The 72,089-nt window shown below is 37.3% G+C and overlaps 1 non-coding gene across 1 annotated transcript; it reads right to left on the bottom strand.

Annotated features, from left to right (window-relative positions):
* Positions 1-44,571: 44,571 nt before the first annotated feature.
* Positions 44,572-44,757, bottom strand: LOC132535956 (U2 spliceosomal RNA). Its single transcript, XR_009547677.1, has one exon. It is a non-coding gene; the product is annotated as a U2 spliceosomal RNA (small nuclear RNA).
* Between the last annotated feature and the right edge of the window lie 27,332 nt (positions 44,758-72,089).

Genomic DNA, 72,089 nt, shown 5'->3' with positions numbered 1-72,089 from the left:
TGCAGTGAGACAGACCCTTCATAAGTGGTGAATAGTGTTACAGGTGTCTCTCTTTCTCTTTCCCTGTTTTCCTCTTCCCTATCGATTTCTGTCTCTATCAAATAAATAAATGAACTATAAAGAGGGGGCAGGTCTCAATGCCTGCAAATGTGGTGGTATCCAGGCTTGAAACTGGGTCTTGCAAATGGCAAAGCAGGAATACTATCCAGGTGGGCTATTTTGTTGGTTCACCCCTTCCAATTTTAATGCTTTAGGTTGACTAGCTAACTTCATGGCAAATTTCACTCCACTGCCTCCATCTTGAAGATCTGTAAAGTGGAAATATAGCTTAGATGCCAGGATAAAAGGCCCTTTCCTTTTGCAAACCTCCTAAGTCTTATTTCAGTCATGCCCTTCACAGTCAAGCCTCATTAAACTCTCAACCTGTTACCATCTGCCTTCTGCTCTTGATTATATATATCTGAACTTAACATAGATTTCCTACTTAGAACATCCAGCATACTGTTTTTTCACTCTCATAAAATCTGACAAGACTCTAGCAGCTTCTTAGATCTCCCTCTCTCTTCCCTTTATTCTCTGGTTGCCTAATTTATTGCATTTTTTCTTTGTTTCCTTTACTTAGTTTTCTTTCATTACCTTTCTTGAGCTAGAAATTTCTCTCATGACTCTTAATCTTCTCCTTTCCTCACTCAAAACTTTCTTTTTTTAAAATTTATTTTTTTATTTAAGAAAGGAAAAATTAACAAAACCATTCCATTTCTTTCCCTTCCCTATTCATCTTTACCTTTCCTTCCCTCATGCATGAAAAAGTGGGTGCTTTATTAGGTGAGCTATCTCCTGGCACCTACTTGTAAAGTCCTTCACCCTTACTATTCAACACAGTGTTGGAAGTTCTTGGGAAGCAATCAGGCAAGAGATAAGAATTAAAGGAATACAAATTAGAAGAAAAAAGTCAAACTGTCACTACTTGCAGATAATACGATAATATACATAGAAAGACCTATAGAATCCAGCTCTTAGAAACTATCAGGCAGGGAGTCCAGCAGTAGTGCCTCTAGGGTTAAGTGCACGTGGCACAAAGTGCAAGGAGTGGTGAGGATCCCGGTTCAAGCCCCCGGCTCCCCACCTTCAGGAGAGTCTTTTCACAGGGGGTGAAGCAGGTCTGCAGGAGTTTCTCTCTCTTCCTCTCTATCTCCCCCTTATCTCTCAATTTCTCTCTGTCTCTATCCAGTAACAAATAAAAAAAAAAAAGAAAGAAACTATCAGGCAGCATAGTAGGGTGTCAGGCTACAAAATTAACATTAAAAAGTCAGTGGCATTCCTGTATGCAAAACATGAAGTTAGAAGGAGACGAAATCCAGAAATCAGTCTCATTCACTACAGCAGCAAAAACAGTTACATATCTAGGAATAAACTCAACCAAAGAAGTGAAAGACTTGTACAGTGAAAGTTATGAGTCAGTATATTCAAGGAAATAGAAAAAGACATAAAGAAGTGGAGAGATATTCAATTCCTGAATAATTTATAAAATTTGATAAACTGTTATATATCAAAACATACAGTAAGAACTGCCCTTTAACAAGCAAACTTGAGACACATTCTATTTAAAATTATAAACAAGTGAAAAATGACACCTATCATTATTCTTTAATATGATAAGTACTATGTTTATGACCATTGATATAAGACAAGAAAAAGGAAATTTTTTTAAAAAGGAACCTTAGGATCAGACAGTAAAAATCTCTTAGTTCTCTAAATGGTATTATAACCATATTTGGTCACAGTCCAAGATTTTACTACTAGGAATTATTCTATGCTTATATTAAAACAGATTTAATTCTCATAAATTAATATGTATATGGAAAATAAATCGTGGACAGATAGAAAGGTGCTTGAAGAATTCATTTTGAAGAGATCGCAAGATCAGGTGAAAGACGGCACAGTGATAGCTTCAAGTGGAAAATGAGAAAAGGTTTGCTTTATTTGTCCCAGAGTATCTTCATATGGTGATGAGAATTATTTTGGATGACAGAAGTCAGGAGGGAGGGAGGAAAGGAGAGAGAGAGAGAGAGAGAGAGAGAGAGAGGCACATCCACAGGAAAAGCAAAGGCATAGAGCACTTAACTGAGGGAAGACAAGCATGGAAGCAGATGGATAAGATGGATAGATGTGTCACTGTGTTGTGAGAAGCCCAAGCAAAATATAGAGGTCATGCTTATGTTTTCTAGTTGACTGTCATAAGTGTTTTGATCTGATAGATGACACCAGCTGTCAGCCATGTGAGTAAACCATCTCGGATATGGACATCAGTCTCCAGAGCCTTTGTACATTTCTGCCCCTGTCCCTTCTCCATTTTTCTTTTATTATTTTAATTGGTAAACTGATTATCAAATCACCATGGCTTCCTTCAAGTTTGGAAAAAATGAGAGCTTTAGGGTAGTGAACTCCAATTATATTAGACATGTCCATGTTTTATATTTCAAATTCTATTTCAGCTTTACAATTCACCTATAAAATTCTGGAAGCTGATTAAATTTTAGCAAAGTTGATTTTGTCAAATGTTGAATAATCCAGTTAGATGGATTTGGCATCTGTGCTGACATCCATCTATCAGTATCTCCTTCTGAACCCCCCCAAACAGATTTTTTTTCTAAAAGCAGGGCGTGTAGCTCATTTCCTTGTGACATCAGTATGAACGTCTGCTAATCTAAGTATCCAGAAACATTGTCTGAGCAAAGCTAAACAGTTGGGTCAGAGCAGTCAGCTGTCACAATGTATACGCCAGTAACTAAGGGATGAGTTCAAGGCCAGCTCTACTAGTGGACAGAACATTTGGCTTTCTCATCATGTACAATTTTCAGTATGGTCACAGACTTGCTCAACAACTACAACAGTCTAATTATGGAACATTTCCCTCACCCTCAACAAGATCTCATTTCCACTAGCATTTACTCTTCATTCCTCTCTCCAGTCAAAGCCTTAGGAAGCCACAGATCAATTTTCTGTCTCTATAGATTTCTCCATTGTGCAGATTTCATACAAACAGAATTAAATAATATTTGGTTTATGGTGTGTAAATTCGTCCACTTTATAAAATGGTCTCAAAATGTTCACCCATATTACAGACATAGCAACATTTCACTGTCATTTGGTAACTAACTATTCCATTGTGTACATATAGTAGTTTGATTACCTAGGTCATCAGATGTTGGACTTTTGGTTTCTACCTTTTAACTACTGTGAATATGCTGCTATGAACACTTTGTACATATTTTGGTTTAAAATACTAGTTTTCAGGCTGAGGAGACAGCATAATGGGTCTCTAAAAGACTTTCACGCCTGAGGCTCTGAGGTCCCAGGTTCAATCCCCTGCATCACCATAAGCCAGAGCTGAGCAGTGCTCTGGTGTCTGTCTCTACCCCACTCCATCTCCCCTTCTTTCTCTCATTAAAGTAATATAAATAAAAGTTATTTAAAAATGCTAGCTTTCAATTTTGTTTATATATCCTTAGGAGTAGAACAGTAAATATTATGTTTAGCACGTAGAGGAACTGCCAAAATGCTTTTTTAAAACAGTTGAATAATCAATTTCCAAGAACAATGTACAAGTGATCTGCTACCTCTTTATCTATACCAACACTTGCTACCACTTATCCTTTTTTATTCATTATAGACTAGGGGGAATGACTTGGCTTTTCCTAGTTTCCAAAGCATTTCCCTAATAATGATACTTTGCACTGACTATGTGTATATATCCTTTGGAGAAATCCCTATTCATATGATTTGTCATTTTCATTGGAGTTTTTTTTTTAACTGTAGAAATGAAAAAATGTTCTATGGGCTCTGGATATATGTCTTTTATCATATATATATATATATATGTAATATATTATATGATTACTAATGCTTTCCCCATTCTTTAAAAACATTTTTATTATAAACTTTTTATTTTTTAAAAGATATTTTTATTTAATTATTATTGAATAGAGACAGAGAGAAATTGAAAGGGGAAGGAGAGATAAAGAGGGAGAGAGGCAGGAAGAAACCTGAAGCCCTGCTTCACAACTTCTGAAGCTTTCCCCTGGGGGTGGGGATGAGGGGCTTGAACTTGGGTCTTCGTGCACTGTAATGTGTGCACTCAACCAGGTGCACCACCCCTGGTCCTCTTCCCCCATTTTTGGTGGTATTTTATACTTTTGAAGTAAAAGAACTTTTAACTAATGAAGATCAATTTATCTAGTCTTGCTATTGTCAATTTTGCACCTGGAGTCATATCTAAGTACAAGTTCCCCAGCTCATGGTCACAAATATTTACTTTTAAATAAAGCTTTGTAGATTAAACCTTTAAAGTAATCTTTGTTGTGATTCCACTGGCAACTGGTCTCCAGTGTTCTTGATCATATGCCCCCTATTATTATTATGGATACCTGAACTTTATATGTCAGTTTTTGTTATCTGAAAAGTGCTTATTAGTTTTTCAACATTTTGAACATATTTGTTTTTAATACTTATTTATTTTGGATAGAGGCTGAAACTCAAAGGAAAGGTGGAGAGAGACGAAGAGACACACATACTGCACTATTTCGCCAACTGTTAACCCCCATCCCATAGGTGAAGTCAGGGGGCTTGCACCCTGAATATGATTTTTCTAGTTGTGGGTCTTGCACTTATTTAACTTTGATCTTGTGAAGTTCCTCAAGCATCTATTTCAACACTTTTCACCAAATTTGGTAAGTTTGAAGTCATTTTTCCCCTTTTTCTCTTTATTCAATAGAACAGAGAGAAATTGAGAAGGAAAGGGGAGATAGAGAGGGAGAAAGATAGACACCTACAGACTTGCTTCAAGACTTGTGAAGTGTTCCCCTTGCAGGTAGGGAGCAGGGCTGGAACTCATGTCCTTGGGCTTAGTATTATGTGAACTTAACTGGGTATGCCACCACCCAGCCCCCTGATGTCATTATTTGTACACTTTTCCAGCAACATTTTTTTAAACCCCTTCCATTCTTAGTATTCCCAATAATAGTAGGTTGGTGTGCTTTAAACTGAGTTCTGTTATTTGAGCATATTTGTAATTTTTAAGTCACTTCCTGCTAAGCTTAACATATGGAAACCTTAAAAGGTGGCTTATATTGTCTTTAAAATAATAAGTATGGGTGACATGCTTATGGATGCCTAAAATAGTGTTCATGTGAATATTTTAGGTAGTATATGGTGAGATTATTAATCCCCACAGATCTCGTCCAGCTGGTGCTTTCTTCTCTATTTCTTTGTTGAGTTGGCTATTTCAATGAATTCCATTTCTTCAATAGAGTGAAAGTTCGATATTTTTCACAAAGGACCATGCTTCCACAGACACACTATTTTCCTGGAAAGCAGGGTTTTGAATGTGCTCTCTCTGAGTAGGCATCTCCTTGATCTCTACATTAACATCTTAACTGGTTATCTAACTGTAATAGTAGCCTCCAATATCTCCAGTTGATTTCTCTATTGTCTTCAAGAATGTCATTAGCTATTGTTCTCACTGAATCTTAGTCCTTTGGCAAGGGCATTCTATTGGTAGTCTTTGAGACTTTTCCCAACACACTCTTTAGTAGATCCCTGTACTATGGCACAGCTGCTGAGTAGAAGAAATTCTGTTTTGGGGGCCCAGGCAGTGGTGCAGCTGGTTAAGTACACACATTACAGTGCTCAAAGACCCAGGTTCTAGCCCCTGGTCCAACTGCTGGGGAACAGCTTCACTTCATGAGTGGTTAAATAGCGCTGCAGGTGTCTCTCTAGCTCCTCCTTCCCTCTCAATTTCTGTCTTTATCCAATAATATATAAAATATTTTTAAAAAACAAAGAAATTCTGCTTTTCACAAGTGGCTCCCACATGGGTATTGGGGACAGGAATACTGGTGTTATGCTTTGATTCCTGCCACCACCATATGGCCCTTCCTCAGCTCAGAGTCAGATGATGGGATATGTAATGGTGACCATAAGCTAAATTGAAATTGACCCTTAAGAGGTCACTAACTGGTATTTGAGAATGAGAAGAACTGCAACTTATGGAAGCTGTCTCCAGAAACTCTCCTGATCTAATATTTGCTAGTGATTCCAATCATCCCAAAGAGCTCTTCATCTCCAGGATTCTGTGGGAGATTGGAACTGCCACTTGGCCACTGAACTTACTAGAACCACAATTCTGCAAGGCAGAGATGTGGTAATATAACTGCAGTTACCAAAACTCCCAGGCCTCCCATTGCCTTTACTATGCCTCCACAGATTTTGTTTTATGAAAATTCTTTTCAATTCATTGTTTTCCCTTGGGTGAGCCTCCAAAGACTTTACTAATTGTTATTAGTTTCATAGATATCTTTCCAAAACAATGTGCTCTCTAAGATCCTCTCACTACCACTGCAGAAATTCTATCTACAGGTCAGAATGACCTTGGTGAACCTAGTTATCACACAAAAACTGTCAGAGATAATAATTTATTGTTGTTTTTAGCAATTAACTTTTCAGTTGTTGCTCATGTGGTGATAACAATAGATAGCTAGAGTACATTGGCAGACTTCTATTTTTTTCCTATTGTCTATAGTTATTATTGTATGAGTCAAGGCTAAAAATCTTTATGAAGAAAGGAAACTCCAGCATAATAATTATTTTGCATGCATATTTTAAAATAGCTGCATTCTCATATTTTTAAAAATTAATTATCATAACTAGATGTTTTGAACATTAATCAAAGCCAAGGGATATTTATAATCTTGTTTTAAGCAACATACTCTCAGTTGCCCATGGGATCAATCATAGATAGTGCCAGGATTCTTCCGAATAGTTATCATTCTTTATTCTCTATCCATCTTGCCTCATCCATTACAACAAAGGGCACAGTGACAGTATTCTCTCTCAAAGAAAAAAAGAAAGAAAGCCCTTTTTGATATGGATCTCATGTATTTCTTTTTCCCTTACTATGTCCTGTAGTTTTTGAGGGCAGCAAACAGAATTTCCTCTGGAATATACCTCTCTGCCACTTTAAAGGGGCACACAGAGACTTTAACTGCCTATTAAATGTGAATGGACTCCATTTTGGCAGAAAGTAACTAATGCATTCAATTTTAATAACATCTTTTCTCAACATTTCCAAATCCCTGCAGATCTTAATGTAAATTAGGTAGTATAGAATCAAAATATACTCTGTTAATTTTGAAATTAATAATACATATTAAAATTATTTTAAATTCTGTGCATATATTTCCTACCAAGAAATTTCAGATATAGTGAGTGTATTTTTTTTTTCTGACACTGTATTTCCCCTTTGAAGTAAATCAAGTGCTGACAGCTGTGCTGTTAGTGAGTTTGTGAGCAAGTCAGAGAGCGAAGGATTTTTTTTTTTAAGAGTGAAGATTTTGATCATTATTTGGAGTATAGCCTCCAATTTATTATTCCCTCTTCTTTGACTATATTCCTTGCTAATGAGAAAAATTAAATGTTTTTGGATAGCCATGCCAAGTTAGTTATATTTACACATGTGTAAATAGTAGACTTCAACTACTTTAAAGTATGAATCTAATATAATCAATTTATGTGACTCGGGGATGCCAAAATGCAATTATTAAGAGTCTACAAATATAACAGTTTTCAAAATTGTCTTTGAATGCCATTATAACCGACCCATTCAAATTCAGAAAGAAAAACATAATTCTATGGTTGTCAGCAACAACAAAAATATTGAGAGGAACAATATTACAGGAAAAGTAATTTCTCTGCCTAATAGCTAACTATATCCATCTTAGTTTCCAGTACTGTGATTTTTCATACGAAACTTTTATAACTATAAGAATGACTATATACATTAACATAAAGATGTGAAGCTTGAAAAGGAGGATAATATAAAAAGTTGTCTGCCTAGGTAAAATATGGTTTCCTGCAAGATTCTTTTTATTTATTTATTTTTTTCATGTCAACCTTGATCAGATGAAATTTGTTACCAAGTGAGGTGAGAATATTCAATTTTTCTCTACAATATCTGTCAGATGTTGATTTAAAAAAATACATTTCAGTTATCCAGCACCATAGATTTTACCAAATCTGAGAGGTAATCATATATCACAAACATTCCCAGGAACCCAACCCACTTAAAGCACAATAGTTACAAGTAGAATATTTCCTTAGACTTATTCAAATGATTGAAATTTCATGAACAATTTTTTAATGATAATTTGATGTTCCTCTAAAAGGGGTATAAAGTTAAAGGAAAATATTTATTTAAAACAGCCTTCCCTCTCATGGGGTCATATGCAATTTCATATTATGACAACAACAGTATTATAAATAGACACTTCCCCAATAGAGTGATTTGAAAAAAAAATAGAGACATTAAAAAAAAGATCACAATGTTCAATAATAAAATGATATGCTATTTTCTAAAGATAACAACCAAAGGAACACTAAGACCTAAAAACAAACAAAAAATCACCTTAATAAGGCACACACAGTTCTTCTTCCTATATTCAAATAGGTTACACTGGAAGTCTATACTCCCTAAATCTAGAATATGAAATAAAAATGTCTGAAATTCCAAGAGGTGTTTGAAATCTTGCCACAATGAGAAAAATGGAACTATGATGCTACAGAGATCAAGCTGACTAGAGCTGGCAGGACATTATACTGGGAAGCAGAGAATCTGAAGGAGTAAGTTGTGGAGCTGTGCAGTCATCTTTGAACATTCAGTGAAGTATTGATCAGTAGACACAATTAAGAACAATAATGAAGGTATGGGCAAGCATAAGCCGGAAGGATTGGAGGAGACAATAAAGGGTTAGTAACAGTTTATATTCCCTCTGGGCAGAGTACAAAATCTCATCAGTCACAGGACAGCAAGCAGAGTACTCAGTAGGATATTGCATTAGCAGTGAGAGAAAATCAGGTCATTGAGAAAAGGCTGTTCTAGTATTTCAAAGCAAAAATCACAAGTTATACAAAAGGGTATAACTTTTAAAAGCAACTCAACACATTTTGGACAAAAGGGCAAGCAGAAATACATGTATGAATTTACATGAATATAAAAACGAAATATATTTGAGGCATGCATAAGCTTTATGAATTAACAGCCAAAATAATTGTCTGCAACAACTGTTTCTAATTGAAATGACATTGATTTATAAAATCATAAAGGTTTCAGAAATACTAAAAAAAATGCATTTCAGGCAAAAGGGCAATATTACCAGATTAAAACCATAAACACTAGAAACAATGACTATGTGCATAAATACAACATAAAAAATAATTTTTTATTATTTCAACATATTTTAAATAAAATTCATTCTTTAGTACAAAAGTGATTTTGGATTTTATAACATGTACAAAAAATATGACGATAGCACAAATACTGGAAGGAGAAAAATGATGGTTCTAAGTACTTTCCTCAGCAAAATTTAATGTTTCTCAGGAAGTCTCAGTTTCACATCTAAATGAAGGCAAGGCACTGAATTTCTATTAAGCTCTACCCCTCAGCTGATATATGACCAGGCTAGTAACTGTCCATGAACTGGAAATAATGAAACCCTTCAAAAGTGCAAAGGTTTCTAATATACCAAAATATACAGTGTGAGATGTATAAAGTAAACAATATTTTAACTCAATGACCTATTTCCAGTAAAGTAACACTCTAACTAATAACCTTTGCACTTCTCTGTCCTCAAATTGTATCTGCTTCTCTGAATGCAAAAGTATTTTTCATTTTAAATGACTATTATTGTAGGGCTAGTATTCAAGTTAAAGATTTAGAAAAAATAAGACATGGAGCCATAAATTGTTACTATGAAGTTGGATCACAGACCTCATGATGAGAAGTCTGTAGTTACAAGTATTAGAGAAATGACAGTCACAACTTTTTAAAAATTAAAGGTACTGTCTAACAAACTGGACACATGAAGAAACTCAAAAATTATTTTCTATATCATACTAGTTGCACATTACCCTATAAAACATTCAATATCGTTTAGATCAAAATTTATTCCAGCACTGCACAGAAACTTCTTCTCTATGGAAGTACTCATATTTCATATATTATAATAGAATGAAAACTTAAAGATTGGGAATCCTAGCCATTACTCAAGAAAGATCGATATAGACCTTGAAGTCAGAGCGTTAAAAATAAATCTCTGCTTCACTGATGTTTCTTTTTTCTGTTTCTGAAATAACTATTTAAACTCCCTTATGGGATTACTGTAAGTACACACTAGCTTTTTATAAGTCCTAAAAAGAAGTAAAAAGAGATATTTGTGTAGGAAAGTGTTTATCAGTTTCTAACACATTGCAAGGAGTAACAAACATGTTTAAATGATGCTAGGTCTTCCCACACACATGCTGCATATAATCTACATGGTTGGAGATGCTATATATTTTTTAGATAACTTTCCAAGATACATGTAATTCATACTATTATAAATTCTTATTTTAATTGTTTGACCTAGATGCAAGTACTATTCTTATTTCATGGGGTACAGAAAGAATGTGACAAATCAAGCCTAAAGGAACAGAAAAAAGAAATAAGATAAAGGAAAAAAATAACTTTTTCAGCTTACTTAATATAACATTTTCTTATTTGAGAGGGCAGAGAGAAACTGAGAGGAAGGGGAGAGAGAGAGAAGGACAGAGAAAGAAAAACTCCTGCAGCACTGCAGACATTACTTGTGAAGTATTCCCTCTGCAGATGGAGACGGGGTCAGAACTTTTGGTCCTGACTTCACTGGACAGATGACCTCACCAATGTGTCCTGGAACCCCACCTCTCCAGTCCCCTGCCCCACTAGGGAAAGATAGAAACAGGCAGGGAGTATGGATCAACCTGCCAAAGCCCATTTCTAGTGGAGAAGCAATTACAGAAGCCAGACCTTCCACCTTCTGCATCCCATAATGATCCTGGCTCCATGGTCTCAGAGGGTTAAAGAATATGAAAGCTCCCAATGGAGGGGATGGGATATGAAAATCTAGTGTTTGGAATTGTACCCCTCTTATCCTACAGTCTTGTTGATCATTATTAAACCAATATATTTTTTGAAGTGTCAATCATAACACTCCTAATGAAGTAAAGCAAGATACTCTCAGAATGAATGGAAACCCGGGAAATGCCACCACTACCAGAAGTAAAAAAAAAAAAAAAAAAGAATATAAAGGTCCATCCAAGATATGGCAAAGGGTATTGTGTTGAGTGAAATAAGCCAGAAAGATGAATGATGATCTCATTCATAGGTGGAAATTAAGAAGCAAAGACAGTCAGGGAAAACAGAAGGTGAAATGGGGACTTGGTGTGGTGTCTATCACCAAAGCAAAGGACTCTGGGAAAGGAGGGAAAAAGTTTAGGATGGAGGGGTGCTGGGGACCTGGTGCAGGATGATAGAAACAGACTTAGGTCAGGGGAGGAAGTGTCTTGTTGACACCTATCATGGGGATATGAGAAGTTGTACCTATGTGATAGCGACTGTAATGTAAATCATTAAACCCACAATAAAGGGGAAAAAAAGAAAAATAAACTAATATAGAAATCCTTGAATAAGGAGGCTGGGTGGTGGCACACCCAGTTAATCACACACAGTACTATGTGCAAGGATCCAGGTTGGAGCCCCCACTTCCCACCTGCAGGAGTGATGCTTCACAAGTAGCGAAACAGGTCTGCAGGTGTCTACCATTTTCTCCCTATCTCTATCTCCCTCTCTCCTTTTAATTTCTCTCTGTTCTATCAAATAAAAATAGAGAGGGGAAAAAAAAGGCCACCAGAAGTGGTGGATTCACAGTGCCAACACCGACGCCAGTGACTGGAGGTAAATAAAAAATTTTTAAAAATAAATATAATAATAAAATAAATCCTTGAATTAAAGTTGTGCAACTAAATAAGTTAACGTGTTATCAGACAAAAGAAATCACAGTGAAAAGGATGCCTAGGAAAAATCAGTATAAATTATAATTTGTGCAGAAGAAAGATATAAAAAGATTTTAAATGAGTAGTATTTAAAAAGATTATTTTATAAATTAATTAATCAATTAAACAAAAATAAAGAAAGAAACAAAAGGTGATATCATGTCCTTCAGGAAACAATGGGTGGAATTGGAGGTGATTATGCTTAGTGAAGTAAGGAAGTGAAACGCAACAGTTGGAATAAAGGGAACAGACACACATGAACATACAAGGAAAAAATGACTTAATTAGCTCTAAGAGTTTGTAATAAATGTTTATATGTACGGTGGTTCTCATGGAAGACAGGGGTACAGAGAACTGTAGTATAGGTGCCTAGTGGAATTTTAACTCTATAAACTGATAATCTCACAAACCATTATTAAATCACTGTAACTAGAGTGATTATTTAATTATTTTATATTATTTGTTTTATTTTAATAATGGAGATAGATACATAGAGATAGATAGATAGACAGATAGACAGACAGACAGACAGACAGACAGACAGACAGATAGAACGACCAACCAGCTGGCCTAGAGCAGAGAACTGCTCAGCTCTGATTTATGGTGATGGTGGGGATTGAACCTGGGACCTCAGAGCCTCAGTCATGAAAGTCTTTTTGCAGAACCATTATGCTGTCTCTTCAATCTGATTATTTAATTATTAGACTTAAAAAAAAAACTACAAGTGGAGCCAGCCATCAGGTGTCTGGATAATATTGTGTAACATACCTCCAAGAGCTCTACAGTAAATATTGGAATATTGGAAAGATCATGACATAGTTTTCTATGCAAAAGTATGTATGACTTTTCCAACAACCCACTAGCTGAGAATTTACCTCCTTCTAGTATGAAAATGAAACATCTAGAACTTTCCAGACAAACAGTACCTAAAGAGTTTTTATTATTACTAAGCCCACCTCATAAAAAATACTAAAGGTATTTACAAAATGAAACTATAGAGTGGCCTTACTCATATGGAAAAAATAAATAAAGCAAGGAAAAGAAGCAATGTCACATGATGACAAACCTTTCGATATGCATTACAGAAGTGTGGTTATAAAAAGGAGTTGCGACAGTGGAACATTGGGCTGATTGGTTGGAGGGGGTTTAGTGGACTTTGGTGGAGGGATATTGGCATTTTGTTGTTAAGTGTAGTATAGTAGCATATTTTGAGCAGGTATAAAGTTTTACTTCTACAACATTTATAATCATGTAAACCAGGGTTACCTCAAAAGCAAATTAAGTACAAATCCTTGAAATTAATTTATATAATAAAAATAAATGAGCAGAGCCTTAAGGACATATTAAGTAATATTAAACAGTTTGTCCTATTTGCAGTTGTAATTGTAGAACAAGAATGAGAACATTAAGACAGAAAAAAACTGAAGCAAACATCATGGAATGTTCTTCCAATGATTATTTCATAAAGAAGCCACCTAGATGCCAAATAACACATAATGGTTAAGATATGCATATGTATATGTATAAACACACAATGGGAATACTATTCCATTATTTAAAAAGTATGGAATCATCTTTGCCTCATCTTTGAGTTGAAATTAAAGGAATCATGCTAAGTGAGGTTAGAAGAAAAACAAAATACCAGATGACTTCAATTACAGGTTGGATTTAAGAAATGAGGAGGAAAAGACAACACACAGGGTGAAACTTTGTGGACTAGACATGGCCTGATGCAACAAGGCCAAGAATGGGGGGGGGCAGAAGAAGGGGGCTGAGTGGGCATTGGTGATCCTGGGCACAATGGTGAAGGAGACCTAAATTAGTGGTGGGAGTGGTGTGCAGATACCCTGCAGGAAGGATGTGGAATTGTACCCAGGTGGAAATAAGTATCTGCCAACCATCATTTCCCTAAAATATTTTTTAAAATTTCTGAAAACATAATGTCCAATATTGCCCAAATCTAATTAATATAAACTAGACACAACAGACAGAACACTCACCAAACTGTTGAAATCACAAAGAGAAAATCTTGAATGTGAGGAAAGAAAAATACTTATTTATAAAGCCACAGCCATTCAATTAACAGTTGATTTTGCTAGATACTATAGAGTTCAGTAACTAATATCACAAGTAACTGGGGAAATAAGAATGCCTTTACTTTTTCTCTTCCCATTTCATGTTATATATGAGACTGATAAAAGAAAACATTTTGACATCATTTTGTGGGTTATATAATACACGACAACATAACACATATACAACATATGTAACGTATAAAACAGTCACAAAGAGTTCTGTTGAAACTTTACTATTATAGCAAAACAGGTTGGGAGCATAGGAGAAATACTGAGCAAAAGATAAAAAACTTTCCATTACAATTGATTAAGCTCTGGAAACTGAATGTATAGCATGGTCATTACAACTAATGGAAGCATGCTGTATACTTGTAGTTTTCCTAGAGGGCAGATTTTAGGTACTCCTACCATTAAAAAGAGTAGCCATGGAAGATAAGAGATATGCTAATTAGTTTGAATGTGGCAATTATTTCACATGTAATACATATATCAAAACATATATTGTGTGCCTAAAAGTACAATTTTTATCAAACATAATTTAGAAAAATTGTAGGAAAATTTAGTAGACATCTAAAGAGATCATACATAGAAAAAAATTATGAATTTGGTTAGTATATGTAACTCAATATGTAATATTCACTATATAAGCATATATAATGCTTCATAAACCATATTTCATATGCACTATATAAGAATAAATACATACTATCTTTTACTTGAAATGACATATTATATAAACTATACCTTTACAAAATTATATATTTGTAGCTCAACCACAATAATATGATACAGACTATTTGGGTGTGTTAGTAGTATGTCACTGTGAGAAGAATATATTAAGTGATAAATCAAGTTTCAGTATAGTACTTTCTTCTCTTCACTGTTTTTCTCAGATTAATTTGTTGCTTTCTTTATATGAAAGAGGACCATAGCAGGAATCTTTTCTTTTTTCTTTTCCCTCCTCTTCCCTTCTCCTCTCCTCTCCTCTCCTCTCCTCTCCTCTCCTCTCCTCTCCTCTCCTCTCCTCTCCTCTCCTCTCCTCTCCTCTCCTCTCCTCTCCTCTCCTCTCCTCTCCTCTCCTCTCCTCTCCTCCCCTCCCCTCCCCTCCCCTCCCCTCCCCTCCCCTCCCCTCCTCTTCTTTCATTCTTGCCACCAGGGTCATCGCTGGGGCTTGGTGGTACCAGCACTATGAAACTACAAATATTTCGCTTCTGGTGGCCTTTCCCCCCCCCCACTTTAACTTTATTTGATAGGACAGAGAGAAATTGAGAGAAGAGGAGAGAGATAGAAAGGGAGAGAAAGATATACACCTGCAGACGAACTGCTTCACCGCTCATGAAGCATCCTCCCTACTTAAAAGGGTGTGCCACCGCTGGCCCCCAGGACTCATATTTGTATAAGGTATTATTGGGGATTGAACCTGCAGTTTCTGGGGTATCAGACATACAAGTTGGTCTTCCAACAGGCTAACTGTCACCCTGACTTTATATTATGGTTTAAAGAATCAAATCTTTCAGAACACACAATATATTTAAATATCAGTATAAATAACTAGAACCCCCCCAAATAACTGGAAATTAAAAGCTATTAGTAAAATTTATTAGAATGAATACTGATTCATATTGTATATATGCAATAATTCAGTAAAATGATATAAAATGCTTTGTAGTTTCCAGTGCCTTTGTTTCCATGGTTGTGATTCCTGTTTGTTTGTTTCTAATATTCTGGTCTGAGTATTGTGATTATTATTTTCTTTTCATCTCTGAGATGCCCCCTCTCCCTATCCTGGTAGCCTCATCAATTTCAGGGTTTCAGCTATTGAAATCATCATTTCTAGGCCACAAGGCTCACATAATGACCGTGGCTCATATATAACTCTACGGCATTTCAAACTCAACCTTTAAAAAATAAAAACTGAAACCAAGCTAGCCCCCCTCCTACTAATCTCCCCAAGTACTGCCAGTAGGGTCTTTCCAAACAGCTTCTCTCCTCACTCAATTCCCATTTTTAAAAGCATCAGTGGCTCCCTGAAGCTCTCCGGATGCCTTCTCCTCTCCTCCAATCATAAATAGTAGCCCCTTTCTGATTTTGATTCGGACTTAGCTCTTTATCATCTACTTCAGTTTCTCCCTGTAGGATCCCTTTCATCGCAGGTCAACAACTAAAACGCTTCAGGGTGTGTGTTGGAGAAAGCAGCATGAAAGGAAAACAGTAGCATGAATGCATTTTCCTGGTCTCCTGTGTGCAGCTGACATTGCAAGTGAAGCTCTTATTTGAGGACCTTCTGCAACTGCTCCACTGCTCTGACCAATGCTGCCACTGGGGCACAGGTTGAATCATCATCACACCTTTCCAAGATTTGGATTTTATGCAAAATACTGTCATCAAATATTTGGAGACAGTGTTTACAAATTTAAACTAGTATCCAGAAAAAAAAAAAAAAACACCAAACTTTTCAGCAGTCTAAGTCTGCTTCAGAAATACCGGAGCTCATTCGTTTTCTTTCTTTCTTTCTTTTTTAACTTTAGTTTAAATAGTCTGTGAATATTCTTATTCATTTAATCTAGCTATCACCTCAGAACAACCATTCTACAACTTCCTCACCTTCAGAAAATAAAATAAATACAAGGTGATTCAGCTTATCTTTGGTTACATTTGTGTTTTCAGTATAAATACCTAATAATCATTATTTACTCTTGCCAAAATTTACAGATACTGGCCCATTCTGTCTTTTCAACAACACATGAGACAGGTACCCTAATTATTCCCATTTTACACATGGTACAAATGGGGCACATAGAGGTTTAGTAAAATTCCCATGGCACAGCTCATAACTTAAAAAATAAAAAGCCAAGATTCAAATCTATATCACAGATTCCACCTTACTACCCACAACAGTGTAATGAGTATAAGATTCTATAACACAGTAGTAGAATCATCACTGTGCCTGTATCTTTGCTCGGTAAACTATTAAATACTAAAGGACACATAGTATAATCGTGTAAATTGCTATTTAACCATTAATAAAAATATAACGAATGAAAAAGTAAGCCCAGAGAAGCCAAGACCCAGTGTTGACAAAAATGATTAAACGAACAAGAACTCCTATATCTTGAAGGGACTGTGGAGGTAACATAACCAAAAGCTGGACTTCAATTAGAGAAAATATTCAGATTAAAGTACAACTCTCAGGTGGGACATACATGGGACTAGAATAAACCATGCGGAATTGCTAAGATTAATTTTTTAGAGGACTGCTGAGTTCTAGCTTCAGGTATTGCAGGGATTGACCCTAGGGCATCAGAAATGAGTCTGTTGCATAACCTACCATGCTATCTCCCTGGCCCAGGAGAGGGGTGACACAGAGATGAAGTGTTAGACTTTCAGACATAGTAAATCTCAAGTTCGACACCCCCCAAGCCAGAATGATGCTCTTGTTCTTCTCTTTCCTCTTCTGTCATAAATACATAAATCTTAAAAATTAAAGAAAAATCTCTCCCCTTTTAAAAAGAGCTATTTTAAACTAGTAAGAAGTCATCTGTAGCTTACTGGAATATAATATGTAAGGACATTAAACTATGGTGCTGGTTTTAACATCAACAATGATATGAGATTCACACTGAAATTGAACTGATGTAAGGGAAGACAGTGTAACATTTACCTAAACCACACTGAAAAGCATACCTAGTGGGTATGCAGCGATATATGAAGGGCGAAGCAGAAGCAACGGCTTCAACTGTTGCCATTTAGCACATTTCAGGCTTGAGTCAGATGATGAAAAAATGCCAAAGGACTTTTAGTATGTAGACACTGGAAGGAGAGTGGAAATTATTCTATTTCTTGTAAATAATTTACTTAGTCTAACAAGAGAAAGACAGGGGGAGACAAAGCACTGCTCACCACTGGCTTATGGAGGTCCTGGGGATTGAACCTGGGACTTTAAGAGACTCAAGCATGAAAGTTAATTGCATAACCATCATGTTATCTCCCAAGCCCAGCCCAGCCCAGCTCCAGGTGACAAGTATTTTATAAATCTGAACAAGATTCCACATAGCCTGCAAAAGACTCTATGGAGGGGGGGCTTGGAAGGGTGTGAAAACGGTCTTGAGATACTGATGTACCCCTATGCCAACCACCATAATGTTAACCACTAATTCACTAATTCAGGGCTGGGTGGTGGCACAGCTGGTTGATCACACACATTAACAGTATGCAAGGACATGGGTTCGAGGTCCCACTCCTTACCTGCAGGGGAAAAGCATTGTGAGTGGTGAAGCAATGTTTCAGGTGTCTCTCTTTCTCCCTGTCTCACCCTACCCTCTTGATTTCTGGCTGTCTTTATCCAATAAATAAAGATAATAAAAAGAAAAGAAAAAACAACTACCCCTCCCCTGATATAAAGACAAAAATGATAAAGAGCTGGAAATGTTTGGGGCCAGGTGGTGGCACACATTACAGTGCACAAAAAGCTGGGTTAAAGCTCCTGGTCCCTACCTGCAGAGGGGAAAGCTTCAGGTGTGGTGAAGCAGGGCTGCAGGTCTCGGTCTCTCTCTCTCTCTCTCTCTCTCTCTCTCTCCCCCTCTCTATCTCCCTCTCTTTTTCTTCCTCCCTCCCTCCCTCTCTCCCTTTCCCTCTGTTTCCCTCTCCCTTCTTGATTTCTCTGTCTCTATCCAATAATCAAAATAAATAAATAAAAAAATATATTTTTAAAAGACCTTTCTTAAAAATTAAAAATAGAGCTTTCTAAAAATAGAACATGCTTGGGTATAAGGCTGGCACATGACTGTTTGTACTGCAGCAAATTCATAACCCAGTCCTCAGTGTGATGATATCTGGAAGTCGGGCTTTGAGAGGTGGTTACATCTTGAGTGACCTCATGAATAGCAATAAGTGCCCTTGTGAAAGAGGATCCACATTGTTCCCTTGCTCATTCCTCCAGGAAGACAGCAGTATATGAATCAGGCAGCAAGCTCTCACCAGACACCAATGCTGCTAGGAAGGAAGTTGATGTTGAACTTCTCAGATTTCAGTAGTACAGGAACAAAAAAAGTCTTGTTTTGAAGCCAACAAGTCTATGATGTTGTGTTAAAAAAGACCAGATGGACTAAACTGCCTTACATAAGAACCCGGTGGACAAAACCTTATAGGAATAATAATACTTACTCTGTAAGAGCAAGGCAGTTTCGCCACTAAATCATATCTCCAAACACCAGCAAATACAACCTACTCCTCTAGAGTGTCAAGGTCTGAAAGAAGCTGAAATATATTCAGCAGAGCCTAAAGTCTGACTGACTGACTGACTGACTGACTGACTGACTGACTGACTGACTGACTGACTGACTGACTGACTGAGTCTGCCCATCAACCAGTCAAGCAATTATTCCCCCTACCCAAAGGGTTCCTTAGTCTGCATTCACAGAGAAGTAGAACAATTCTACATCTGAGCAGGAGAATGTGTCAGATACATTACATCATCAAAAAGAACGCAGAGTCTGCCATGTGCATGCCTTGGATCTAAAGAGTACTGCTCTCTTTTTAGTCAACAATACATATAATCAACGCTTTGGGCTTCTGTCAGGCATCTCAACCATAAACTGACAGAATCCAAGGTTTGCCAAAATCTTGTTGGCAGCATCTGTTAGTTGTGGGAGACATTTAAGTATTTAGTAAGTGTCAATTAGGTATCCAGCCACATACTGTGAGAAAGTATTAGGTATTATGAGGGTTCAAAATTCTAGGAAAAAGAAGAGTTTAGATTGATACTGTTTTGAGGAAAGGCACAAAGGATGAGAAAGGCCTGATCTCTAGGGGGGATATATGTTTCACGGTAATGCTATCATTAATTTTAATTAGAGTGCCAAGAAGATAAGTCATTGCACAGTTTTACTAGGAACATTAAAGTAGAACTTTTGATGTGCCTGAAACAATGATTTTGCTAGAGATTTAGCCAAATATATGTATACTTTTCCTGTGGATATGATATATATGCGACACTACTCCTCTTTTTGCCCAACATACTGCATAAGGAACTTATAAAAATGAAAGAAATACTCTTTAATAAAAAGTAGATGTTAATTAATATTTCTTGAAAGCATTTATTCATTCCACATGTTTGCTAGTCTCCAGTGTTGACATGGCACTCTGTCATGTCTTGGGTGTAGAGAGATAAAACACACTTCCTTTTTCAGGAAACTTACACTTTACGGATGGAGACAAATAGTGTATGATGGCAGCCAATGATGGATGCCATGAAGGAAAAGCATCACTATAGTCAGCAATACTTAAGTAAAGCTGAGATAATGTGTTCACACCAAAGCACAGTGAACAAGGAGAGTAACTTGGAGGTAGATGTGGAGGGTGGGGTATGCAGACCCCCTTCATAGGGAGATAAACTGTACTCACGTGGCAACAATGAACTTATATATCATTTCCCAATAAAGTGATTTAAATATACCCCCCAAAGAGAACAGAATCAGTATATATGGCTACTTACATAAAAGCTAGAAAAATGAATTTACCTGAATATATAGTTGAAAGTTATTTAATGATACAATAAATAAAAATACTAAGACATAAGAACAGAAAAAAAAAGCACAAGGTAAAACTCGGACTGAGTGTCCAAGCAATAGACACCGGGGGAAGAGAGGAAGGGAGGGGTTTAGGGGAGGCTTTTGGGACCCTGGTGCACAATGGTGGAAATGGAGTGAAAGTGCTTTGCAGAAACCTATGCTGGGGAGATGAGAAATTGTACCCATGTGTCAACAACTGTGCTATTAACACCCGCCCCCCACAGCCAATAAAATTGTTTAAAAAAAAGACCAGATAATTTTTGGGTGCTGAAGATCATAATAAATCCACATGATCATATACAAAATATGCACTCTATCATAAACCTACATGTCTAGGCCCTAGCCCCCGCCCCTCTTTTTTTTTTTTTTTTTTTGTAACTGCAATTCATTACCTAGAGAAAGTGTAACAATTCTGGAAATGATGTCTAACTAGCATATTTTGTATCTGAAGAAAAAATATACTTAGGAAGTGTGCTAACGGAGATAAACATGCTATGCCAATGCCCACACTGTTTCTTACCTCACGGGGTTTGGCATCACAACAATATGTGTTGAAGAGAGATGCAGATTTTGCTGCTACCGGGTATTTCTCCCTAGTGATATAGTCAGCATGAAAGAATAGCAAAGCTTAAGGTTCGAGAAATGAAATTTCCATCTGGCATCTGCTGACATTTTTAACAGGAGGATATGTTGAAATTAATTCATGGTTCCTTCTTACTAATAAATATGGTTTCCCTGTAATAAATTATTTAATTATTTGATCTTGAGCCTATACCCAATATATTGACGTACTCTCCATGCATGCATGTATGGATATAAATATCTCTTTAGATAAATATTCTCTTTTCTAATAGACTAGAAGATTCGTAAAAGTAAGTAAAGGGTTTTATTTTTAATCCTGTAAAAAAAAAGTCCACTGTCTGTAGAAAATTGTTACTTCTCGGATAGTAGCTACCACTGAAGTAATTTGACTAAGTGCAGAATAATTTTTATAGGAAAACAACTTTTATTAAAGGCATTTTGTTTCCCAAGTAGGAAGACTATAACTTAGAAACAGAAAAGTCTCTCTGTGTGTTTCATTATATATGCTAAAAATTCTGTAGGTTTACTTCAAGAGAGGGAAATTAGACTTTCTTTCTCTCTTATTTGCTTTTTTGCTACCATTTTGGCAAATATAAAATTTACAACTGGTCTCTCTTATGCTGTCAGAGTGATTTAGCTTTTTCTCTGTGGATTTGACAAGAGGGAATATTCTTGTCTTGATTGCCACTAATAGCAATGTTACACATGTACGTCAACTATGAATGAATTCCAAATGTTTTAAATAGGTCCATGTAAAGAAATGCTTGAAACAAAAGATGAAAACAGAGTGCTACCCAGAGAAGGGGAATCGCTTTTCATGCTGTTAAGTTCTTAGATACCAGTAGATATTAAAGTCTCTCAACACTTTAAAAAAAAAAACACCCAAGTCACCTTCTGTGTATGAACTACTATGTGACAATTACCTTAGGAATGGCTGTCTTGTTAAAACAAATATTTAAAAGACATTAAAGTGAAAACTTGAATAATGGTCTTTGTTTTAGGAAGGAAAGTCCAGGTTCTTACATCAAGTTTGATATAATAAACACCAGGATTTATCATTCTAAGCTGTCATTCCCTACAATCTGGCCAACTGACTAGTATTTAGTTTTAGTATTTTATTTGTTTGTTTGATAGAGATAGACAGAAATCCAGAGGAATAAAGAGCCCTGCTTAGCAAGCTTTCTCCCTGCAGGTGGGGACCAGGCGGCATGAACCTGGGTCCTTAAGTATTGAAGACTGTGTGTTCAACCACGTTCACTACTACCTGGCCCTCCATCTCTGTTTCATAATTATTTTTAGAGATGTGGGAGGACAACACTGCATGCCCTGATTTGGACAATCAACGTTTATACCAAGTCTCTTCTGACTAGTCACATCTGCCGGATTTAGAACCTAAATCTTTGTATCACTGTTTCCTCACCTATAAATAATGGGAAATGCCAGTAACTTTCCCCATGAGGTAGCTGGAGGAGTTAAGATGACAGGAGAGATGAAAAGTTTAGGGAATGATAATCATAAATAGATATGAAATTATCTTCCATCATATCTCTCATTATAAATTAAAATGGGTAACATAACTTGTATCTATAGTCAGAGTATTTTCAAAATTTATAGCTATATTTTAAAAATAGTGATTTTATAGTGATTTACAAAGTGATAAGATAATAGCGACAAGGTTCCACATCACTTCCACCACCAAAGTTCTATGCCCAACCCCTAATATAACCACTAAAGTTCTCCCAAAGTCTTAGAGATGGGTTGCTTTTTTTTTTGCAAGTCAACACAGCTACACTCTTATTTTTACCCAATAAATATAAGACAGTCTAATAAATGTTAGGAAAATAGTTTGAAAATAATCAGATTTTAAGTGGTTTGTTATGTGAATATTGCTATATTTAATATTTATTAGAACTATTTAAAAATTTTTTATTTTATTTATAAAAAGGAAACACTGACAAAACCATAGGATAAGAGGGGTACAATTCCACACAATTTTTACACCAGAACTCCGTATCCCATCCCCTCCCCTGATAGCTTTCCTATTCTTTCACCCTCTGGGAGCATGGACCCAAGGTCATTGTGGGATGCAGAATGTGGAAGGTCTGGCTTCTGTAATTGCTTCCCTGCTGAACACAGACATTGACAGGTCGATCCATAATCCTAGCCTGCCTCTCTCTTTTCCTAGTGGGGCGAGGTTCTGGAAAATCAGAGCTCCAGGACACATTAGTGGGGTTGTCTGTCCAGGGAAGTCTGGTTGGCATCATGCTAGCATCTGGAACCTGGTGGCTCAAAAAAGAGTTAACATATAAAGCCAAACAAATTGTTGCTTAATCATGAACCTAAGGGCTGGAATAATGCAGATTAATTAAACCACTATTTAATTAATATGAGAGGGGAAAATTGATTGAATGTTTCAAATTTTTTAATGCACAGACCATAGGCTGAGCCTTTGATACGTTGTCTCTCTTAAAAACTTAGACCAGGGAGAACAGAAGCAACCTGTGGCACAGCTGTATACAAATAATGTCAAAGGACATAAATTATGGTGATGTTGTGTATGATACAGCAAATCCTAACAAAGGGATATTTCAAAGTTAACCCAGTTGCCAAATAATGTGATTATAGCAATAACTATCTATTGCCTTCTTAAACCTTAAGACAGCAGGAACCTCCCACTTCCTTTAAAGAGCCTATAGTTAATTCCCCCAGTCCTGGAACCTCTAGTATGGCGCTCACTTTCCTGCATGCTTCTCTCAATTCATACCAAATGATATTGCAGCTGCTGATCCCAACCTAATCAATGCAAGGAGTACCACCTCAGCATGCTTCAATTCAGACTGTGTCCAGAGACATTAGGCATGGATTGTCAACCCTTCACACTCATCACTCAGGTGAGACCTTTCTTTTCATAGTATTCTCTAATTCCATTCCAGGTGGTTCACTTCCTAACAAAGTCCCAAAACCTAGATATAGACCAGGTCCTGTGAGAGAGAGCATATGTTCACATGTATCCATAAGTTAGGGCAAAATATATACCTGAAAGCAAAAGTACACAATAGTCTGCAGTGAGTCAGTATAAAGTTCCTAATGAAATAGTGTCTACTTAGACTTAGATACCCTCCTCACCTACTTCCTATTACAGCTCTCTCACTCACTCCAAAGCTAACCTTATCAAAGCAAGGACTGCAAAAGCTGAATAAGGGCAAGAGACTGGCATACTTTAATGATGACTCTTTAGTCACTATCCGGCATTATGCTATTCCACTGCAGAATACTGTGCCCCAGTATGGTTCCGTAGCCCCCATGTCCACTTGGTCAATTCCAAATTATATTCCTCCATGAGGATAATTTCTGGAACCATCCATTCCACCCCGGTTCCATGACTGCCAGTTCTTAGCCATCGCCCCGCCAGATATTCGTCAGGATGCGGCATCATCTAAGTTCATTTCCCATGTCTACACTTGACCGGACCTGCCAATATACGCGGATATCTTCGCCCACCCTGTCCAACGCTTGACGTCTCGTCACCCAATCTGGTCCCCTACGCCTACACTGAACTTCTCTGTTCCAGTCTCTTGGAAACAGAGTTGGCAGTCAGCTGAGGTAAAGAACAAACACCTCATCACAGACCCCTGCAAGCGTCAACCCGGCTTTGACCTAGCACGTTATGATTGGGCCCTCCTCAATCGCTATCGAACAGGCCATGGCCGTTGCGCTGCTATGTTCCATCGCTGGGGAGCCAGAGACGACCCGAACTGCCCCTGCGGCTCCAGACAGACTATGACCCACATAGTCAACGACTGCCACCTCTCCAGATTCAAAGGAGGTCTCGAAACTTTACATCAGGCTCAACCTGACGCTGTTGACTGGCTACCGAAGAAGGGCAAATGCTAGAAGAAGAAGTCACTAACAGGCCACCCCATTAGCTGGGGGCCTTATTCAGGGAGTCCTGCGATTCCCAAACAGACATGATGGGCCTAGACCTTGAATATCAGAACTGTTTTTTATTTCAAGAGTTTAATTCTTGGTATGAAAAGCATCAGATCCTATAAGGACTCTCATTCTACATAATATTGATGTTTAAAGTGTAATTTAGTTTATTTTTCAGAAAAGTAGAGAATATTATCAATATTCTTATTTCCACCAAAGCTTGCCCATTTCCTCTCTATCATGTGCATAATATACAAGTTAACTTCTAAGTAATAAATATTTTGGCTTTTTATCGAGGCAGGGAGAGGGAGAGGGAGAGGGAGAGGGAGAGGGAGAGGGAGAGGGAGAGGGAGAGGGAGAGGAAATTAGACTACCCATAGCACGGAAACTTCCTTCAGTGCAGTGGGGGCCAGACACTCATGCATGACAAAGCAATATCTACTAATCATGGTGTTCTCTGTTTGCCACACTGGCTGAGAAAAATCTCTGGAACTTATAATGATTATGTGTCATTTCTCTCCCAGACAATAGTGCTGACTGTTAGTACCATAGATCTATATAAAGAAATTGCTGTATTCTGTCAATTCTGCATGCAGTCTTCTGAATTTCTATATTTCTCTAATCCTTACAATGTCATATATCATGATTATGCACTGCCATAAAACTTTTGTTTAAGTTGTCTCTTTTTAAATAAAGCATTATAATTTCTTAACTGCCAGGCCTGGTACATTAAGATCTCTTTTTGCATCATCCACATATCTGTGGAATGCTGGCCTCTGCAGGTCTAAATAATATTGCTGGATGATTATTCCTTAAGCCTATATTTAATGTCCTGTCACTAGTACCCAAGATGAGGCGAATGATTTGGAATTTTATTTTTCTTCAGCAGTGGGAATGCAAGCATGCATGTGAGATCTCACTCAACTCAATTTTCATCCAAAATGTTTTGAGACAACAGCTTTTATTCTGAAGGTGCTAGCCAGGATGCAAAGTGCATCCTTACAACAGAAAGCAGTAAATCCCACCCAAAGAAATTCACTTCCTCAACCTCAGTGTTAAAAAAAAGCTACTATTGTGGAAATTCAGAAGCAAGGGAAAACAAAAAGGTGAAACTTGGACTGGATATGGTGTATTTCACCAAAGCAAAAGACTTTGGGGAAGGAGGGAGAGGGACGGAATTGAGGGGTGCTGGAGTCCTGGTGCAGGAAGATGGAAGGGGACCTAGTTTTAGGGATAGAGTGTCTCCATAACTTCACTATTGTGAATTATGTTGTAAATAATATAAAGATTTTCTATCTCTTTGGGACCACGTTTCTGACTCTTGTGGAATTCTTTCACAATGTTGACGTGTACACTAATCATAGGACTATTAATTGGAACAACCACTACTTAAAACACTATGAGGGTCCCTCACAAAATACATAGATGGGCTGTCATATGACTCAGCAGTCCCACACCTGGGTATTAATCCAAAATAATTAAATAGATAATCTCAAGATAGCAATATGAATTTTGAGAATTTTAAGGAATAAGACTCAATCCTAAAAGCTTCTATAGAATAAAAATCTGCAGATAAAAAAACTACCACCAAAGATGTAAGAATTGGTCTAAAATCAGATTTCTAACTAGCATCATGCATGATTGCCATTGAAGCTCTCATGACAATGAATTTGAAATTGGATTTTACATACATATAACATATCTACCAAGTATATTATGAAATTAGGACATCCTATATATTTAAAAACTAATAAAGTTATATCTCAGGCATCCCCCTCTGAAGAAAATGCCTGAGGTTACATTGGGCAATTAGAAAATAAAAAACCAAGAGCCAGAAAGGGTATAGGATTTAGCAAATTGTAGGAATCCTTGAGCAGTTAAGTTGCAAAACATTCCAGTTTGATATCTCTACAGTGAAAGCTAATAATTGCCAAGTAAAAAAGAGATTTCAATATAGTCACCAAATACACAAACCCAAGAAAGTCAGACTTGCTGACTTATGAATACTGTACCACTGAAACTTGAGCAGTGTTTATAAGTGAGGGAAAATGCCCTTTATTCAGAAATATTTTAGCTAGTCCCATATATACAGAATCATTGAGTTACAAGGCCTTGTTTTCTCTGATGTACACACGACTCGACTTAACTGTTTAGTCCTTCGACTTAGCAGCTGCCAGAACCTACTCACCCTTCAACATTATTAGTCCCTACCATTTTCAATCAAACAGAAAGAACTGTCCACCTCTAAATTCCTTTTATCTGGTATCCAATTTGTCCTAACCCGAAAGCATTTCAGTTACCAATGCAAAAATGTTCTCTTCCTATATTCATTCATTGTTTGTCACCTCGAGTCCATAGTTACTTTCTGAGAATGACCTCCCTAATAAACTTCATAACCTAAAATAAAGACAGAAAATAATCACAGCAAGTTATGTGGACGGTTAAATGTCTCTAAGAATAATTTACTCAAGATGTGGGTAGAAATTACTCCGTAACAGATAGAGCATGGATAAGAATATGCATGCTATCAGTAATGCTATAAAACAGAAGCCCCCATAATCATAAAATAGTAGATGAGAAATGCAGTAGATATAGGGGTAGGAACGGTCAAAAGGAATGTTACATTGTGAAATAAATGCATCGTGACCAACTGAATTGAAGAAAATAAATTGGAACTGGAAGTGTGGAGTGACATAAGGATTATGGTATTAGATATAAACAGATAAAATATAATCTTAGCCCATAAATTCATTGTGTAGTATGTCATAGTTACAAAGCAAAATTCATGTCATTAATTTAATCATATGTCTGGGAACTGTTTTTTTTTAAATCAGCATAGAAATCAGAACTAGGTTACTGACATACAAATTCAGACATATAAAGAAATACTTTTAACCCAGACGAATAAAAGCAGTGATAAAGGTGAGAGGAAATGGGAAACAGGAAAAATACAAGAAGTGCCTGGAAGGGTAGGGTCTCTGAGCACTATCACTCCTGGTATAGAACTAGAAATCCTGAAAAAAATATTGTTGACTGTAAACCCCATCAATTTGATGTGATCTGGGGCCTATATTCGGCTTAGGAGTCTATGTGACCTCTGCATCCCTGTAGATCTGAGCTCACATTTTGTGGTCATGAGTAGGAATGTTCTAAGCCCCACAGAGCACTTCCCCACTAGGGAAAGAGAGAGGCAGGCTGGGAGTTGGATCGACCTGTCAACGCCCATGTTCGGTGAGGAAGACAGAACTTCCACCTTCTGTACCCCACAATGTCCCTTGGTCCATACTCCCAGAGGGATAAAGAATAGGAAAGTTATCAGGGGAGGGGAGGGGATACAGAGTTCTGGTGGTGGGAACTGTGTGGAGTTGTACCCCTCTTATCCTGTGGTTTTTGTTGGTGTTTCTTTTTTATAAATAAAAATAAAAAAATCCTGAAAAAAAGGAATTAACAAATCAAACAATTGAATTCAATATTACCAAGTATATGAGGTAGAATGAGAGATGAAAGTACTATGAAACATATCTTTAATTCTGTAGCATGGTGTTTAAATTAGTAAAACTAAGTGTAATAATATTTAGAGCGTTAAAGCAAAAGTGACAGATTCTCATATGAGGAGACAGAGTAGATAGAGTTGGGCGGGCGGGGGGGGGGTCGCACTTGATGAATGCAATACCTCATGCCTTTATTACTTTGAGAACTATTTCTACTTTAAGTAGAAACACATACAATGCATTGTCCTATTTAACCTGCTAGGCAAAGCTGAAGGCAAAATCTACACTTTGTGATATCCCATATTATGAATATGTCTTAACCAATTCATGTTTTGTACATATCAAATTGCCTTCATAGACACATCTCTAACACAGTGGAATTCTAAATAAGTAAGAAGCTGACTCTCAGAAATATGCTTTAATAAATATATGTCAACTTTAAAAACACTAACTGTACACCACAGGGAACTGTTTTCATGGAAATAAATCGTGAAGTATTTTCTTTTGGAGACTCAGAAGGGGGGGTCCATGGAGGAGCACTAAGGGGAGGTTGTGGGTCTAAGTCCTTATGATGAAACAGGCTTGGTGGAAGGCAAAAAGTATTTACTCCTATTTCAGGAAATGCAGAAATGTACACTTGTGCACTTGTAATAGACATTTCTTAAATAAAGCAATACTTGGGTAATATTTTCTTTGTGAAAGTGGACATGTATTGACATTTTAAAATGTCTCAGGCATAGAAATGAAGCAAGGGTGATTAAAAAATATTTTTTAAAGGCTAGTGAGATGGATCAGCTTGACTGAGCACCAACTTGCATCTCTGAGGTCCCAGAGGCGTTGGCTTTCATCCTCAGCCCTGCTATATGCCAGAGTTGAGCAGTGATCAGTCCCACTTTTCCCATAAACCATTCCTTTTCTTACAATACATAAGCACACACATATAAAGTAAATAAATATATGTTAAAATATAAATAAATAAATTTGAATTAAAATTAAACAACCTATTTATAAAATATATAAGTGCTAATATCCATAAAGGGAAATGCCACTCAAAAACATAAGTTCTTAAATCAAATACTTAATTGAATATATATTTATGTATTTGTAATTATTATATGCATATGCTTACTATACATGTACGCACAGCATATACACATTTGAATGTGTGTTTGCAGGTATGCATACACATAACATGTATACACACATACATATGTATACATACATATAAGTGTGCAGGCACATATATATTCATTATGCATAGAGAGCAATTATACTTCAAGTTTTCCTAACCTATGCTTTCTCCTCTCAAATTGCTATAATCACAACAATGGGTCAGTAAAAACAGGAACAGTTTTTCAAAAGTTCTGATTTTGAAGGACACATACATGATGATTTCACTCAAATGTGAAACAAAGCAAGGGTGGGCCAGGAAGACAGCATAATGGTTCTGCAAAAGACTTTTATACCTTAGACTCTGAGGTCTCAGGTTCAATTCCCAGCATCACCATAAGTCAGAGCTAAGCAGTGCTCTGGTAGTACATGCATGCATGCATGCCTGCATAATATATACACATATACATATGTTAAGCAAATAAAGCAAGAAAACAGACACGATTAAACAACACACCCAGAGATTCTGTCTCAGAACTGAGATTAGAAAAAGAGACAGAGACAGACAGAGAGAGATGCCACAGCACTGAAGCTTTCTCCAGTGTAGTGGAGTGCACACAAGGCAAAGTAGGCCCCCTCTGAGGTGAGCTTCCAGCTTCCATGTTCCACTCTGAACATGCCTGATCTCCTCTGATCTCAGAAGCTAAGAAGGGCTGGGCCTGGTAATTACTTGGATGGCAGACAAATGTATATGCCCCTATGTATGGTGCTATTTTTATAGCCAATTTGCATCCCCTAAGTAAACAAGTGTGGACTCTCAGAGCAAGTCATTTTGAAATATTACCGAGAAGGAGAAGTCAAAAGAAAGAGACACAGATAGAGACAGTGGGAGAAAGAGAGAGAAAGAGACACTGACTCTTGAGGTTAAAATTCTCTGTATGTAAGTTGTGAGCACAGTGGTAAGTTTGTAGAAGAATGTAAACTTTGTCACTACACAAAAAAGTTCAGCTTTCCCACATATGGAATTCCACATATACAAATGCTGTCCTATATGCCTCATGGAATACTACACCATTACACTTTGCCTTCACCATGATCTACAGCAGGAGAGAAAAGAATCCTATACAGCACCGACATGTGTAGGAATTGACTCAGTGGTAAAGTGAAAAGTTCGTGGAGGCTGTAAGAACTCATGGGGAAGATTTATGATTTCATATGAATGCTCATGCACTCACAAGAGAAAGTAACTGAAACAACAAAAAACATCTCTGGCTTATGAGAGCCCACGTTACATAAATCCTTCCTCTTTAACGAGTTTCTCTCTGTTTTGAAGATAGATGCAGAGCCGTACACATACACTACTGAGTAGCACCTACCTATATGTGAATTATGTTGATAAATCCTAACTTCAAGGCATGCTGAATTCTTTTGTCAGGGTATCTGGCTGCAGTAAAGTGACTCTATAAATGAAATTCCTATTTTGATAAGTATCATCTAAGTACTTTTTTTTCCTAACAGACAATTCAGATAATCCATTTGCCTGAAAAAATGCAAGTTGAATTGACAGAATCATAATGGTTCTAAAATATTTTACTCCCACCCCGAAAAGTATCTCACAACTTAGTAAAAAAAAAAATAATGATAATACATTGTTCTGACTAATTAGTAAGAAGCAAGAGACACTCATCACTATTTTAATATGTTCTCCAGATACACACAAACTTTGAGAACTGCATTTTTAAATACTTTTTTTATATTTATTTTATTTATTTTTTCCCTTTTGTTGCCCTTGTTGTTTTATTGTTGTAGTTATTATTGTTGTTGTTGTTGTTGGATAGGACAAAGAGAAATGGAGAGAGGGAGGGGAAGACAGAGAGGAGGAGAGAAAGATAGACACCTGCAGACTTGCTTCACCGCCTGTGAAGCGACTCCCCTGCAGGTGGGGAGCCGGGGTTCGAACCGGGATCCTTATGCCAGTCTTTGTGCTTTGCGCCACCTGCGCTTAGCCCGCTGTATTACAGCCCGACTCCCTAGAACTGCATTTTTTAATGAATTATCAGGTTCTGGAATTTATCAAATGTTTTTATTGGGTAGAAAGAGAGAGACAGAAACACCACAGCAGCAAAGTTTCCTTCAGAGGGCTGGGCTTGAACTTAGATGGTGTACATGGCAAAACAGCACACTATACAAGGGAACTATTTGTCATTCTGAAACAATTTCAAATCAAACTAAAAAATCATTTTCAATTCTTTTCAAAATTCTTATGTATTTATTTATTTGTTATTGGATAGAGACAGAGAGAAATTGAGAGGGGAGGGACAGATAGAGAGGGAAAGAGAGTGGTTTGGGAGATAGCGCAGTGGATGGGGCATTGGACTCTCAAGTATGAGGTCCTGAGTTCAATCCCCAGCAGCACATGTACCATAGTGATGTTTGATTCTTTCTAGCCTCCTTTCTCATTAATAAATAAAATATTTTTAAAAAGAGAGAGGGAAAGAGACAGACACCTGTAGCCCTGATTCACCATTAGTGAAGATTCCCGTCTTGAACCTGGGTCCTTGCTCACTGTAATGTGTAAACTTAAACAGGTGCACCACTGTCTGGTTCCTCAAATCAAACATTGAGCCTTTACTGGCTAAGTGAAGTGAGGCACATTATTCTAATTATGTATACCATCGTTTCTTAATTATAAAATATATACAACAATGTGAACAGTTAAGAATAATTTGGAAATTCTATTTTATATGTTTAGATATATTTATTTCTATATTTACATCCCTAAAGTATATATGCTTTGAAGAAGATTATAAAATCAGAACACTGCAAAGGACACCAATAAGGATTATAATGGGGTTGAACAGCAAAGCTGCACAGGAGATAATGAACTCAAGACTGTAAGAGAGGTTCTAAAGTGGTCGATGGGTGATGCATCTGTTTAAGTGCACATGTTATACACAAAGACACAGGGTCAAATCCCTGGTCCCCACCTGTAGGAGGGAAGCTTCACAAGCAGTGAGGTAGTACTGCAGGAATCTCTCTCCCTTTGTTATCTCCCCTTTCCCTCTTGATTTATCTCAGTATGCAATAAAATACAAATAAGTAAAATATAAACAAAGAGGTTCTAAAAAGAAAAAACGTGGTATCAGGGAAATAGCATAGTGGTTATTCAAAAGACTAACATGCTGGAGGCAGCAATAGGCCAAGATTCAAGCCCTGGCACTACCATAAACCAAAAGTTCACCAGTGCTTTAGTAAAAAATAATAATTATAAATATCTGTACATAGGTGTGCATAGATCTTTTTGGGTAGGTGCTTTTGCTTTCTTTGGATCAATTCCCAGGAGAGAACTTCCCAGGTCATAGAGTAGATTCATTTCTAGTGTTAAAAAAAAAATCTGCAGATTGTTCTCCACAGGGGTTAGACCAATCTATCTACATTCCCACCAGCAGTGTAGTAGGGCTCCTTTTTCACTCATATCTTCACCAAGATTTGTTGTTTCAGTCCTTCCTAATGTATGGCAATCTCACAGGGAAAAAGTGACATCTCATTGTTGTCTTCATTTGCATTTCTGATTTTTAGTGACTTCGAACACTTTCTCATATGTCTACTAGACTTCCAATAAAACTATTAAAATTCCATATTTTCTTTACCTTCCCCCAGCAGAAAGAACTATGGTGTGTTTGTTAGAGATTATTTACAAACTAAAACTCCTGAGTACCTTAAACAAATAGGGTAACTTGTGGACACTCTCAAGAACATGTACAGACTCTTTTGGTTGGTTATCTAAAATACCCTCTACATTCATATCCAAGAGTAGATACAATGAATTTGATCTCTCACAGATTCATCTTTTACATGTACCTTGGTTAAATCTGTGAGCATAACTTAGGTTCCACAGAGTCTAGGTGGCATTAGACCTAGTCCCCTGCCTCAGTGTATACTGTTTGAGATGGATAGGAAACCAGAAAATGTTAATACACAGCAAAACATGCTGAGGAATAGTTTCATAGAAAACAGAGAGAAAAGGCAGTCAACTCAGGAGATTTGGAACAGGTTCTAACAGGAAACACAATATTTCACCTGACCCTGGAAGATGAAATGGGATTTGCCAAGCCAAAAAAAAAAACAAAAAAAAACCAAGAATGAACACATAAAGTAGCACATGCAAGGCAGACACGAAATGCATCCATGAAGTGATTTTATTTTATTTTATTAATTTATTTATTTTTACCTCCAGGGTTATTGTTGGGGATCGGTGCCTACACTACGAATCCACTGCTCCTGGAGGCCATTTTCCCCATTTTGTTGCCCCTGTTGTCGTTATTATTGTTGCCACTGCTGTTGTTGTTGGATAGGACAGAGAGAAATCAAGAGAAATGGGGAAACAGAGAGGGGGAGAGAAAGACAGACACCTGCAGACCGGCTTCACTGCCTGTGAAGTGACCCCCTGCAGGTGGGGAGCCAGAGACTCAAACAGGGATCCTCAAGCAGGTCCTTGTGCTTTGTGCCACACCCGCTTTAACCACCGGACCCCCCATGAAGTGATTTTATTAACAGAACCATTCTTTCTCATCACAGGGTAAAAATCAGAATCCTTTGTCATGAGATTCTGGGACACTGAAAGCTTTCCTACTCAGAGGCTCAGTAGGATCTGGGTTCTCGATGTGGTTCTGGACATGCAAATAAGTAAACACTATGGTAACACCAGAGATGGCTAAGAGTACATGCAGGTCCACAACTTTAAGAAATTTGGACTGTGGAAATGAAATCACATCAGGCAGCTAAAGGGAAAAAAGCTAGGCTGTGAAAAGAGATATATTCTCCAGTCCCTGTAAGGCCCTACACTGTTATCAAGAGGAAACATATGGCCAATCATATTATCAGGAACAAATCTTCTAGACAAAGGAAAAATGCACAGATTCACAGCTGTACACTGACATGTGTGACAGATACATGGCTTCACAAACACAAGCCATCATTCATATTCTGTTTGATTGCTTCAAAAAACCAGGTCAGGGAGTCGGGCGGTAGCGCAGGGGGTTAAGCGCACGTGGCGCTAAGCACAAGGACCAGCGGAAGGATCCCGGTTCGAGCCCCTGGCTCCCCACCTGCAGGGGAGTCGCTTCCCAGGCGGTGAAGCAGGTCTGCAGGTGTCTGTCTTTCTCTCCCCCTCTCTGTCTTCCCCTCCTCTCTCCATTTCTCTCTGTCCTATCCAACAACGATGACATCAATAATAACTACAACAATAAAAAAACAAGGGCCACAAAAAGAATAAATAAATAAAAATAATAAAAAAATTTAAAAAAAACAGGTCAACGGAACCAGGTGAGGATCCAGTGTGGAAGGGAGGGGATAAGATTCTCATGACTTAGGCTGAGGTTTTTCAAACTTGACCATAGAACAGAATCAGCTGGAGGGCTTGTGAAAACAAAAAACACATGCCTCACCAGAAGTATCCATGGCTAATTCAGAAGAATATGCATGTTGTTGTCAGTGGTTTGCTGGAACTCTACATCTGCGTGATTCTACTACTCCTGGGAGATAGTTTAATTTAATTTAAATTCATTTAATTTAATCCAATTTTATTTATTAATGAGATAGATAGAAGGAGAGAAAATAAGAGAGCCAGGACATCACTCTGGTGAATGTGCTGTCGGGGACTAAATTAGGGAACTCACACTTGAGAGTCCAGTGTTTTATCCACTGCACCAATCCTGGACCACAAGATTGTTTCATTTATCCTGATACAGGGAGAGAGATGGAGAGGGAGAGACAAAGGAGGGAAAAAGAAAGAGAGGAGAGACATCCCAGCACTACTTAACCATTCCACCATTGCATCATGCTTCCACCTAGTGACCAGGGGCTAAAACTGGGTCCTTCTACATGGTATGTGTGCACTCTCCTGTGGCCGCTGAATACATACATGTAATACCCACTCTGTATGTTCATGCTCCATCTCTATCCCTTCTGAATTTGCCATTCCTACTCACATTGATGACGTTTGTTGTTAAAGCCTGCCCTACTATGCCGAGGGGCCTGTTAGGTGCAAGCCTAGTGCTGGCCCATAATACTAACCTATGAGCACTCCAGTAACAATCTCTAGCCAGTGATGCCTAGAAACTGGGCAAGTACACCATGGCTTCCTAGTCCTTAAGTGAGATGCTTCTTCCACATGTTCTCAATAGTGGCTCTCAAAGTGTGGTACCCATACCATCTCTCAACACCTGGGAACTCTAATGCTCAATTTCAACCCCATAGCGAATCACTCCTTATGAGATCACCTTTATTAAATCACTGCCTCCGTGATTTACTAAACACTCCAGGTGACTCTGAGGCATGCCAAAATTTGAAATCCATGATTTTGCATCATCTTCTAGCAACCAAGACCAGGAATGAACTCAAGATGCTCCAAGCAGCTACTTGCTTATTAGAATGTCTTTATTTTTCCTAGTTACTTTTAAAAAATATTTATTTATTTATTTCCTTTTGTTGCCCTTGTTGTTTTATTGTTGTAGTTATTCTTGTTGTTGTCCTTGTTGGATAGGACAGAGAGAAATGGAGAGAGGAGGGGAAGACAGAGAGGAGGAGAGAAGACAGACACCTGCAGACCTGCTTCACCCCTTGTGAAGCGACTCCCCTGCAGGTGGGGAGCCAGGGGCTCAAAGCGGGATCCTTACGCCAGTCTTTGCATTTGCGCCACCAGCACTTAACGCACTGCGCTACTTGCCAACTCTCCCCTAGTTATTTTCTTCCATGCATTAGCTCTACACTCCCCAACTGTGTTTTCTAGAATCACCATACACATACGCACAAACATAATGATTACGCAGATTCTTGTCTCAGGTTCTGTTACTGTGAGAACACAGTCTATAAGTAATATTCACAATACTTGGGTTTGATAGAACTGTTGTGACAAACAACTAGAGAATACATAAGTGGGAGCTGCGTGGTGGCACACCGGGTTAAACGTTCATATTACAGGGCACAAGGACCAAGGTTCAAGTCCCCGGTCCCCACCAGGAGAGGGAAAGCTTCACGAGTGGTGTGGCAGGGCTGCAGGTGTCTCTCTGTTTCTCTCCCTCTTTTTATTTATTTTTATTTTTTAATTTATTTATAAAAAGGAAACACACACAAAATTATAGGATAAGAGGCATGCTCTCTCCCTCTTTATCTCCCCCTTCCCTTTTCACTTTCTGTCTGTCTCTATCCAGTAAATAAAGATAATAATAAAAAAGAGAATACTTTTTAAGTTTTTATTTATAAAATGGAAATAATGACAAGACCATAGGATAAGAGGTGTACAATTCCAACCACCAGAACTCTCTATCCTATCCCTCCTCTTGATAGCTTCCCTATTCTTTAACCCTCTGGGAGTATGGACCCAGGATCATTGTGGGGTGCAGAAGGTATAAGAATGATGAGTGTAATTCATTATTCATCTAGGAATTGTCTATTATAAAAAAGAGGTTTCGAGTGCCATTATAAAGACCTTTGCATACCCAGTCTCCATAATGAAATTGATTACTGCAAAAAACATACCTGTAAGTAGAATAATTTATATCAATCTGCAATACCACTAGAAAGTGATTTTAATTGCCTAGAAAAAAATATTCTAAGAACAGTTTTGTAACTTAAATATAAAAGCAAATTCTACAAAAATTTAAATATATATATATAGAGAGAACATAAGTATTTAGAACAATGCCCAGTACAAGTTGAGCTTTTAAGGAAAGCTACAGTTGTGATTATGACTACTGTTAGATATTAATCTAACAAAGACAGACTTACATTTCGATGTACTAAACATAATAAAAACCAAATGGAAATATCTTTGGTTTTTGAAAATTAGGAAACGTCATTATTTAATCATCACATCATATTTGGTTATTTTCTTGTTATAAGCTCTTTTTTCTATTAAATAATATAATTTATAGTTCAATTAACACTCTTTTGCTTCTACCAGCATTCTGGAATATATTAATTTTGTCCATTTCCAAGGGGGGTGACAATCCATAAGCATTCAGCTATATGCCTCTGTACAAACCAGAGCCCATCCCAATGTATTTAAAGATCTTCTTCACTTGGGAAATTTGCTCTTCTATCACTGAAGTATTGCTAAGGAATAAAGCCCAGGGCAATGTCACTGTGGCTTTCTAAATGCATCTGATATTTGGGTAATTTAACATGATAATAAATAATAATTACCTTTTACGTAAGCCCCAAAGTAGTCACATCTTTTCTGACAGAAGGATACATTCTTGTCAGCTCTGGCTTGAAATCCTCCAGAATTCATTTGCCAGAATGAAGATTCACCACTGGGAATCATCTCCAGCAGTGGTCTAGCATTTATTTCATCAACACAGATGACTCAAATAAAATGCACTGAATTTGCCATATGAACAAATCCTCCAGATTCAGAAATGGATTTTGAATTTAGCAGCTTAAATAATATAGGCTATATTGAGAAATGAGAATTTTATTTGGGGATTTTCTAAAAAAGTAAAATGAATGCATCTACTTCCAAACTAGATTCACCAATTGTCATCAAATTGGCATCATTACTACTTTCTTTGTTTCCTTTATTGTTATTTTTTGCTGAGGCATCAGTGTTCTGCCTTGACTTTTTTAATATAGGAAGAGACATAGGAGACAGAGACACCACAGCACTAAAGCATTCTCCTATGTAGTGGGTGCCAGACTTGAAGTTGGTGCACTCATAGAAAATCGGCCACAATATCCAGATGGACTATTTCCATTCCCTAAGTACACACACACACACACACACACACACACACACTTAATACTTCTGAACCTTCTGAAAAGTAAAATATATCATGATTATTTCCCTCTAAATTCTTGAAAATTTATCTTTCAAGAAAAGGACATTCTCACTTTTCTTTCTTTCTTTCTTTCCCTTTCTTTCTTCCTTCCTTCCTTCCTTCCTTCCTTCCTTCCTTCCTTCCTTCCTTCCTTCCTTCCTTCCTTCCTTTCTTTCTTTCTTCTACCAGGGTTTTCACCAAAGCTCAGTGCTGGCAGTATAAACCCACTGTTCTCAGTGGCCATTTTTTCTCTTTCTTTTTATTATACTTGATAGGACAGAGAGAAATTGAGAGGATAATGGAGTTAGGTAGAAGGCGGCAAAGACACCTGCAGACCTGCTTCACTACTTTGTGAAGAATCCCTCTCTGCAAGTGGGGATCAGGAGCTTGAACCCTGGTTCTTTCACATATGTGCACTTAACCCAGGGTGCCAACTACCTGGCACCCTCTTCTCACTTTTTAAACAAACATTTTATATTAACATAAAAACATGTCTACCTATGTAAAAATTTAGAAAGGAAAATATGTTTCCATTGTTCTATTATAAAAATTAGATAAAAATTCAAAAACTGGGTTGGAAAGCATAATGGTATACAAAAGGTTTTCATGCCTGAGGCTCTGAGGTCCCAGGTTCAATATTCAATACCCAGCACCATCATAAGCCAGAGCTGAGCAGTGCTCTGGTATATCTATCCTCCTCTCCAATCCTCTCCTCTCCTCTCCTCTCCTCTCCTCTCCTCTCCTCTCCTCTCCTCTCTTCTCCTCCCCTCCCCTCTTCTCTCCTCTCTCTCTCTCTTTCCCTCTCTCTCTCTCTCTCTCTCTCTCTCCCTCTCTCTCTCTCCCTTCCTTGCTCATTAAATAAGTAAATAAAATTAAAAAGATAGTTAGGTATGCTGGATTTAAATGAAAAGTTATTCTTTGTGATTTAAATATTATATTCTGTGTTACTATCACTAGTGACATTTTCAATAATGCTTACTTGATACATTTCTGAACAAAATAAGACTCTCTCTTATACTATCTGTTACAAATGAATTACTGGAAAATCCACAGAATATTTTAAAGTGCAAAAATTCTTTGCCTTTACGTATAAAACCTGAGTGCCTGTGCTTAGGTATATATAAACAGGTTTCTCAGCTACATGGGAATTGGCAGTAGGATAGTAGAAAGAGTGAAACGGGGGGGGGGCTGTGCTGTAAAAGACTGAGCTGGCATTCAAAAGAAAGTGCCTATCATATGTGACTCACTCACTTATTTAGCCATAACTTCCCATATGCCTCTGAGGTGTACAACTTTCAATAAGAAAAGGCAACTTAGACAAAACAGAACACATCATTTTAAGCTATATGACACTGTTATTAATTAACGCTGGCTTTCCTGAAATATTGATTTCATTTATATACTTTTGAATTTCATAACTCCTTTAACAAAACTAAAATTATATTCAACTGACAAAAGTAAATCTGGGGGTCGAACTGTAGCACAGAGTTAGGTTAAGCACAGGTGACGCAAAGTGCAAGAACCGGGAGAAGGATCCCAGTTCAAGCCCCCGGCTCCCCACCTGCAGGGGAGTCACTTCACAGGCAGTGAAGCAGGTCTGCAGGTGTCTATCTTTCTCTCCTCCTCTGTCTTCCCCTCCTCTCTCCATTTCTCTCTGTCCTATCTAGTTGTTATTTAACTTAAAATGGGTTTTGTTTGTGGCTGTTGTTCCGTGTAAAAGGATTCACAGCGGGAGCTGGGAACTGGTTTAAACAATACAAGGTTTATGAGGGTGAAACCTATAAAAAACAAAATAAGCACTTAACATCAAGGATTTAAAGTAAGCTAGGTCCATAAAGTCTGAGTACAGTTATCAAAAGTTTAGTCCCATAAGATAAACAATTATCAGCTCTGATAAAGATTGTTCGTGGGTTGTAGAGGGGTCTAAAAGTTTACAGGCTAGCAGAGTCACATGTATTCATTTCCCAGGAGAAGGAGCCATGGCGGATGGATGCCTGAAGCACCTCTGCAGAGATGCTTCTGACCAGGAGAAGCAGCAGCAGCCAAAAAGGGCGGCCTGCTCAAAGTCCAGTGCTTTTACACATTCCCTTCTCTGAAGCACCTCCTCAGGGTGACGTCATTTGTATGCTAATAGTCCCAAACTCCTTTTGGGGTCACAACACTATCCAACAACGATGGCATAAATAACAACAATAATAATAACTACAACAACAAGGGTAACCAAGGAGGGGACCAAATTAAAAAAGAAAATTAAATCTAAGGCCTGAAAATTCTACCCTTTAATGTCTCCTGCAACTAATAGCTACAAGCGGAACCCACAAAACTAAGATCATAAGTACCAGAGAGGAGTCTTCAGATGGACCATTAATACACAGGATTCAAGAAACATAGTAGTTCCTTCAAGTTCCCGTGATATGTTTGCTAAGCCCAGGTCCTCCATCACCCCTTCCCTGTAACAAATTCTTCAGAGTATCACTGCAAAAGGAAGACAGAACCAACTCTTCCTTAGCTTCTGTGTAATTCCAATGCCCAAACAGTAATGTGGTCACAGAATTATGGCAATTATATAAAAATTTAGACTAGTAATTTATCACTAAGACATTAAAGTATGTCCTGAACTTGTAAATATCAGTTACACGTTTTCTTAAATCACAACCATATTCTTGATCATAGGCAATAGTGCAGTACTGGGTTCAAGGCAATATACAAGCTATCTGAAATTGACTATTTGAATTAGGATGATTTTATATAATGTTTCCTCTCAAAAGTGCATTGTAAAGCTAGTTTCAAAATACAAAGTAGTTCTATGATGACCATTTAAAAAAGAAAGAAAGAAAGAAAGTGTACAAAAGGTAATGTTATAGTAATGTGTACTTATCTAAAAATATCAAGGGCTATATTTGTGAAAGCCAATTTGGAAAATGGTCATTTTTCTCTCTCTCTTTCTCCCTTTCCTTCCCTCCCTAACAAAGCACTGTTCTGCTAATGGCTTATGGGGTAACTGAACCTGGGACTTTGAAGCCTCAAGTATTAAAGTCTCTTTCCATAAACATTAGGCTATCTCCCCTGCCTTCTAATGGCCATTTTCAAATCTAGTTACTAAAACCACAAGTTCCTGATAGAATTTAAATGGCAATCTTAATTACAAATAGGTCAAACGTGTGTCTCTCAGACCTAAGTTAGGTTTGAATAGATAGCACACTTTTTTTCTCTGCAATTAATATACTATATAAAAACAAAAGAAAAACTTATAAGAATTTTTTATTCAAAATACTCAAAAGTATAAACTGTTGGTGGTGTATTTAGCCACTGATCTTTATTCACTCCTAGTTACAAATAAGAAAAAGATATCTCTACAAATGCAAGGTATATCCTTTGTCAAATAGGTTAATGATCCAGACAAAAGACAAAGGTATACACACACACACACACACACACACACACACACACACACACACAAAGCACATGATAACTGCGCCTTTCATTCATTATATGGAGTGACTTCCTTCATAAGTGACAAATATGGTTGTGTCATGTTAACATTGGATAGTAGATTGAGTGCAGCAGGTTTTAGAGCTCAGGTTGTGATGAAATTATCAAATACCAACCAGAATCACTTTTGAATTTACAGCCTAGAATTGAAAGGTCTTTTCAACCCCTTGAACCTAATATGGAAAGCAAGATGTGTAGAATGCATTTTGATTTTTTAAAATATTTTATTTTTGAGAGAGATGCAGAGAGACAGTGACAGAGAGAGAGAGAGAAAAACACAGAGAGAAACACCAGAGTACTGCTCAGCTCTGGCTTATGGTGTTGTGGGGGATTGAACCTGGGATTTTTTGGAGCCTCAGGCATGAGAGTCTGTTTACATAACCATTATACTATCTTCCCCACCTGCATTTTGACTTTTAAAATCTGATGTATTGGGGGTCAGGTGGTGGAGCAGTGGGTTAAGCGCATGTGGCGCAGAGTGCAAGGACCGGAGTAAGGATCCCAGTTCGAGCCCCCGGCTCCCCACCTGCAGGGGAATCGCTTCACAGGCAAAAAGCAAGTCTGCAGGTGTCTATCTTGGTCTCCCCATCTGTCTTCCCCTCCTCTCTCCATTTCTTTCTGTCCTATCCAACAATGAACAACAACATGGCAATAATAATAACCACAATGAGGCTATGACAACAAGGGCAACAAAAAGGGGAAAAAATGGCCTCCAGGAGCGGTGGATTCATGGTGCAGGCACCGAGCCCAGCAATAACCCTGGAGGAAAGAAAAAATTTTTTTTTAATCTGATGTATTAAAGCTCTGTTAAAAGAAATTAACTGTTGAGCTGGCAAAATAGTTCAGCCGCATAGCGTGCCTACTTTGCCAAGGATGTGACCCAGGTTGGATTCTGGCCTCCACTGTACTGGAGAAAGTTTCAGTTCTCTTCCTCTGTCCCTCCCTCTCTTTCTATCTGAAAAAGTCAGCCTGGAGCAGTGAAACGCTGGCAATGACAAAAAAGTAGCTGTGAATAAAATATATACTCTATGACGTGACTATAAGACCATTTCTATTTTTTTTTAAAGATTTTATTTATTTATGAGAAGGACAGGAGAGATAGAAAGAACCAGACATCACTCTGGCACATGTGCTGCCGGGGATTGAACTCGGGACCTCACACTTGAGAATCCAAAGCTTTATCATTGCTCCACCTCCCGTACCACCAAGACCATTTCTATTTATGGGAGAACATCATTTATTATTACAACTCTGAAAAGTTTGTGACACAAATTTTAACAGTTAAAAAAGGTGGGTGTTATTTGCTTAAAGTTGAAAAAGAGGGGGTATGGCTATGGAGTAAGAGCCATTTCAGATCGTGTTCCTCATAAACTAGGGAAATAAAGGAAAGAAGGAAGGAAGGAAGGAAGGAAGGAAGGAAGGAAGGAAGGAAGGAAGGAAGGAAGGAAGGGAGGGAGGGAGGGAGGGAGGGAGGAAGAAAGGAATGACACTCAGAAGTAGTAGGTGTGACTTAGAAAGGAAGACAAGACAGCACCATAGGGAAATAATGGACAGATATATATGCATATATAAATATATAGACAGCTACAGAAATAATAGTCAACCACAGCAGTTTTCAATGGAGGAGGGAATGGGGACACAGAACTTTGGTTGTGGGAAAGGTGTGGAATTATACCCGTTACCTTATAATTCTGTTAGTCTATATTAAATCATTAAGAAACAGCAAATTAACCTGGTTGAGCACACATGTTACAATACTCAAGTACTTGGGATCAAGACCCTGCTCTGCTGCAGGTTCACTCTCCATCACCAGCACTAACCAGAGCTGAGCATTAATCTGGTATCTTTCTGTCTCTCCTTGTCCCTCTCATTAATAAAAATCAAATATTAGAAAAAAATGAAAAACTAGATAATTTAAGTCCAGGGTGTCCAGAACATCAAAGGGAGAAAGGTTTCAATAAATGTTCTGGGAAAATTAGACTGTAACATTCAGAAAAATGAAACCGGGCACTATACCATGCACAAAAATCAACTTCAAATGGGTCAAAGACTTAGATGTGAGACCAGAAATCATCAAATAAAAGAAGAAAACACTAGCAGAATAGTCCATGATGTATTCTTCATAAATGTTTTAGACACTCAAGTCCAATACAAGAAAAACAAAACCAAAAATAACCCACTGGGACTACAGCAAACTGAATAGCTTCTACAAAGTGAAAAAACTATCAGGAAAACAAAAAGACATCCTTTGCATGCTACACATAAGAAAAAGTGCTGATAATGAAAACAGACCAAGAATTTGTACAACTCAGCAACAAACAACCTCATTAAAAACAAACAAACAAACAAACAAACAAAAAAACAGAGAGGACATGTACAGACTCGCCACCAAAGAAACCAGAGGGCCAAGAAATATGGAAAAATTCTCAAAGTCACTATCAGAAAAATGAAAATCAATACAACTATGAGGTAGTGCCTCACAATTTTGAGAGTCTAATAGGACAGAAGTAGTGAGTGTTTGCAGGGATGTGGCTATGGTGGGGGAAAGGAACCCTTTTACACTGTTGGTGGGTTATTTAGTCTCTGTAGCAAACAGATTGGAGATTCCACAGAACAAGAGAAACGAAACTTCCATATGATCTGGCAATTGTGATATATCCAAAACAATACAAAAACACGTATCTGAAGAGATCCATATATGCCTATGTTCATAGTAGCACTATAAGTCTTAAACTGATAAGAATAGATATTATACTTGATCTTAGCCAAAAGGCTGAGAAGTGATGCACTATTAGTTTTAATTTGGAAATGAATCAAATGCTCAAGGATAGTGGCATGGTTAAGAAACATCACCAAAAACATGCCATATATATCATAACACTTAGAAAAAATTAGAATAATGGCATTGAAATATCTTTAATCCATAATATCAATAAATGTCAGAGGCCTAAATTCTCCTATGGAAAGGCACAAAAATAGGAAGATGTATCAGAAAACACAATATGACCAAATATTTTCTAGAGGAATCCCATGTAACTCAACAGGGCAAATACAGTTCAAAGTGAAAGGATGGAAAACTATCATACAAGCTGTTCCTTCCCTTTTTTGTAGTCCACTAGCTTGTATGATACTCATCTTCAATGATATGAATCCAATTGCAAGGAAGACTAAAACAAAAATAAACCAATGAGATTACATCAAATAAAAAAAAAAAAAAAAACAACTTCTAAACAGAAAAAGGAACTTCTACCCCAAAGAGACTCTTACAAAAAAGGGGGGAGCTAATAATCAAAATATATAAAGATCTCGGGGAGTCGGGCGGTAGCACAGAGGGTTAAGAGCACGTGACAAAAAGCGCAAGTACCAGAGAAGGACCCCCACCTGCAGGGGAGTCACTTCACAAGTGGTGAAGCAGGTCTGCAGATGTCTTTCTCTCTCCCCTCTGTATTCCCTTCCTCTCCCCATTTCTCTCTGTCCTATCCAACAATGACATCAACAAGAATAAGAACTACAATAAAACTACAGGTGCAACAAAAGGAAATAAATATAAAAAATTATACATATATATATATCACCAAACTTAACAACAACAAAAAAATGACCCCATCCAAAAATGAGAAGAGGATATGCATCAAAGAAATTCATGTGTAAGAATATTCATGTGTAAGAATATTCATGTGTAAGAATATTCATCAAAGAAAAAGCCCAGCAGTTATAAAACAAAAATGCTCCAATTCATTGATTGTCAGAGAAATGCAAATAAAGACAAGGAGCTACCACTTCACTCCTGCTAGAATGTCATACATCAGAAACAGTAGTAACAACAAATGCTGGAGAGGCTTTAGGCGTAAAGGAACACTTCTTCACTACTGGTAGGGATGAAATTTGGTTCAACCCCTATGAAGAGCATTCTGGAGAACTCTCGGGTGGTTATAAATAGGCCTATTCACTGCCCCTGTGACTGCTCTTCTAGGGATGGATATATCCTAAGGAAACAAAACTCCCATCCAAAAAGATCTGTGAATACCTATGTTCATAGCAGGACTGTTTGTAATAGCCCAAACCTGGTAGCAATGTAAGTGTCCAACAACAGGTGAGTTTCTGAGAAAGTTGTGAATACTACTCAGCTATCAAAAATGATGAATTCACCTTCTTTACTTCCTCTTGGATGGAGCTTGAAGGAGCCATGCTGAGATAAGCCAGAAAGAGAAGGATGAATATGGGGTGATCCCACTCAAAGACAGAAGTTGAGAAATAAGAACAGAAAGGGAAACACAAAGCAGAACTTGGACTGGGTTTGGTGTATTGCATTAAAGTAAAGGACTCTGAGGGCTGGTAGGTTCTGGTGCACGACAGTAGATGAGGACCTAGGCCCCTGGGGGGTTAGAGTGCTTTGCAGAAAACTGAGAAATTTTACACGTGTACCAAAACTCTATTTAATATTCACTATAAACTATTAATCCCTCCAATAAAAATTTTATAGAAGCATACGGCATACACACACACACACACACCATGGAATACAATTAAGTGGAATAAATGACAGAATCTCTTTTGCTATATCTTAGATAGAACTTGAAGAAATCTTGATAAATGAGCTAAGTGAGAGAAGAAAAAGGTAAATACAGGATGATCTTATTCATCAGTAGAATTTAATAAGTTAAGGGAAGATACAGGGTACAAGTTAGACTCACTGTGTCTATTGCAAAAGAATTAAGAATTCTTTTTTTATTTTTAAATAGTTTATGTATTTATTTTGGATATAGACAGAGGGAGGGAGAGGGAGAGGGGGAGAGGGAGAGAGGGAAAGAGGGAGGGAGGGAGGGAAAGGGAGAGAGGGAGAGAGGGAAAGAGGGAGGGAAAGGGAGAGAGGGAGAGAGAGGGAGAGAGGGAGAGAGAGGGAGAGAGAGGGAGAGAGAGGGAGAGAGGGAGAGAGAGGGAGAGAGGGAGAGAGAGGGAGAGAGGGAGAGAGAGGGAGAGAGGGAGAGAGAGGGAGAGAGAGGGAGAGAGGGAGAGAGAGGGAGAGAGAGGGAGAGAGAGGGAGAGAGAGGGAGAGAGAGGGAGAGAGAGGGAGAGAGAGGGAGAGAGGGAGAGAGAGGAAGAGAGAGGGAGAGAGGGGGAGAGAGGAAGAGAGAGGGAGAGAGGGGGAGAGAGAGGGAGAGAGAGGGAGAGAGAGGGAGAGAGAGGGAGAGAGAGGGAGAGAGAGGGAGAGAGAGGGAGAGAGAGGGAGAGAGAGGGAGAGAGAGGGAGAGAGAGGGAAAGAGAGGAAGAGAGAGGGAGAGAGAGGGAAAGAGAGGGAGAGGGAGAGGGAGAGGGAGAGGGAGAGGGAGAGGGAGAGGGAGAGAGAGTGAGTGTTGCAGCACTGTCTAGGGCTATACCACCCAAACAATCCCGATCTTGTCTCCTCTGCTCTCCAAAGCTAAGCAGGGTTAGGCCTGGTTAGTAGTTGGATGGGAGAACTAAGAATTCTAAAGGGGTTGGGGGTGGGTGGAGAAGGTATTGGGAATCCAGTATATAATGTTGCAGGAACACATCAGTTGGTGATGGGATTCATTGACAGACACCTAACATGGGGAGATGAGAAAACAAACATAAAACAGGGAACTCATGAGACCCAGAAAGTGGAAATTGGATGATGCATTAACCCCACAAGCATTAGGTTGCAAGTTCTATTCTTGGCTTTGCATGTGCCAGGGTAATGCTCTGGTTTTCTCGGTCATAAATCAATACATACACGTTAAAGAGTGCAACTGCAATAAGTGACAGCCACTACCTTATAAATCGTTTCCCTCAATGATGTGATGAAAAGGAAAATACTCCTTAACAGATAACTTTGGTTCTGCAAGCACTGAATACACATCACATAGACTTTTAAATGTTTTATAGAATACTGATGTCAAGTATACAGATGTTACCATTCAGTTCCTATGGAAGACCTTAATTATTCATTATTTTTTCTAATATTTTTGTTTTATCACAGCAATAAATACATGTGATTAATAAACTAGAAAATCAAAATGTAAAACATTTGCAAACATATTTTATATACATATTTAGTCATCTTATTTTAGTTGTAACTGATGTGTTTACTCCTGAATACTTAAAAGTAGTACATATTAGCAGTATTAAATCAATAATAATTTAATTAAGTGTGTGATTATGAAACTACATGCAAAGCATAGTAGTTAAAAACATCAAAAATGGGCGGGGGTAGATAGCATAATGGTTATGCAAATAGACTCTCATGCCTGAGGCACCGAAGTCCCAGGTTCAATCCCCTGCACCATCATAAGCCAGAGCTGAGCAGTGCTCTGGTAAAATAATAATAATAATAATAAATAAATAAATAAACATCAAAAACTATGGAGAATATATAACATACAGTAGAAAACAGAAACATCAATAGAATCTCCACATGGTGGTGAAATTATAGGTGATCTTTCTTTTTTAAAAGATTTTATTTATATACTAATGAGAAGAATAGGAAAAAAGGGAGAGTCCAGACATCAGTCTCCTACATGTGCTGCAGGGGACTAAACTCAGGACCTCATGCTTGAGAATCCAATACTTTATCCATTGTGCCACGCAGCCTTTTTTTCCCTTTTCTTTTCTTTTCTTTTCTTGTCTTGTCTTGTCTTGTCTTTTCTTTTCTTTTCTTTTCTTTCATTTTCTTTTCCCTTTCCTTTCCTTTCCTTTCCTTTTTTCTTTCCTTTCCTTTTTCCTTTCCTTTCCTTTTTCCTTTCCTTTCCTTTTTCCTTTCCTTTCCTTTCCTTTCCTTTCCTTTCCTTTCCTTTCCTTTCCTTTCCTTTCCTTTCCTTTCCTTTCCTTTTCTTTTCTTTTTCCTGTTGCTTATCTATACTGTTAAATGTTTCCATAGTAAGATCCCATTTCTTTGGTAGTAAGCAACATGGGAATCACATAAATATCCTTGAAATTTTATTCTCTGGACATGCAAATTTCAAGTCTATCACTAGTTGCTAATAGCTCTGAAAATATCAAGGACATAGGGGGGTGGGGGTGGCACACCGGGCTGAGCACACACATTACAGTGTGCCAAGACCCTGGTTCGAGACCCCGGCCCTCACCTGCAGGGAGAATCTTCATAGGCAGTGAAGCAGTGCTGCAGGTATCTCTCTTTCTCCCTCTCTATCCCCCCCTTCCCTCTCAATTTCTCTTTGCCTCTATCCAAAGTAAATAAATAAAATTTGAGAATGAAAATATCAAGGACACAGAGGAAACCATTTTTTCTATCTCTACTACTGCATGGATTATTGCCTCTGGAACCTGAACAATAATTATAAAACAATAACATTTAAAACTTTTTTTCTTCTTCACAAGCTAGAGTCACATAGTGTTTTTTCTTCTTTCTATGTTACATCCTGCATCAGTCACACTTCACCCTCCCTCAATTAGGTAGCTCTCTCACCTTTGGATCTCTGCTAGTAAACTGTTGTCTTTACTTAGATTAGGAAGCAATCTTTCTCACACCTTAAGAGGAAGCCTAAATGGTATCTAAAAGACAGAAGAAAAAGTGGAACTATTGCAAAAAGGCCTCTTTTAGTGCATGGAGTGGAAGGTTGGTTAAGTCTTAGCCATTTCCTAAAACTGATTTTAGTATTCACTCCACCACTGGCTTACAGGAAGATGAAACAAAGTTTGATCTCCAACTGAACAACAGGATCTGAAGCAGCTTGAACAGAAGTTGCTGTGATGGCGAATATGTTCTATAAATGCCTTGTCCAATAAATCATTCATTAGATTTATTAGACACATGTGGCTACTGGGTATCTGGTATGTGACTATCACTGAAATTTTAACTTAGTATAATTTTCATTAGTTTGCATTAATATTGGCACATGTGGCAGAACTTGTAGCACAATGATAGTGCATAAGACACTAAATTTCCACATGCCGCTAGCATTTCCAAACAGCCCTTTATTACAATGCCCCAATGAAAGGAAAATCGTGACTTTTGGGATAAAACATCTAAATAAAATATCAATATATATGCATATGTACACACATATGTACTTTTAAAAAAGCATTACTGAAAAATAGTTTGTGTATGTGTGTGTGTATACATATAATCAAAAGAATAATGCAGTGGTTTCAGGACATTCAGAGAGATATGCAATCATTTCCTCAATCTACTTTCAAAACATTTCATCAGTCTAAAAAAAAAACATACTGTGCACCATGACCATCAAACCATACTTCATCCTCAAGGTCCAGAACTAGGTAATTCTACCCCACTTTCAGCATCTATGGTCTTGCTTATACTGGTGATCTCATAATGAAACACAGAGTGCATGAACTGTTGCTGGATCCTTCACTTAGCATAATAGTCTCAGGGTTTAACCGCACATGGTGTCTCATGTATTAGTAGTTCATCCTTTTCATTGCCAAAATTTCAGCTTTTTCATTTGTTAGTTGATACATAATTAGGTTTCCACTCTCTTATTAACATGAACACACTACTATGAATATCCCTGCACATGTTTTATGTTAATAAGCATTCTCACTGTCTTGTATGTACTTGAGTGGTGTTTCTGGGTCATGTGGCATTTTAATTTTTAATATTTGTTGGAGAGCCACATATTTTCTGCAGATTTTAATACAATGTATGTGATTCACAGTTTTCTTTATGTTCATCAATATTTAATTTGTGTATTTATTGGTTTATTGGATAGAGACAGAGAGAAATTGAGAGGGGAGGGGGGAAAGAGCTGGAGAGAGACAGACACAAGTAGCACTACATTACTGCTTGTGAAACTTCTCTCCTGCAATCAGAGGTTGGGGGCTTGAACCTGGGTCCTTGTGCATTGTAACATGTGTGCTCAACCAGATGCACCACCAGATGTGGTGTACAACCAGAAGTCTTTTATTACACCTACTCTAGGTGTGAGGAGGTATCTTGCAATGTTTTTAAATCTATAATTGAAAGACCTCACACTGCTTTTGATTTACAATTTCCCATCAAAATGATATTTAGCATTATTCGTGTGCATATTATAGAATTTCTAACTGAAGACATTTCTCTTCCAAGTATTCATTTAATTGAGTTCTTTTTCTTTTTATTATTGAATTCATAATTCTTCATATAAGTACAAATTCATCTTCCTACATACTTACTCATTCTGCTGGTTGATGTCATTTTCAGTATAAGAGTTTTACATCTGGAAGTCCAATTCATTTGATTTTTTATTTTTATTATCTTTATTCATAGGATAGAGACAGCCAGAAACCCAGATGAAGGGGGAGATAAAGAGAGAGAGAGAGAGAGACAGAGAGACATCTGCAGCACTGCTTCACCACTGTAAAACTTCCTCCCCGACTTGGGAACTGGGGGAGGGGGTGAACCCTAGACCTTGTGCATTGTAATATGTATGCTCAACCAGGTGCACCACTAGCTGACCCCTGGAAGTCCAATTCATTTGATATTTGCCACTTGTACTTTGTATTTAAGAAGTCACTGCCTAACCGAGATCATAAATGTTTGATCATACAATTTATTCTAAATGGCTTATAGTCTCAGTTCTTACATTTACGTCTGACAACAATTTCGTTAAAACTTGGAAGTCGAATCATTACAGATATGATGTTATTAATTTCCACATGGAAATTCATTTCTCCAGAACCATTTTCTGAGAAGGCAAATCTTTCAGTTAATAGTCTTGGCACCCTTGTTGATAATCAGTTCATCGTACATGTAGTATTTTATATCTGGACTCTTATTTCTCCTTCACCATTCTTTATGTCTAATCTTACGCCAGCACCACACATCATGGTTCCTGTGCCTTTTTGATAAGCTTTGAATTCAGGAAACATGAGATCTTCATCTTGCATTCTGCTGGCAAAATTGATTTGGTTATTTTAAGACCTTTTCATTCCACATGGTTTTCAGGATCATTTTTCCAATATCTTCTTAAAAAGCCAACAGGGGAATTGGGAGTTTGTTCAGTGGCTATGGGCATAACTTACAGAAGCGGAGTCCTGGGTTTAATTCCTGGCACCACATACCAATGAGAAAGACAGAAGCAAACAGAATATCCTAACTGGCTGAGTAGTGGTCTGGTCTCCCTCTTTTTTTCTTAAAATATAGTCATCTGAGACTTTGTTAAGGAATGCTTTGACTCTATGTTAATGGAAGTGTCTTCTAATTTATTAACATGAGTATCTTTCTGTTTATCTTGATAGTCTGATTTTGTCTAGTAATGTTTTACCATTTTCAGGGTAGGATTTTGCACTTATTTGCACTTATTTGTTAGGTCTCCTGTAAGCTTTATGGCATGCCAGAGACTTTTCAACTGCAGGATTTCAGCACAGCCAGTGAAATCATTCCTTTTCTTTTCCAGTGTCAGAAGGAATCAATTCTGAGCAATAGTCAAAGTGAGAGGCCTACTGAAAAAATATTGATATTTCCAGCTTCCAATCTAGCAGACATAGAGAGAAGGAGGCATATGGAGAGGAAGAGAGACAACAATACCTATTGTAAATGGTGTCTCCATGTGGTTCCAGGGACTGGGCTTGAATTGAGATCCTCATAGATAACGAAGTGTTTGCTTACTGGATGAGCTATTTCCTCCCCCGTCCCCCCACCACCTTAGATCTAGTCCTAAAATCTATTCTTGAGGTTATCACAAAGATGAACTTTTCATTTTTCACTTTATTCAGTACTAGAATATAAGTATAATAAAAAATTGTGTAACGGTATCTTACCACTTTGCTGAACTCACCTATTAGTTCTAATGTATTTTGGTGTGGATTTCTTAGAATTTCCTATGTACAAGATCAAAATATATGCAAATAGAAATGGTTTCCTTTTATTTTAAATCGGGGTGTTTCATTCCCTTTTCTTCTCTATAACCAGGACTAAAGGCTCCAACATAATTCTGAATAAAAGTGCTGGGGGGGGGGGCAGCCTTATCATGCTCCAAATCTTTGGGGGAAAGTGTCTCTTTCTTCATTAATTGCAATGTTAGTCATAAGTTTTTCCCAGATGCTCTAACAAGTTCAGGGAATCACTAGCTGGCAAAACTCCCCAGAACATCAAGATAAAAGAGATTACAGTTTCTGGTCATTGAATATGATATTGGCTATAGTTTTGCTATACATAGACTCTACTAGTCTGAGTAGTTTTTCATCTATACCTATTCTTTTTAGATATGAAAATACTCTGGAATCTAATAACTCTGAAAAACAATTCTAAATCATTAATGATTTAAAAATATATATTGCCACTTAGAAAATAAGGAACACAGGGCTGGTTGGTGGCAGACTTCATTAAGTACCCATATTATAATGTACAAGGACCCTGGTTGATCCTCTGTTCCCCACCTGCAGGGGGAATATTTCCTGAGCGGTGAAACAAGTCTTCTCCTGTCTAGCTTTATCTATCTATATATCTATCTATCTTCCCTACTCTCTCAATTTCTCTCTGTCCTAGCCTATAAAAATGGAAAAATGGAAAAAATGACCTCTAGGAGTAATGTATTCGTAGTGACAACACTGAGCCCTAGCAATAACCCAGATGGGCCAAAAAAAAAAAAAAAAAAAAAAAAAGGAAAGAAGGAAAACTAAACGGCTAAGAAATATAGTAAAATGGCAGGCTACAAAAATCAAAACATGAAAATCAGTGAGCATTCTTGTAAACAAATACTAAACTAGAAGATCTCATCCTGAAAATGATCCCATTTCTGTAACAGCAAAAAAAAAAAAAAAAAAAAAAAGAAAAGAAAAAAGAAAGAAAAGAAATCAATGTCTGCGAATAAATTTAACAAAGGATGTAAAGACATACACTGAGTCACTATTCAAGGAAATAAAAAGAAATTCTAAGAAATGTAAAGATATGGCATGTTCATGGACACAAAGAATTAATATTATCAAAATTCCCATCCTACCCAGAGCCATATACAGACATAATACAATTCCTGTCAAAGTTCCACCAAATTTTAACGAACAGAGAAAAAATTATGAAAGTTTACCTGGAACCAGAAAATACTTAGTCTTGCCAAAGCAATATTGAGAAATAAAGAATAGGAATAGTGGCATCATATATCCTGACCTCAAATTCTACCACAGGACTATTATAATAAAACAATTCTTGGTAATGCAACAAAAACTGACACACAAACAAGTGGAAAAGAATTGAGCGTCTAGAAATAAATCTCTACACCTATGGACAAATAATTTTTGATAAGGGGGCCTAAACATGAAATGGAAAAAGGGGAGTCTTCAACAAATGGTGTTGGGAAATTGGATTGAAACATAGAGGAAAATGAAACAAGACCCCCCCACATATTACCATGCACAAAAATCCACTTTAAATGGATCAAAGACAAGGCAATCGAACAGAAACCATTAAGAACATGAAAGAAAACACTGGCACAACACTCCACCATCTATGCTTCAGAAATACCTTTGAAGACTCGAGTCTACATGCAAGGAAAACAAAAACAAAAGTAAACCAATGGGACTGCATCAAACTGAAAATCTTCTGCACAGCAAAAGGAACCACCACCCAAACAGAAATACTTTATTGAATGGGAGATATTTATACACCATACACCAGAAAAACGAATGAATAACCAATATATATATATATATATATAAACTCAGCAGCATCATTATCAACAACAACAACAAAACATTAAAGAACTGGGAGAAGACATGGACAGATGCATCACTAAAGAAGCCAGACATATGAAAAAGCAAGAAACTTTAAAAAAGCAATATGACCCACATGTGAGGATGTTCAGTTTCTACAAAGAACAGGCACTCTGAAAAGAACTGAATGCAAGGTGCAGTGGTGTAACAATAAACACTGCATATGAAAATGAAACCTTATAATTTAAATCCATCTTTATGTAACTAACAATAAAAAAACTATTTTAAAAGAATTAACATTGAAGGACTGGCTTAAGGGTCCCGGTTCCAGCCCCAGGTTTTCCACCTGCAGAGGGGTCGCTTCACAAGTGGTGAAGCAGGTCTACAGGTGTCTCCTTCTCTCCCTCTCTCTGTCTTCCCCTCCTCTCTCCATTTCTCTCTGTCCTATCCAACAACAACGACATCAATAACTACAACAATAAAATAACAAGGGCAGCAAAAGTGAAAAAATAACCTCCAGGAGCAGTGGATTCATAGCACAGGCACTGAGCTCCAGCAATAACCCTGGAGGCAAAAAAAATTAGCATTGATTTTTTTAATGTTTTATGCATATATTAATAGAAATCATGTGTTTTTAATCCTTTATCTATTGGCATGCATTGATTGCTTTTTGAATACTAAAGTAATCTTGCATATCTTGGCGAATTTTGCTCAATTATGGTATAAAATCCCTGCTGCATTTCTCTCACTATTTTGCTAAGGTTTTTGCATCTGTATCCATTTTATGTACTGACATGCCCTTTTCATGTGACATCTTTGTCAGCTTTTGCTATCAGGTTAATAGTTGTCTCTCAGAAAAAGGAGACATCCTTCCCAAATTACACTCCTATTGAAGATTTTTGAGTTGCTGATGGTAAATGGCTAGTCTGTACCAGCAAAAAGAAAAGCAAAATGTTTTGGGGATTCAGATTACAAGGCAAAGTAATTTAAGCACAACCATTCTGGGAAGTCAGAAATTCCTTTCTCACTTTTGCCACGAATAGCATTTAAAACTAGGATGAAATGTAAAAGTAATAGACACAAAACCCAGTAGCAAACACACCCCTTAATTGAGGGAAATTATTTTTATTATTTTTTATATTTATTTATCACCTTTTGTTGCCCTTGTTTTATTATTGTAGTTATTACTGTTGTTGTCACTGATGTCGTCGTTGTTGGTTAGGACAGAGAGAAATGGAGAGAGGGGGAGAAAACAGAGAGGGGGAGAGAAAGATTAATACCTGCAGACCTGCTTCACTGCTTGTGAAGCGATCCCCCTGCACGCGGGGAGCCGGGGGATCGAACCGGGATCCTTCTGCCAGTCCTTGCTCTTTGCGCCACCTGCACTTAACCCGCTGCACTACCACCAGACTCCTTGGATGAGGAAAATTCTAAACAGAAAGGCAAAAGATTTCGTTTGTGCATTATTTTTTTTTTTTATGAAATGCACTGAAAAATCTACTGGATCTTTAAATGGGGCTGGAATTTAATGTAAAAAAGGGGGGGGCAGGGAGTATGGATTGACCTGCCAATGCCCATGTTCAGTGGGGAAGCAATTACAGAAGCCAGACCTTCCACCTTCTTTACTCTGTAATGATCCTGGGTCCATACTCCCAGAGGAATAAAGAATAGGAAAGCTATCAAGGGAGGGGATTGGATATGAAGTTCTGGGGGTGGGAATTTTGTAATTGTGTGTAAATGTACCTCTCTTATCCTATAGTTTTGTCAATATCTCCATTTTATAAATAAAAATTAAACAGGGAGGGCAAGGGGCGCACTAAGTGAGCACTACAAACTGTTGGCTACTTTAAAATATATCACCATAACTATTTATGGAAACTCATTTTCTCATGTATTCAGTGTGTAATTAGGCAATGAATGAAGACAAAATATATTATGAAGCATTTTTATTTTAATTTATATTTTATTATGATGGAGACAAAGAGAAATAGGGTGAGGGGCAAAAGAGAGAAAGAGAAGAAGACACCTGCAGCCTGCTCCACAACTTGTGACGCTTTACCCTGCAGGTAGGGACCAAAATCTTGAATCTGGATTCTTGCACACAGTAATGTGAGCATTCATCCAGGTGTGTCAATACCTAGCCCGGTCTAGGACCTTTTCCACCAAAGTGGGGACAGTCATTGGTTATTCTTGCGCTTTACTAGTTCAGCCACCACCCAGTTCCACGAAGCATATTTAACCTGCCACAAATCACTTCAGGATAATCTGTACTATATATTTTGCATGTATCTGACAAAAATATAAACATAAACTTTACAACAGGAAGAGAAAAAAATCTTACTGGCAACATACATGTCCGGTTACTGAAAAACGCATATATGAAGAAATCACTGTTTTCAGGGCCTAGACAAAAACTCATGTAGGAATGTGAGACTTCAGGGGAGGGAAACACAAACTGAGCAATTGCACTACCCCCATCCATCCCCTCAGCCCAACTTTTCTGTCAGAAAGCACATTCTTTTAAGAGGGTAACAAACCAAAGGATTATGGGTGTAATTGAGCAGAAGAAGCAGAGGTTGAGATCCCAAGCTTCTGGGCAGCAGCTAACAGAAGAGAGGGAGCTTTGTAGAGTGAAGACCCCAGAAATCTGCATAGGGATTCCCCATCAGGCCAGAGTGTGGAGTAGAGTTCCACACGTGTGAAACTCTGGGAGCCAAGGTAAAAATGACGTGTTGTTTTGGTTCCTGCTAAACAAGTGATGTGAGAGTGTGTATAATGCCAGGAACACTGGCATTCAGTCTGAAAGGCACTGAAGAGACCTCGAAGAAGACCTTGATGCTCCAGAAAGGTCTAGCCTACACTCTAGTCTAGTCTACAACCCAGAATATGTCTCATAGTCTAAAGGTTCAAGACCAAAAGTAGTATCAAGTTATTAAAGAACAAATCCAAGTGTAGCATAATTCAAAGGATCCACAACTAACTGAGTAAATTCCAGTATTGTTTATTTTTTACTGGAGAGCACAGTTCTATTTCTCATCTCTCTGTAACAGATGTCTGCAAAACACTCTCAACCCTGACTTAGGTCCTTTTGCTAGTTTTTATTTTATTTCTTTAGGATAAAGACAGAGAGAAATTGAGAGGGAATGGGGAGATACAGAGGGGCAGTGAGAGAGACATTTGCAGCATTGCTCCACCACTTATGAAGTTTCCTCTGCAGGTGGGGACCTGGATCTTTAATTCATGTCCTTGAGTACTCTAATGTGTGCTCAACTAGGTAAATCACAGCCCAGCCCTAATTTAGGTAATTTCCACCACAAACCAGGACTCCAAGACCCTTTCTGTCCTCTCCCTTTCCCTTTTTCCCCAGAATCCTTTGTTCTGGTGCAAGATACCACACCCAGTTCAAGTTTCACTTTGTGTTTTCCTAGTCTGTCCTTGTTTCGTAAGTCCTTCCTATAAAGGAGATCATTCAGTATTTGTTTCAATTTTCCATAGTACATCACTCACAATTTCTATACAATTTTATAAAATCCATGGCAAATAAAAGCAGGAAAATGTGGCTCATGGTCAAGATCTAGAAGATAATACCAGTGTAGCTTCCAAGAAAACAAGTCATGCCTATATTTTTTCCCACACATAAGGGTTTCTTTTCTGGTAATAGTGTCACAATTGCTTGTCATGTCCTTGACCTCCTTTTTTAGCAGCTAGAAGTATTATCTGGTGAAAGTCTGTATTTTCTCATTGAATACACTCACTTTTGCTGAATCATTGCTAACATATTCTTTATGGAACCCCTAAGTCATGTCAGTGAGTTACTACATTTGACGAAAGTATTATACTCTAACTTGAACCTTGACTTTCCAAAGGAAGGTACTTCGCCATTTCTCCCCATGGAAATTTCTTTAAATTTTTCATGCCAAGAAACATTTACTCCATCTAGTACTTAACATCTGTAAGTAGAATTCCAGTACACAGATAGTAGCCATGAAACTATTTAAGAAACCATGTTCCTACTACTTATGTAGAAGACTACTGTGCTTACTTTATGTAACAATTACCTATTACAATATGCCACAGAGAGGATATCAAATAGACTGCAAATTATTTAGATTGTGAATGCATGTTTCTGTAATCAAAAATTAACTGTTTCAAATTTCTGCTGCTTCCCAAATGCTGTACTCGTCCTTGAAGCCTTCCTTTCTAATGTATTGTTCTTTCTGCAAATAATCTCACCACTCAGCCTCAACGAACACTACTTCTCCCCTAATTTGACCACTAAGTTGATATTTACATAAATAAAATAGAAGTAACATTCAATATATGATGTATCTCAAAATTTTAGATAAACAGATCAGGTTCTTATAGATCCTTATATCTCTGAGAGTAACAAAGAATAGTGCATTGAATGCCTGTCTCTAATACGCATATACATGGCTCAGACTGATTAAAAGGTTTGAAAGTCATTCAAAAGCAAAATCTATGCTATGCTTAACAAAAAAATTTAACATCAATTTCACTTAAAATAATATCTAAATTAAAAAGGATAAACTAAATCTTGTCTATTTGTCATCAATATCCACAAAATGGAAAAGTACCTACTTTGAACAAGATAACACGTTATTTTGTATTACTTTTATCCTTTACTTAACTAGATTTCTCTATTATTCTCAAGGTTCTATAAACAAAGGCAACTTTTAAAGTTCAAAACTATAATAATGAGGTGGTTAAAATATACCATAGTTGGTGCCAGGTGGTGGTGCACCTGGTTGAGCACATATGTTACAATGTGCAAGGACCCAGGTTCCAGCCCCTGTTCCCACTTGCAGGGAGAAAGTTTCACAAGGGGTGAGGCAGGTGTTCAGGTGTCTGTCTCTATGTCTCTCTCTATTCCCCCTTCCCTCTCAAATTCTCCCGGTCTCTATCCAGAATGAATAAACAAAAATATACTAAAAACAAAACAAATAAAAATATATTTTAAAAACCACTAAAACAGAACATACCACATAGTTTCTTTTAGTAAATTCTCTGAGTAAAATAGTTTAAAAATTCTTGTGGTATGCTCTTTTTACGCAGAATTGAAAGGCCAGCTTTCTACTAATAATATTGATAGAACTTGTACATACTAACTGATAAAACTGAAAGCTTTCTAACCTCTTTTTGTTCAATTGTCTCTCATCAGACAGCGGTATTTTTTTTTCCTCATTCTGATCTGCTATTCCATCTCAGTAGTCTACCCAGGTTTCAAGTGCTCTCCACAAAAAGTTAATTTTATTCAGCATTCAAGATTTTCTTATCTTCTCCTTAAAACTAACTTATTTTAGTTGTTTTTTCTGGAAAAAAGACTATCAATTATGAGGAGTATATTGCCTTTTTTTCCTTTCAGTTTCCCATCAGGAAGACAAAACTCAGTAATCTTTTTGCATAGCAGAGGTAAAAACAGACAAATGTAGTCAAGCCAGAACGCTCTGCAAGGGAATTCAATTTGACATCACATGAGAGCCACTGAAAATAGATGCATGCATTCTCTCTGCTCAACAATTTAGATCCAATCAAGGCATTTACATTTACATGAAAAGATATGGTAGATAAAACAGGGTACTTACTTTAACTTTCCAAATGTTTCAGATGTAGGGATGGCAGGGATATTAGCCACAATATACTTCAAAATATAATCCATTTAACAAGCCCTTACCATAACACTCTAAAGCCTCTCAAAGAGAATATTTTGCAGATTTTGAAAAACTAATTTGAAGCATGCCTTTCATGCTGAACTCCTATGCTCTTTAATGCACATGGTTAACATTCAATATTAAAGAATCACTCAAACTATTCCACATTTCACAATATACTTTCTCCAGCAAATCTGACCCACCCATAAGTTAAGCTTTAGAAGAAACATTATCTCAACAGGAGAAAAACAGACCTTTTATATTTCTTTTATTCCACTTGGGGAAGATCTGAAAAATGTCCATTCCTCCTGCGAGCTGTCTTCAGTGCTCCCTTTTAGTAAATTACCATAACAGCCAAACCTGAATGAATCAAGGGACTTTACCCAATGTATTAGAAGTGCTGAAACACAGACAAATAATAAAGCATCACAAGTCATCAATAATAAATTAGTTTGTCTGCAGTAGTGACGTCAGGCCAATGTGAAAAAAGGATTTACTTCAGAGTTACTTAGCTTCTATAGAAGAATGATTCCACTGATGCAAGGCTATTTTATTTGTTAAAATATTTATTTTCAAATATTTATGTAATGTATGTGAGACAGACAGAGATAGATAGAAATGAGAACATCACATGGTCACACTCAATGCCAGGGATCAATCTTGGGACCTCACACATGCAAGTCCTCTGCTCCACCACTGAGACACCTCCCCCCCCCCCCCGCAAAAAAAAGACAATTTAAAGATAATGCAATGCCAATGTCCATTCATCATATTTCCTCTTGCCTTTATCACCTTATTTCATTTAAAAAGTATAGCCTTTTTTCCCACTCAACTTTCTGTTTCAGGCACTTTTCCTAAAAGCAACTATGGCATGAAAGAAGACTCACAACACAGTTTCTAACATGAATTTCATCAACAACTGTGAATTCATTGAAACCACACTGGCATGAGGGTAGATTTGGAAGTTCACAAGGAATCAATGCATTGAAAAAATGGTGGCTGCAGGATTGCCTTCAAAACTTTAAGACACATTAGAAACTATTAGTCAGAGATGAGTAACTAACTGATTCTTCTGAGCAAAGCATATAATCATCTCTCTGCTGTGAGTCACTCTCAACTTGTCTGAAATTGCCATCAAGGTTTTATTTAGTACTCTAAACACAAGTGAGATGATAGACAACATAGCTAGGGGGTGGCAGGTAGCACGACTGGACACAGAATTATGTTTATATGGTTTGTTTCAGATGCTACATTATCACACACTTCATACTCTTGCAATTTCCGAAGCAAGTAAAGTACAAGTCTTCCAGGTCCTTGTATTACTCATTGATATCATGTCCACCAATTTCTCTCAAATTCGTCTTCTGTATTCTGTGCTCAGAGTCCCTAAATATGTATTCCACAGGGAGGGATTTTCTATATGCTCTATCTCTCAAAATGTTCCTTTCTTCATTCTTTGAATTAACCCTGGTTTCCTGGAAGGAGCTGGTTTACGATGTGTCACCCAAATATAGAGTCTGTCTCACCTAAACCTTACACCTCAAAAACTCTTAGTTCTGTAATTTTTATAAACATTTACTTTATTTATTATGAGAGAAAGAGAGAGGGGCGGGGAGGCCAGACTAATACTCTGGTACCTGTAGTACCAAGAATCCAGTCAAGAACCTCAGGCAAAGAAGCCTGATACTCTACCACTTGCCCTATTCCTTCCAGCCACTATAGTTTTTTAATGATAAGCTTCTCAAAGCCAACTTCAGATTATTTCTCTTTTACTCTCCTATAAAATATCTTTGAGAATGTGGTAACATAATTTAATAATGATGTTGGTGACTCATTCTCCTTATTTTTGTCTTTAAAAATTCTTGGGTCCACCTGCATGTTAGCTGTCAGGCTCTGGCAAAAACTAGTAAAGTCATAGGCCCCTTGGAATATACCTAAAATAGACCTACTAGCTTTTTCCAAAATGGAGACCCCAAATCTTCATGTGCAATATTCTTGCCTTTAGGTTCATGAGTAGTCGACAATTTTTTCTTCTTTGTATCTTAATTCTTTTTCAGCCACCAGATTCCAGATACCATAATGCCAACCCAACTTTCCTGGGCAGATGACCCCACCATGTGTCCTGGAACCCCGCCTCTCCAGACCTCTATCCCACTAGGGAAAGAGAGACAGGCTGGGAATATGCATTGACCTGTCAATGGCTATGTTCAGTGGGGGAGAAATTACAGAAGCCAGACCTCCCACCTTCTGCACCCCACAATGATCCTGGGACCATACATACTCCCAGAGGGATACAGAATAGGGAGGCTATCAAGGGAGGAGATTGGATATGGAGCTCTGGGGGTGGGCAATATGTGGAAATGTACCCCTCTTACTCTATAGTCTTGTCAACATTTCCATTTCATAAAAAATAAATTAAAAAATAAAATAAATTTTGTTATTTCATCTTCTTCTAGAACTTGAATGTTCAGACTGTAGCCTTTCCAGTAACTCCATCTCCTTCCATCAACACAGTGTGTGCGCGCACACACTGTAATTCCATCCTCAACTGTCATTTAGTCCTTAATCCACTAACATTTGTTACTCCACTGACAATTTTTTGTCAGTAAGATAATTACTTCCATTTGTTCAATCTGATACCTACATTTAACTGTCCGAGTTCTCCTCTCTGAAACATCTGTTTATACTGCAGGCCGTAACTTCTTAAAACTCTCCCATTCTTTTGATTTTCCTCCTTCCCAGATGACTACACCTTCTCAGTTTCATTGCTGGTTTTGCTTCTAATAAGTCAGAATTGACAAGTAGTCTTTCTACAGATTTTATCTTTACTCAATCTATACATATCTTTTTTGTTGTTCTTTTTAACCCAAAGCTATAGAAATCATCTTTATGCTTATTATTCTACAAGCATAATAACAGTCTTCCCCTTTTTCTGAGCTTCAGATATAAATAACTTAACAAAAGAGTAACTCCGTTGAAGGGATCATGGGGTTATAGAAATCCACATGTACAAGCCTGAGTTCATTCTACCTGTTCCATCTGGGTATAATTATTTTAGGAGTTGTGAGCTCCCTGTATCGCAGATCTTCTAGTCATGAAATAATATGGTGAGCTCTGGCAAAGGATTGTAGAAATTATATTACCCCAGTGGTATAACTACTTAATAATAATTTCATACGTGTCTAGTTTATCTACTAAAAAAGAGCAGTTAACTAAATGTTGACCTTTATTAATGAAACTTCATAGACCACAACTACTAATAAAGCCATAGTTCATTTAGTTAAATATAAGATACATAATGCAGAGCTCACAAGGAACTATGGTATTCTCATTCTCAGAACTAACTAGTCCATGTTTAGAAAAGTAGCATCAGTTTTTGTTTCAGCTGTCATTTTACAAGTCTGTCAACCTGGATGAATAGCTGAGCATGTGAGAAGCTGAAAGGTGTTTATTAAAAGAGAGAGAGAAGTTTCAAACACTGGAAGTGAATATATGCAGCTTTGAATGTATCAGAGGAATCACAAAGACAACTGCAAATGTAGGAGGGATTATACTTTATATAAGAAATAATTCATTCACAGAGTACTGCCCATCAAAATACCATGATTGGCCTTATTATCTCCCCAATTCTCTTTCTCTATGAAGTTGTTCAAACAGAGGCAAGTCAACATCTGCACGGCTCACTGTGGAAGAATTTGCCTCTCTTTCTATGAGTCTGACTAAATGGCTTGAAAGCCATCTCATAAACACAGACTATGTTTCTATTCTACACATGAATCAGTATCATTTTACTACTCTGCATCCTACCAAATTTAATGAAAATGGCATACAAATGAACACATTTCCAGAGGTTTTTCTAAAAGCATTCATTTAAGATTAGAAAGCAATTTAGTTACGACTAAATTTTAGCTACAATTCATGATATGTAATTTTAATTCACTACCATCTCCACCTTCCCTTGCCAATACTTTAGAATAGCTTTGTGGTCCTTTAATCAAAATTTGGTAACTCCTTCAGTTTACTGGTTAAGGGTGAAAAATAAAAGTTTTTAAAACAAAACAACAACAACAAAAAAGTACCTTTGCCTCTAGTCATTCACTTCACCAGCAATTCCAATAGTTCATCGGTACCTATGAACAAAACAGAAAGCTCAGAGGACAGCCATTTAATCTATCCTGTCTGCACTAAGGTGGAAATGCCTTACTCAACCATTTTAGACTCTAGAGAAAGAAAAGTTATAGTCCACTTTACCAAAACATTAGCCAGCTAGTACTTTACCTTGAATTTATTTCTGAATCAATTTCTTTAAGTGTTATATTCCCTGAAATACTCACTGGATAGAGAATTATGGTTGTGGTGTGTGTGTGTGTGTGTGTGTGTGTGTGTGAGTGTGTGTGTGTATTTCTCATTGTGCTATTTCACAAAAACATTGCACTTCTCTGTCTTTGATAACAACAATGAATTTTAAGTACAGGAACATCAGTCTTTTAAAAATTTATTGGTGAATTGATGGTTAAAGTAAACATTAAATACAATTATTGGTACATGTGTAAAATTTCTCAGTTTTCTGCAAAAATCGAATCCCCTGCCTAGGTCCTAGATGAGCATCAACCTTTATTTAATATACATTTAGCAAAATACATGACTTCTCCCCTTGGATTAAAACTAAAATCAAGTGCTTTGAGTTGTGCTTTTAAAGTGACTTCTGCTGTCATTTGTGCATGCAACAGACATTATTAATGTAAAAGTTATTTTTACTGTTGATTAGAGCTGGGGAAGAAAGTATGGTTAAGCAAAGATACTCTTACTCCTGAGGCTCTAAAGTGTTGTGTTCAATCCCTTGCACTACCATAAACCAGAACTGAGCAGTGCTCTGGTAAAAAAAAAAAAAAAAAAAAAAGGAGGAGGAGGAGGAGGAGGAGAGGAGGCGGAGGAGGAGAAGGAGAAGGAGAGGAGGAGCAGGAGGAGGAGGAGGAAGAGGAAGAAGGAGAAGGAGGAGAAGGAGGAGAAGGAGAAGGAGGAGAAGGAGAAGGAGAAGGAGAAGGAGAAGGAGAAGGAGAAGGAGAAGGAGAAGGAGAAGGAGAAGGAGAAGGAGAAGGAGAAGGAGAGGAATTCAGATTATAACTTACAGTCCCCACTCACTCCTTTCATCAACTTTGTCCTCTTCTAACCTGTGTTCTTTGGTCCTGCAAGCAGGGGGGTTATCTCTAAATTGACAGATCTAATCAAGTTCTATATTGTTTAAAATATTTTCAATAGCTTGTTGTTCTTCAATGTATCCACACAACCACATATATGGAATAGTTTCACCTATTCATTAGCCTCCCCTCCTCTTTTCAGTTCCTGTCTCATTGCTGTCAATTTCTATCCCCTCCAACAATTAGTCCTTCTGACTGGACTCTGTCTCCCCACAACACATGCACGGATCATTTTATCCTTTATACTTTATATTTATATTTATCCTAAATACTTTAACTATGCACCATGCTCCCTTTTCAAATGCCTCTCCCACTGCTTGGAAGAACATTTATTATAAAAATCTTCAGAGAAAGGGAATTTTTTTCTGTGTTATTCCTCAGACTTCACTGCTCCTGGCCAACAACTAGTCAACAGATAGATACCACAGCATTGAAGGTTGGTCCAATGCAGTAACGCAGAGAGGGCAAGGTTCGAACCGTGGTCATGCACATGACAAAACAAGCATACTATTGAGGCAAGTTACTTTGATGGCCCTGCTAAAAGGTAAAATACACTTAATTTCTGCATATTCCTTAGTTCAATCTGATTTTACAGTAATAAGCTGAAGCTTATTTTCTCCATGACTGGGTACAGAGATTAAGTTTGGGTTACTAAAATTAGTAGCTGGCTTAGTCAGTGTTTAAAGCTGTTTTTTTTTTTTAAATTTTTTAACATTTCTCTACTGAAGCAAAGACTAATACTACACCTAAAGGGAATTATGCCTTTACACTATTTCTTCTGTTAATTCAAAATAGAAGTTCACTAGTATCCATAAAGATACTTTTAAAAAATCTAATGTTGTTAAACTTGGACTGTTATAAGAACAATTTTAGTAGTCTATCTTTTAAAACAACTATGAGTGGAATCTAGTTCTTTATCACACACACTACCAACATTCTGTGACCATAACACTCTCCACCTAGGATAATTATCTTATTTCTCCCAAGGTCTTAGAGATGGCTTGGATACTTTTTTTTTTTTTTTTTTTTGCCAAGTTTTTATGTGTCAAGTCTCTGTACGCCACATTAGAGTGAAACCATCCCACAGTTGCCATCCAATTTCTTCTTAAAATAATTTTATTGTGTATGTGTGGGGGGAGGTGTTACAGAATGGTTATTGGCATGTTTCTTTTCTCTAGGTGACAGGGTTTCTGCCGACCATTCACACCCATCATAGCTCCTTTTCTACCATCATACACCAAGTCCTCAAGGTCCTCTCTATCTCCCTCACTCCCCCTTATTGCCCAGAGTCATTTGCTTTGGTGCAATACACTCCATCCAGTCCAAGTTTTGCTTTGTGTTTTCCCTATCTGTCCTTGTCTCTCAAGTTCCACTATAAGTGAGATCATCTGGTATTTGCTTCTTTCACTTTGTTACTAGTTGACTAAGCATAATACCTTCTAGCTTCATTGATTTTGTCCTGATGGATGTGGTATCATTTTTGTTTTGTATTGCAGAGTAATATTCTATCATCTATCTAAAAACAATTACAATTTTTTAAATTTTATTGAGGGGTTAATTATTTACATTATAGTCTTTAACACAGACACAAGCTCTCACCTCCCTCAACTGGTGTCTAGCAGATACAACAGAATCCCAAAGTTCCTTCAACCTCTTACCCTCCTTCCCCAGAGTCAGAGTCCATTGCTTTGGTGCAATACATCTCGCCCAGTCAAGATTTACCTTCTGTTTTTCCTTATTGTTCTATTCTAAAGTTACACCTCTAAGTAAGATGTATTGGTATTGGTCTCTTTCTGGCTTGTCTACCTCAATAAGATGCTTTCAAGTTCTGATCTTGATGTATTATATATTCTAAAACTTCATTCAGTCATCTGTTGATGACCATTGCAGCATTCTATATTTAAATAATCAGAGAGGACTCGGCATTCTGGAGTTGTAAATATAAGTACTGCAATATATTTGAATACATCCACTCAAACTATTCTCCAAAGTCCATTATTACTTATATAATTATAACAAATATAATGATATCCTTTTGTAATTGTTTGGTATTCAGAATGGGATTATCACTTCATACAAAACCTACTTTAAAAGTAAGTGAGAATTTCTGGCATAAAGCATGAAATCTCTTAATTTAATATATACATGGACACTTATCCTTGGAAGGATCATCAGAGACAGTAAGACATTAATATCTCACTTGGACGGTCCTGGCCCTCATTGCACTGAAGGAAGCTTTGGTATATGGCGCCTTTCCTTCTTTCTCTCTCTGTCTCTACATGAAAAAGTTAATCTTGAGTGGGGAAGCAGCAATGATGATGAATATTATATATGGATGATCTTCTTGAAAGTAAGGGGCTCAACTATATTTTCTAGGAGTGCACTTAAGAGTAAGGAAGGAGTCAAAAATTAGGAATCACATTTCTCTTCTTATTCTATCAGATTTAGATGCTTTACAATTTTCTTAAAGAGTTAAAACATGCTATCTAACATTAAAAAATCTCTGATTTGTCAGTAAGTACCCAAGGGAGTTAGTATACAAATAAACCACATGACCAGTAAGACACAATACATATACTACTTTGTAACAGTTATTTTTTTTACAAGGGAAATGCAGCAAAGTCTTAACAAAAATGTTACGTTCTACCACCAAGTAAAGGAAATATAAACATTTTAAAATTAGCATTAAATTGCCTTAGAAAACTGTCAAACAACCAACCTTGCAAACCAATCTCTTAATTAGGGCACCATATTGAAAACCAACATCTTGCATCAAGTGCCACCAGACAAGTTTTCCCTTCACTATGGTACAGATGGCAGCGATTCCATGGGGTGCCAGAAGGAATAGTCAGTCAGTTGATCTGGTCTTAGGAGCCATGCTGTGAGTGACTCACACTCAGGAAAGCAAAGCACTCCAATTGTGAGGCGCATGTGGAAATTGCTATTCTGAGTGAACAACTCCACATGGTTTGCTTTAGCTTCCTTTCCTCTAGGATATGCACTCAAAAATGAGAGCAAGATAAAGGACCCCTGAGTAACATTTATATTTTACTTCAGGCTTTGATCTATGGAAATGTCCATTTACTAAATGCATGCTATCCCAAGCTCCAGAGTCATGGAAGTGGGTGCATCTTCATGTCTACCTGTTGATATAAATTAAAACTGGCAAACTCTATAAATCAAAACCAGTTACCAAGGTGAAAGCTGAATCTGAGGTTCATGATTTCACATGTTCTAAATTTGCCTCCATAAACTCTAGAATTCAATTAGTTACATGATTATAAAAAACACAGATCTTTATAGCTTTTAATCTAAATTTAGTTTATTTGCATTTTCCTAACCTTAAATATTTCTTTCTGAAAGTTCTATTCCACCCTCCTCAGTTACTTACTAGTTTTTATATGCTCTCCTCCATCAGTATACTTTTTTTTAAGATAGAGACAGAGAGACAAAGGCAGAGAAAGGAAGTGAAAGAGATCACAGCATCAAAACTTCCTTCAATGCAGTAGGGACAAGGCTTGAATTTGAGTTGCACATTTGGCAAAGCAGCACACCCTGCAAGTCAGCTATTTCACCAACCCCATGAGTTCACTTCTGAACTATGCCTTTTGGCTTTTTGCCTCCTATGACTTGACCCTAGATCATACGCTAATATTTCTACATATCAAGATGCAATGTTTTGGCTCTCCAATAATCACCCACATTTTTATTCCTTGTATTTTCCACTATGTGTTTAGCCAGTCTATTTGATTCTGAATCGTCTCTTTATCATTAATCCCTGATTCTTTCCATTATAATCAAAGCATGCTATATGTCTTCTAATTATAATACAGAACTTTCCTTTTCTTAGTTCATAAGATGATACTAATCAATGTCTCTTCCTTTTTTTTTTTTTTTACAAATCTAAATCCCAGGTAGAGCCAGATGTTTTTTTTCTTTTTTCAGATATATTTTATATATTATTTCATAAAATCCTTAAAACAGTGAAATGCAAGACTGAGTATTCTCACATAAAAATGTGAAAATCCAGGCAAATTGAAAAACTGACTCAGTTTTTTTAAATCACTTATGTAGATATGATATGCCAGGAACCAAGAATTCTCTGACACTATAACGATAAGTTTTACATATACCAGGAAGCATCATATCCTCCCTGCACCTTTCATTTTGCTTTATTAAAGGTACCTCTGTTTTTTTTAGCTTGTTTCATGTGCATAATTTTCTTTTTTTATTCTAAAAATATTTTTATGAATAGAGACAGAGACACATTGAGAGGGGCGGGGGAGATAGAGAAGGAGAAACGCAGACACCTCCAGCTCTACTTCGGTCTAAGCTTTCCTCCTGCAGTTGGGGATCAGAGGATTGAACCTGGGCCCTCATGCACTGTAATATATGTGCTTTACTAGGTGCATCACCACCTGGCCCCTCATGTGAATAATTTTTATCAGATAGTCACGGCTTAATTAGAAATTTAAAAGGTCATCATAGAAAGACAGGGAAAGGGGCCAGGTGGTGGCACACCTGTTTGAGCATACACATTACGGTGTTCAAAGACCTGGGTTCAAGCCTTCAGTCCCCACCTGTAGGGGGAAAGCATTATTAAGTGGTGAAGCAGGGCTGCAGGTGTCTCTTTTTCTCTCCTTCTTTTCCCCTTCCCTCTCAATTTCTTGCTGTCTCTATCCAGTAAACAAAGATAACCAAAAACATTTTTACAAATTGAAAAAAAATTAAAAAGACAGGGGACATGATTTAAAATTTAGCTGGATCACTAATTTTTAATTTTTCCCCCTTTCTTATATGATGAAGTCCTTTTCATAAGACTATCATCTCAGGAGTACAACTTTACATTTTCCAAAATATGTGATAGTGTACTAAGCCCTGCACTCAAGTACCATCCTCTCTCCACTTCAGTTCACTGTGTCCTTTTTCCTCTTCTAATGCCCCCCACCACTCTCCACTTGCCTGTTTGGCAATCCAAATCTGCAAGGCTTGACTTTTCACTTGTTTTGTTTCTTATATTCCACTTATGAGTTTGAGCACTTGGTATTTGCTTTTCTCTTTTTAGCCTATTCCATTTAGCATGCTTTCTTTTGGTTCAATCAATGCTACAGCAAAAACAAGATCTCATACATTCTTATAGTTGAGTAGTAATCGGTTGTGCCTACACACTGCATCCAGCTTTATTTGGTCATCTGTCATTAGTTATTTGGGTTGGTTTCAAGTCTTGGCTATGGTACATAATGCTGCCATGGATATAGGTAAACACACCTCTCTTTTGTGTTCTTTGTATAGACAACTAGGAGAGAAATAACTACATTGTTGAACCATCAACCTCTAAAAAGACTATATAGAGTTGATGTTTCTTTTCTCTTCATTATTTCTCTAACACCATGAGTAGCAGAGTCTAATTCATTGAGCAACAGCATAGAATGAAAAGTCCTTACAGAACTCTCTAGATTTTGTAGTCATTTCCCCCACGAGATTTCAGATTTGTTACTAGTGAAATGAGCTTACTTCTATAATAATTTCAACTTTAACAATTCCCAGTTGAACTCCCAGGGGGAGTTCAGATGAAACAAATAGAAACGAAGTTGAAAATTAAAATTATAAAGACAAATAACTGATATTAATCATGTACAGTTTTGGTAAGTAAAAATAACCAATTAATTTGCAATATTTGTTAATATTTTTTAATAAGAAATTAAAAATATTGGGGGTATTGGGTCCTTGTGCATGTACAGTTTTACTTACCTTGGACATTATTTTTTTGTTCATTTTATTTCAGATGAAGAGCTGGAGGAGAGAGGGGGAAGATATCTCACAGCATTACTTCATCATCAGTGGAGTTTTCCCAGGCACCATGACGCTCCCTTGTGCTCCTGGGGATCAAACTCAGTTCTCACACATGACAAGGCATATACTCTGCAGGAAAGCCTATCTCCAGGTTCCTTAGAAGAAAAATTTTTTATGTATTCTGTGGCTATAGTTCTCAAAATGTAACTGAACTTTTGAAGATTGAATGATATTTTTAAACTGAAATGTCATGAAATCCAATCACAATTAGATTAAATTCTAGGCATACTTTATTAACTGTTATGAATTTTTATGTTAGATATCAGAAAACTTATACTGGCTATCATAGTTTCCCCATTACTTTAATTACATGGTGGACATAATTGGAACGCAGAGAACATGTTGGTTTCTAAACTTCTGGAAATTAAATTTTTGTACTTGCCCTTTTTGGGTGAGCTTTGCTTATTTAATAAAAATTTCCTGTGGAGAAAAAAAGCCCCAAGTCTTCCTTGAGAGCTTGACTTTCTCCTTTGATTTTAGTACTTTGTGTGTGTTAGAAAAAGAGCTATTTATGCAAATTCAGTATTTCATATTTCAGTGATCAATCAAGAGCAATGGATACTGCACAACCAGCATCTTAAGAGCGCACTTAGGTATCTTATTGATCTCCAGAACATTAAACCTCTTACCAGGGTTATGAATATATTTTGCTCTTGGATTCATGCACTGTTCCCAGTGATATGATCTTATAAAGAGTTGTATTCATATAGTCAAGGGCAAAATTATAGCCAAAGAGGGCCTCTTACTGCCTGTAAACATATTGCAGGAGTTTGTATTTTATCATCTTTCTG

This window comes from Erinaceus europaeus, chromosome X, assembly GCF_950295315.1.
Source record: "Erinaceus europaeus chromosome X, mEriEur2.1, whole genome shotgun sequence".
Lineage (NCBI taxonomy): Eukaryota > Metazoa > Chordata > Mammalia > Eulipotyphla > Erinaceidae > Erinaceus > Erinaceus europaeus.
Note: the sequence above shows the minus strand (reverse complement) of the source record. Positions and strands in the feature narration are given on the sequence as shown.